The following is a 71,505-nucleotide window of genomic DNA, read 5'->3' as shown; positions in this document are numbered from 1 at the left end:
CTGCGCCGATGCCTATGCCCGAAGCATCGCACTCAACCGTAAACTCCTGGTTAAACTTTGGTAACTGTAGCACGGGGGTTGAGGAGAGTGCATCTCTTAAGTTTGTGAAGGCGACGTCTGCTGCTTCATCCCACTGGAATGCATTCTTCTTTAACATCTTGGTTAATGGGGCCGCCAGGAGTCCGTAATCCCTTACAAACTTGCGGTAGTACCCGGTGAGACCTAAGAACCCGCGGAGAGCCCTAGTGGACTGAGGTTTGGGCCATTCCCGAATGGCCTGAATCTTGGAGTCATCTACCGAGACTCCTTCCTTGCTGATTATGTGTCCTAGATAAAGGACCTATTGCTCTCCGAAAGAACATTTGGTTCGTTTTAGGAAGAGCTTATGTTGGCGCAGCAGCTCCAGAACTGTCCATAGGTGACGAGCGTGCTCCACCCACGACGTACTGTAAATCAGGATGTCGTAAAAAAATACTAGGACGAATCTGCGGAGGTGGGGTCAAAATACCTCGTTCATCAAGGCTTGAAATGTGGATGGAGCATTGGTGAGACCAAAAGACATAACCAGGAAATCAAAGTGGCTGTGATGCGTTCGGAAGGCTGTTTTCTTCACATCTTCGGGGGCCATTCGAACCTGGAAGTAGCCTGACCTGAGATCCAGTTTAGAGAAATATTGAGACCCGTGCAGCTCATCTAGCAGTTCGTCCACCACAGGAATCGGAAACTTGTCCTCGACGGTCCTGGTGTTGAGCTCCCGGTAGTCTACACAAAACCTCCAGGTGCTGTCCTGTTTTGGCACCAGCAAGACTGGCGAAGAGAATGGGGAGCGGCTTGGGCGGATAATACCCTGCTTCAGCATTTCTGCACACTGGTTCTCTATCTCGTCCTTCTGAAGGTGTGGGTAACGGTATGGCCGAACGACCACGGGTCCAGTCCCTGGCATTAAGGGGATCCGATGGTCACATGATCGGACAGGAGGAAGGCCCTTGGGTTCTGAGAACACGTCTGGAAATTCGGCAAGAAGTCTCTCCATCTCTGCAGCGTGCAAGGTGTCGCCATGGAGGGTATGTACCTGTGGTCTTTTTGCTCTCATCTTGGCCCCTTTCCATTTGACTTGTTTCCCATGTAGGTTAAACGTCATGGTCAAAGCACTGAAATCCCATAGGATAGGGCCGAGGGTGATGAGCCACTTAATTCCCAACACCATATTGAACTCGTCTAGGGGCAATACAAACAGATCAGCGAGGAATGGTTCAGAATCCACTTGTATTTGGATGTTTCAGCAGATCCCTGGGCTGTGAACTCTCTCCCCATTTGCTACGGCTACCTGAAGCCGCGGTCTGTCTTCCACCGGTAGTTTCAGTTGGAGCGCAGCTTGTTTGTTGATAAAATTATGTGTGTTCCTTGAGTCCACCAGAACCCGTACCTGTTTTCCTACCACTTGGGCCCGCAGCTGCATGGTTTGGGAGTTTTGTATCCCGGTGATGGCGTGGAGGGAGATCTCGGGTTCTAGTGTTGTCTGCTCCTCTTCTTCCTCCTCTAGTTCGTCTACCAGGAGGCAGAACAACCACTTGCAGCGGTGGCCGGCGGAGTACAACTCGTCGCAGTTGAAGCATTGGCCCTTGGCCCGGCGTTCCGCCATCTCGGCTCTGGATAGGCATCTGATGGGAGGTGCTGTCGCGCTGCTCCCTATGCTGGTTGCAGATCGGGGAGGGTTACTAGTGAAAGGCCGCGGTTCCCTGCTGGCTGCCAGCAAGGGCCCTCCTCCAGCAGGCTTCGGGTTTGTCCAAGCCATTACTGGGCGTCGCATGCTGGACGTCCCTCGGCTAATCTGTAGTTTGCGCTCGAAGGCTCGGGCTAAATTCATTGTCGTGACCAGATTAGGCGGGCTCTGCATCTGTACGTCAACTCGTAGAGGTTCGGCTAGGCCAACTGTGAACATATCCACCTGCTGGTCTGGGCGTACTGAAGAGGCTCTGGCGAGAAGGGACTGAAACTGCCGCTGATACTCTGCTACTGTCCCGGTCTGCTTGAGGTTAATGAGTTTCCCCAAGGGGTTGCTTGTTAATAGGGGTCCGAACCGAAGGAGGCAGTATAACTTGAACTGCTCCCAACTAAGACCTGGTTCTTCCTGCTCTACTCGGTAGAACCAAAGCTGCGCTTCTTCGGTCAGGTGGAATGCGGCCAGGCTGACCTTGTCCTCCTCCGTGCGCTGATTACGGAAGAATTGCTCACAGCGGTACAACCATCCCAGTGGGTCACCGCTGCCGCTGTATGAGGGAAACTCCAGACGGCTGTATTTGGGTATGACCGCTGCAGCTGGGGTGGCGTCCTGTTGTTCACCGGAGCCTTCGGCCCGATCTGGGCGGCGGCTGTGGTTGGTGGCCGCCTCTTCAGGACTCCTTTCTTTGGTGGCGAAGTATAACTCTAGTAGGCGCCGAAGCTCCCTGACATCCTCCTTGACCTCTCTTACTTCTGCGTGGTTTTCCACGAGTCGGTGTTCCAGTTCGTGGACCTTGGATGATAGCTGCTCCATGTCGCCCATGACGCTAGGCTCTAATACCAAAATGTTATGGGTCCGCGCGTAGGATCTCGTCACGGGGCGGTCCACGGGGAAAACTCCTAGCCTTCCCTTGCCCTTCCCTTTGCGTGCTGACCCTATTGTGGCGAACTAGGGGATGATTTGTCCAAGAGATCACCCTAACTCTCCTAAGCTCTTTTCTTGATCGAAAATTCAATGCCTTTTCTTCAATTCGTGGCTCCTTAAATAGGAGATTACAAAAGGAAATTCCTAATTAAACTCAAACTCCAACTTGAACTCAAACTCCTAATTACCTACTCTTAATGGTAACACAACTCTTATTTAAGATAAGATAAGATAAGATAAGGAGGATGAGGATAAGGATAAGAATTGGTGTAGCTGGCGGCGAGCAGAGCTGATGTGACAAGATAAGTGTGGGCCCACCCTGATGAGTTGTCGTGTGGGTCCCGCCCTACCGCTGCTGCCGGGCAGCGCGTGCGTCTCACAGTGCTGCTGCCGGGCAGTGCGTGCCGCTGTCGGGCAGTGCGTGCCGCTGTTGCGCGGTGCGTGCTGCGCGCTGCCAGACAGTGCGTGCTGTTGTGCGGCGCTGCCGGGCATTGCGTGCTGCTGTGCGGCCTGTTGTACGTGCCGCTGCCTGTGATTGCGCCGCAGTGTGCTGCTGGGCGGTGTGTCCATAACACACATCAACCTCACACAGTATCTCCTACACTTGTATTTAATATTCACGGGCCCAACACAGGGTGAGATGTGGCTGAGAATGGTGTGAGGTGCGCTCTTGAGTAACAGATTCCAATTCTATTCTGTTACCTTCTAACTAAATTAAATATGAACTTACCAAAAACACCTGAAACAAATTCTAGTGGCATCAATTGAAGGTTTGAAGCTAAACAACGGGCTATTCTCTTTGTATCCCCCCCCCCCCCCCCCCAAAAAAAAAAAAAAAATAATAATAATAATAAATAAATAAATTAGGTTAACAAAATCAAGGAGGTACATGCTAGAGGTGCAATTTCTGATAAGATGGCCTTCAACTCCCTTTTTAGTCAGATTTGATTTGTTGTTAAAATGTAGGAGGTAAGTTTTTAATCAAAGTTAAAATTTATTTATCCTTTTTTTAAATGGAAAACTAACCATGCATTTGAAAGAGAAACGTTGTTATATAAAGATAGAAGGCAATACTTGGCTACGTAAACATAACGTTCTGTTTGATAGATACATATACAGCACATACATGTAATAGAAGGCAATATGTGGTGGACATTGGCGGCCCATTGCCCTTTTGACTTGGTCATATATGTGGACATTGGTACCTCCTATGCTGTTGGGGAAATTAGAATATAATATAATGACTTACCAATAATTCTTTCTTCTTCTCCTTCCCTATTTGTTTCGTTCTAGGAATTCAAATTTGCTGAAGATACGGAACATCGGTCGTGTTGTGTTCATCGATATTAATTAGTCATATATATGCGGTTCAGGAAATTAAAACATAATATAATGACTTATTAATAATTCTTTCGTTCTAATAATTCAAATCTGCTGAATAATATTGTGGTTATCGATATTGATATTTGATATGACTGAATGATGTTGGCTGGTGACTAATAGATCCGACTCTCATTCTATATTCCAGAGCTGAAAATTCAACTGGTGGTTGTTGGAGTTATGGTGCATGTACCAGCTCAATAAGTTCTACTTGCCTTATAGAATTATATTATTAGCTCTTCCTGTTGTTATAAATTTCCAATTGTCACATGAAAAGTCCACAGCATATTTCTCTCTCTCTCTCTCTCTGGTACCGTCATGGGTGGTAGCGACTTTTCAGTAAGTTTGAAGAGCAAAGAGGTGGTGGCAGCGGTGTTGCCCATGCAGGAACACTGGCTGCCCCTCTCGAACCTGGACTTACTGCTGCCACCCGTTGATGTGGGAGTTTTCTTCTGTTATCAGAGATCATCAGCAACTAAAGGAAACAACCTCACCTTTAGATCGATGGTTAGCATTCTCAAGAGAGCACTGGCTGAAGCCCTCGTGTCGTACTATGCGTTTGCGGGTGAGGTTGTCACCAACTCCGTCGGCGAGCCGGAGCTCCTCTGCAACAATCGAGGGGTGGATTTCATGGAAGCTTATGCCGACATCCATCTTCAAGATGTCCAGTTCTATGATCCAGACACTAGTATTGCAAAGCTTGTTCCCCATAAGAAGCAAGGTGTGCTTTGCGTTCAGGTGCTTCTTCTTTTTCCTTTTTTTTTTCTTCTTCTTATTTTTGGGTACAGACTGATCTCTGTCTCAGCAGCCTCAACATCGTGCAGTATTGCAGTTTGGGTTCGTGCGCACAACTTTTTTACCATATTCTAACTAAGATATACTGTTTTTGTTTACATAAAACTCAAATATTCTTTTAAGTTCAAGACCCGTTCCCACCCCATTCCCAAAGCCCGTCCTTGTCCCAAAATTGTTTTTTAAGTAAGGTAAAAATTGACATCCCTAAATTCTTGGGGGTGATTCAAATTAAACCCTATAACGTTCCATGGCACCAAAAATATTAAAAAGACTTCCCAGCTAGACCGGTAGGGAAGTAGGGAATTTTTCCTTACGCATACAACCCCATCTATGGTGTGGGGTTGTGAAATTTATCAAGAACTTTCCTTGGACTTAGTTTCTCTCTTATTTGATCTATCAAATTAATTAATCCACATATGGCTGACCATGACTATATTGAGTTGGCCTCCTGTTCAACAGTTAGGATCTACTGACCATACTTGCTGAGGTGTGCATGTGGGGCGCACCCATTAACGGGGATGAAAATTTCCCCATCCTTGTGTCCCGATGTGGGAAAATTATCCCCATCCCCGGCCCAATCAGGGCGGAACTCGATGGAGATCGGGAAAACAGGGAAAATTGCATGCCATGCATCCTTAATTTGTAAGGGCTAATTTTCTTGAAATTAATCACAACAAAGAAAGCTGTTCATGTCACAAAATTGCTCCTAAATCAAATTGCTGAAGTCCTATAATCGTGTGAATCTTTTGTTTTATGTAATCCTCTCTTTGGTCTCTGCGTGAGACAAGGTTATTATTTTTTGAATCCAAACAAGGTTAATATTTTCTTTCGGTACGTCATCATTAATTGTAAAGAGGAGGGTGTTCTTTCTATCAAACTATAAATATGGAAATCTCAAGTCACATGCCTTTTTTCTTTTAAAGTTTCTACCAGAACAGCTTAATTAAAAGAGAACTTCTACGGGCCATTTTAGTTGGGAGTGACAACGGTATCCCACAATTTGGTTTCAAATTCCAGATTTGACATGATTGAATTGAATTTGGCTATGATCTGATTTGATTTGACAAATATCTCAATTCGACCGATTATATAATTTATATAATATAATATAAAATATTTAATTATTTTAGTTAAGATATATAATATTTAAATTATATAAATAGTTTATATATTTTATATAAATAAAACATTTATATTATATATTAATTATCTAAAATAATTAATCATCGAATTTGAATTCGATTATTTGTTTTATATCTTGCAGCATTAATTTGCAAATTAATATATACAAATTATCAATATTTGTTCCTTTGGTCAGAGCTTCAACTCCATTTGTTCCCAATTTGAAAGTACATATATCTGTCATCCCATTTGATAGTAACCACTGTGCTTCTATTCTTGCAATCCACATAAGCCTGGTTCATTCCAAACTTGTATTTGATGAGTTTTGCTGAATAGTTAGTAACCTTGTTTCCACCAATTCCACTTATCAAAGTATAAGTCATAAAACACTGAGTACCCTAGGAGTAGAAAAGGTTTGAAAGATAGAAACTTGCTTAGAATTGAATTTGGTTACGAAATTAATATTTGTATTAATTTGTGATGTGCTGAAAATTAAGCTCGTTAATTTGTATGAACAGGCAACGGAGCTCAAATGTGGAGGTCTTGTGGTGGCATGCACATTTGATCACCGAGTAGCAGATGCCTATTCCGCCAACATGTTTTTTGTGTCATGGGCGGAGATTGCTCAAGCAAAACCGATATCCATCACTCCATCTTTCCGTCGGTCCCTACTAAATCCTAGAAAACCTGCAGGATGTTATGATCCATCCCTTGATGAAATGTACATACCCATATCAATGTTGCCTCCTCCTCCTACAGTTGCTGAACTTGGAGTTCATGATGATCATCTCATAAGTCGCATCTACTATGTCACAGCTCAGGATATTGACCGGCTTCAGTCGCAGGCTAACTCTAATGGCTATAAAAAGAGAAGCAAAATAGAGTCGTTTAGTGCATTCTTGTGGAAGATGGTTGCCAAAAGCTCCAATGACGATGCCAAGAGATGCAAAATGGGTATTGTGGTTGATGGGCGGAGGAGATTAAGCATGGATGGTGAAGGCAAAACAACATGCTCAATGGATACCTACTTCGGGAATGTCCTTTCCATTCCTTTCGGGGATGAGAGTGTTAGTGAGCTTAAGACAAGGCCATTGAATTGGGTGGCAGGCGTGGTGCATAACTACTTGAAAGATGCAGTCACTAAGGAGCATTTCCTGGGTTTGATTGATTGGGTGGAAGATCATCGGCCAGAGCCAGCATTAGCCAAGATATATTGTAGCAGACGTAATATGGATGGACCGACGTTTGTGGTGTCCTCTGGGCAGCGGTTCCCTGTAGGGATGGTGGATTTCGGGTGGGGCAGCCCCATATTTGGGTCCTACCATTTTCCATGGCAAGGTGAGGCTGGGTACGTTATGCCCATGCCCAGTTCAAGAGGGAATGGTGACTGGATTGTCTATATGCACATGCCGAAAGGGCAGCTGGAGTTCTTGGAGGCTGAGGCTGCTGATGTCTTTAGGCCATTGACGCGTGGTTATCTCAAGTTGTCCATGAAGGATCTGGAGTAGTTGTTTTACATACTTATGTGTGTTTGTTGCAATGATCTAGTTATGAATCTTATGACTTTGTTGAAGATGGGAAGTTATATATGTATATAGATATAATACAATATCGATCATCACTGTTTTTCGGTCGAATAAAATTAAAGGAAAATGCTTGTTGTGTGTCCCCTACGTACCATAGTCAGTCGCTGATAATTTGAAGGTATATATGTATATATAGGTTTGTTTTCTTTATTGAAAAGTAACAAAAAAGAGAATATATTTTTATTATTCTTATAAGTTAAATTATATATATTTTTTTTTGTTGGGTTTGATTAGAGTTCAAATCATGGTTTTCAAAATCAGACTGGACCGGATGGTCGGACCGAATATCCAGGAACCGGTCAGGTGACCGGTTTCAATTTTCCTCAAAATTAGATTTTCTTCAAAAATTATTGATTTTGGTTAACAAACCGCTGATACGGACGGTTAACTGTTCGAGTGGTTTTGACAATTTTTTATTTTTTTATTAAAACGGGCTAACTGTTTGACCCGATAACCGGACCCCTGATGGGATCGGTGGGATCTGATTCCTCCATTACGACCAGCCAGTGACCATACAAGGAGATCAATTTGAATGAGAATGATTCAACACACCAAGTTTCGTAGTTGGGTTCAACATATTGGGTTGATAAAATAAACCCGAGTTCCCCTGATGAACTGAAGTGGCTCGATCGCCTTGTACATATCTCCCCACACCTACAGGACATGGATTCCTGGACAACACGACGTACATCTCCTCGGAAAAAAGGTATGATACACAACCCAAGACACCTGATGCTTATTTTTGCAAAACCTAATTAATGGACCAAGTAGACATCTTTTCTCAAACCATTGTTAAAAAAAAAAAACGCCTAAAATTTTATAAATCATACTTTAAAAAAGTCATTACCCAATCTAGTTTACATAAGCAAATGAGTTGTTTAGATGTGGTTTCCATCGTACCTAGTGCATTGCTGATGATCTTTGACTTATGCTATTGCTGTGGAGTCGGTCAATGGTGAGAAGAACAAGATGGTGATGATCAACAAGGAAAAGAAGAAGAATTTAATAATGGGCAAACGTAAAGACTTCTCTCAAATGGGTTGTCTATATATACACTTGACTCCTTTAAACCTTTGTTGGCTAGCCTATGGGCCAGGGAGTTTCCTTCTCTTTCAACAAAATAAAAGGATATATTATTAGAGTTTTCACACTCGGTCAGAATGAATATCCTTAAAAAAACAAGAAAGCATCCTGAGCAGCCGAAAGATCTCCTTGTGATAAAGCCTGGATTAAGGACCTATTATCATTTTCCACTACAAAAGGACCATGGGAGAACTGTTTTGCTAGCTGAATTCCACGAAGAGGACACAGAGAAGAACTGCTTCGGGAAATCCAAAATTATTTCTAATAACTAATTCATTCATCCACTTGATAAAACTATCATCCACATTGATTTTAAGAACATTCATTTGAGGTGGCTGCCACTAAAAAAATTTGTTGATCACCCTTACGAAGTTGCGAAGAATCTTGTCATTTTTTCAACAAAATCATCTACCTCTCCTTCCAAGCCCTGTTATACATAAGGACAGATTAGGATCAGGGATCACATTTTCTAAAACACATTCCTTTGTACTCTTCCATATCATCCATAATTGAATAGCTGTGTAATTCAATAACTCATCCTTTCTACTTTTAATCTGACCACATTTGTCAACTCAAGAAGCAAACCATACATCAAAAGAATTTGGAAGCATCCCTTGGATTTTAACCATAAAAAACAAGAAAACAAAAGACAAAGCTTTAAAAGAAATTTACCATTCTAATCGAATAGTCCCCTCATATATCATATACATATAAATTTCTAATGTAATTATTTTTTATGCAAGACTTGTTATGAAATTAAATTTGAAAAAGATGGAGTATGAGTAATCTATATTTATATGCTTTTAATTTTTTCCTTCTGAGTTGTGTTTTTTACATTGCTTTTGTACTTATATCTAGATTTTCTGTTTTAAGATAAAGATGACATTATTTTTTGTTGAAATAGTGTGATTAAGGTATTACAGTCTTTTCCTTATATTTGTATTTTGAAGATGTTAAATTATTTTTGTTACTTTTAGTCAAATCATTTAATGTATGAAAATATTTTTGATACAATTTATTGAATGACCCCACGGAAAAAAAAAAAAAAAAGAATTCTTCATTACGTCACTGAGTGCAATACCAACCAAATGTTGAGTACAGATGGCTTGGTATTAATGGAGGACTGGAAATAACTCTTTTCTGTTGTAAAATTTAATTTTAATGCAAAAGGAAAATTGATTTAGCTAACTCTTGTTATTTTTTTTTTTATTTCTTTTAAATAAAAAATCCACAAAACTTTAAAGGGATTTTTGGACTGCAATCCCCCTCAGAAAATGAATTTGCAGCCCCCTCCTATTCTACTAGTAATGCCCCCTGCCCCATAAATCACATCTTGCCTGTGAATTTGGCATCAATCCATGGCAGGAACCAGTCCACCCCTAGTCTAGTAGTAGCTTCACCTAAGGGTGGATTGAACACGGTAAAAACCCCAACTTTAAAAGAGTTGAAAAGCAAAAGAGAGAAAGTTACTATGCACAACTGCAGTTTTAAAATATAATATAGATATGTATGTATGTACACACGTATGTTATATTTGCTACATATGGGGCGGGGCTGATGGGTTCTGCATCCAATTTTTACTTTAGTTGGATCAAGTCAGGTTAGGGTTGGAGTTACTTCGAATTGAGTTCAGGAGTAAAACTTCACAAATTAGGGACCACTATCTAATATGCACGATTTTGTATTTCAAAACAAAAACAAGCGACTGTTCTCCACTATTGTGTTTGCCATTGTAGCGTGTTTTTGTTTTAAAAACTAAATTCACACATCTTGGAAAAACACATTCAGAATTTCTAATGAGTAATTATTTGATTTCTTTCATTTTTTTAAATCTCTGGTAGGTATGTTTCTCTTTCAATTAGACCATGCATGATTGGTCATAGTTATTTTAATCATGCATATCATACATACATATGTACATACACACACATACATGCATACATACATATATACATATATAGCTTTCCAGCTCATTAGCCTATTGCCCTTTGACATATCCACTTGGGGGATGATCAATATATATACACATACATATATGATACCTACTACCTATGTCGATAGTTTCTGAAAATCCAGATTCTATTCTAATTCAAATGGATATTAGCAAGTAAACCCATGCAATTCATGGTGTTGAATAAAGATTTGGTTTTGGGTTGATAATTTTGGGATTTGATTGATGTCATTTTGGGTCTAGGTCAGGGTCATGTCTAGGGTTAGTTTTGGGTTGGTTCTTAACTTGATCGAGTCTATCTAATTTATATTTTAAGTGGAAATAATAGATTTAATGGGGAGGGGAAATGTAACAAAAACATTAATTATTGGAGATGAGGAGAGAGTTTTAAGAATGATTTTTTTGGGCAAATTATTGAGGAGATGATGTCTATGAGCTTTGAGGTGAGCAGAGAAAGTGTCCTCTAACCATCTCTCCTAGAGGAAACCATCCATCCTACCCAGAAGGGTGTCTTCTGGGGAATCAGTCTAGACATTCCGGCATATACAGGAAAACAGTTTCGGGCACATTCTTCAAGCCACTGTATCTAGACATCCCAGCATCTCAAAAGTTTCAACAAGTCCCTACAACATAACCAAACTAAGAATGTTAATATGAATGTATACATGCACATATAAAATGTAAAACACATAATTGCACTATTATATTACCTTCTGCCTTTCAGAAATAAAGGTCCAACCATGATCATCTGGTCCTCCAATTGCGTCAAACAACAAAGTCAAAAACCAAGTCCACGACTCCCTACACTCATACTCAACTATAGTAAATGCAATTGGGAATATGCAGTTATTCCCATCTAAATCAACAGTCGAGAGGATATGGCCAAAGTTAGGTGGCTTCATGTGGCAGCCATCAAGCCCTATGAATGGACGACAACCCTCCAAAAAACCAACTTTCATTGCATTGAAACAAATGAACATCCTCTCAAATTGTCCAGGGACCCCCTTCTTGAAACCAATCTTCACAATGCTACCCGGATTTGAATTCAGCAAGACATGACAGTAATCGGCCAACTTCTTGAACTGTTCACTATGTATTCCCTCAATCTAGAAATTTGCCTTTCTCTTAGTTATGTAAACCAATCGCTTACTAATATCAACTCTAAAATCTCTTAGAGTCTCATTGCGTAAAGCAAGGGCTTTCCAACCAGGATCATCCATAAATTTGTTATTGTATTTATTGGTTAGCCATGTTGATGACATTTTGTCATTCCTCAATGTCCGTGTACACTCATACTTGTCACTGAAAGTTTTAACTTGAAAATACTCTAACCACACTTCTGCTTGCAAGATGTCGTGACCTTATTTTTATTATTCTTCACATAATAATACTATATGCCATGTATGATTGCAAAGTTAACCAGTGCTTCCTTAAATATAGTTTGATGGATTGGCAAATCTCATCCCCACCAATAAGTTGGGTGAATCCATCTGCCTCTCAGGTATAAATGACTCATATTGTGCACCTTTCTCGTCATCCGATGCATGTGGACTAAGCAACTCTTCTGGCTGATGATAATCATTCAACAATTCTAGCCCAAGAACATCATCCTCTAGTGGTGTGGAATGGTCATCGTGATCATTATTGTATTCTTCATCACCACCGATATCAGCTCCATCCAATGGGATGTTGATGTCATCATACTCATCTGCCCTAGGACTTGAGGAGCATGCCTAATTACCTTCCTGTTGGATGAAAACAGTATACGTCTGCAATACAATAAATGATACAATACACTATAAAATCCAATATAACCTATAAAACCATAGGTTTGGACCATTGTCTCAAGCGCACTTCAGCCCAATGTTTCTAAACCATATGGTTTAACCATGGTATGCACCATAAGTTTGAACCATGGTTTGGACCATGATTTGAACCACAGGTTAGGGCTTGGGTGTCGCACTTATCAAGGATGGGCAAGTAAGAACAAGTAAACAAAGTGGGGAACCACTTTACATATGCAGTAAGTACATTTAGGGCCCGTTTGGTAAGTCTTTTTGGGAAGATCTTCTCGTAGCTCTAACGGCCAATAGACACATTAAGCTTTTGACATAAGATCTGGGCAGCCCGAAGACCGTTTGGCAGACACATCTGTCATTTCGGGTCATTTTGTGCGAGATTAAAATGTGAAAGACGTGAGAAGCTTCATTTGGAGCTTCCTGAAATCAGCCCAAAATGGGCTTCACGCGTCTTTTCAGCGTTGTCTTTTGGCGGCTAGATCTTCCGCGTGTGAAACGGGAATAGACCGATTTTTGGTCTTCCCGACTTGTAAACAACCGAAAGACCACACAAAAAGACACGGCAAATAATGCCTTACTTTTTGTCTTTGAAGACAAATGAATGTCTGGCAGACAAGTTGGGGAACCACCACTAACAATGACTGATTAAAGAAAGGGAAACATTCCCCATGCACATCATTCTCGTATATATCAAAACCAGGTGTCCACAACTAATGCAAGGAGAAGTTGATGTTAAAATCAAAACATATCTAACCATGAAAAACACTAAAAAAATCAAAACCCTAAAAAATCTTGGATTAAAATCTCAATAACCCAGTTGTAGAGAAATCAAGGAGAAGTCGATGTTAAAAAACACATAAAAAATGATAAAAAAAAAACAATAGAAAATAAACATACCCTAGTTGTCTCTTCAGCTCCGGCAACAAGTCGTCTTCTTCGGTAATGGCTGAGTAAATAGTGGGTGCAAGAATGTTCCAGCGATGGGCAATAGGAGTTGTCCTCCGAAAACGGCACTGCTTCTCAGATTCTCGGCGGCGTAATACTTTTCCGATGTCGAAATCAACTTTTCCGGTGGCACAGTCGCCTGCACCACCGGGGTGAGGGAGCTGGTTCTCTGTAAATGAAAAAAATGGCATTGCTTCTCGGATTCTTGGTGGTGCAAAAGTTTTCCGACTTCAAAATCAACTTTCTCAGCGGCACAGTCGGCTACACCACCAGTGTTTGTTCTCTGTAAATGCAAGCATGAATAGTGGTTCGTACTTGCATTGGCCGATGAATTATTTTAATAATTTGGGATTAATAGGTCAAAATAACACTAGGGGTATTTTAAACATTTTATCCTCTAACCGACGGAAATCTAACAGGAGGTACCAAATTGTTCCAAATTGAAAATTCGGGTATTAAATTGTCACGACTTAAAGCATTGGTACTAAATTGACACTCAACCTAAAGTATTGTCCATGAAATATTCAGTATATAGTGTCATTGCTGTTCATGATGTTGGAAGGGCTCGCTTGACGCATTGAGCATGTTTATTGAGAGGGTAATGCTGCTGCAGACTCTTTAGCTAATTATGAACGTCATTCTCTCCAAAGCACTGATTTTGATGATATTTCTCATGTTCCATATGATATGGTTACAGCTCTTTGGGGTGATTGGCTTAACCTTCTATTTCTTCCTTATAAATGAATCACCGTTTTTTGATATATTGGATTTGGTTCTGTATGTTTGAACTTAACGTTTTACTTCTTTAGCTAATTATGAAGGATAAGGTTTTTATGTACCCATCCTAGTTTCTTTTTATTTTTTTGAAAATATTAATAAAACTTAACGTTGGCCACCCTACTACCGGGGATTCTTTTGGGTTAAAAAAATATCGTTCAATTGACTAAATGGCCCAAAGCGGAAAGGTAATTTTAGGGTGCCAAGAGGGCTCTTCATGTTCCTAATGAATTCAGATCTCCTACTCACTAGAATTCTACTCACTCACTTACATGAAGAACATCTTCCTATGAATGATAACTTATAAATATGAGAGATATTTACAATGTATGGTTATAATGTTCTGTGAGTAAGAGATCCAAACTTGTTTCTAATCGGTTTCTATTATTGGGGCAAGTACTTGCCACATGTACAGAAAAAGACCCTCTGCGTGTGCCAATTTTTTAGCAGAAAAAAATTACAACTTTGAATTGCTACCATTAATTGGGAAATCCCCAAACATGGCGTGGCTGATGGATGTAGATTGCAAAACATGAACACAGATCAACCCATTGGCTCCTCCTATGCAGTGGATTGTATGCATGAATGGGCCATGTCATCTCTCTACATGGCAGAAATATGGTAGGTCGTGTGGGAAAAATGATCCCAATAAGAAATTTTTTTAATTTTCACACTATATTATTTTAATTTCAATTTGAACTGCAAGAATCAGGCCCTGATGCGCTCACAACAAAAGACCGTCACAATACGTTCTAACATCATCTGTGTTCGCGTGTCACGTAAATGGTGGGCCCCAATCTCACGGTGAGATGTATGGCCACAGATAATGTTAGAACGGATCATGCATGTTGAAGCAAGAGTAGTTTGGTTGGTACGGGGAAACGTACGGCCCCAACAACACAGGGTGAGATGTGGCTGAGATTGGTGTATGAGGTGCGCTTTTGAGGAATAGACCCCAATCCTATTCTGTTACCTTCTAACAAAACTAAATATGACCAGAATTGGTTGACTGAAATTAAAATAAACTCCCAACCACTACTCTATTAAAAAGTTTAGATTTTTGGGAAACTACCCTGTGAGATCTATTCTGTATTCTGTTGCTTGAGAGAGTGCATCTCACATTGTTATGGGCCCACACGTAGGATCTCATTACGGGGCGGTCCATGGGGAAAACCCCTAACCTTCCCTTGCCCTTTCCTTTGCGTGCTGACCCTATTGTAGCGAACTAGGGAGTGATTTGTCCAAGAGATCACCCTAACTCTCCTAAGTTATTTTCTTGATCGAAAATTCAATGCCTTTTCTTCAATTCGTGGCTCCTTAAATAGGAGATTACAGAAGGAAATTCCTAATTAAACTCAAACTCCAACTTAAATCAAACTCCTAATTACCTACTCTTAATGGTAACACAACTCTTACTTAAGATAAGATAAGATAAGATAAGGAGGATAAGGATAAGGATAAGAATTGGTGTAGCTGGCGGCGAGTTGGCAAGCAAAGCTGACGTGGCAAGATAAGTGTGGGCCCACCCTGATGAGCTGTCGTGTGGGTCCCACCCTACCGCTGCTGCCGGGCGGCGCGCGCGTCTCACAGTGCTGCTGTCGTGCGGTGCGTGCTGCGCGCTGCCAGGCGGTGCGTGCTGCTGTGCGGCATTGACGGGCGGTGCGTGCTGCTGTGCGGCCTGCTGTGCGTGCCACTGCCTGTGACTACGCCGCAGTGTGCTGTCGAGCGGTGTGTCCATAACATCACACCCCTCCTAGACGACGAGCTTGTCCTCAAGCTCGAGGGCTGGGTAGGCGTTGTGAAGGTCGGTCCAGGGAATCCAGGTGGCCTCAGCTGAGGGTAATCCTTCCCACTCGACGAGAACCTCAAAGGTACCCTAATTGATGCGTGACCGGACAAGAGCTCGAGGGTGGAGGATGGGTCTGCCGTCCTTTAGAGGAGGTAGAGAAGGCATGTGCTCAGGGGGAGTCCCTGTAAAAGGCTTCAGTAGGGACACATGGAAGATATCATGGATTCTGCTGTGCTCCGGTAGCTCGAGTTGATAGGCAACCTTCCCTATCTACCATAGAACCTTGAAGGGCCTGTAGAATTTTGGGGCTAGTTTGGGGGGGCCTCGACGGTGGAGGGAGAGCTGATGGTAAGGCTGGAGCTTCAGCCAAACGAGCTGACCAGGCTCGAATGTGACTTCGCGGTGGTGCTGATCGTAGGCTTGCTTCATGCGCGCCTGTGCCTGCTGTAAGCATAGGGAGACTTCGGCCAGGAGGGCATCGCGGTCTTGGAGACTGCGCTCCACTTCTTCCAACCGTGTGGAGCCTGGTTAGTAAGATAAAAGACGGGGAGGGTCGCGGCCCTACACAACCCGGAAGGGAGTCATGCCAAGGGAGGAGTGGTAGGACGTGTTGTAGCAGTATTCGGCCCAAGGAAGGCAATCCACCCAGCGTTGTGGTTGGTCCCCTACGAAATAGCGGAGGTACATCTCTATGGTACGGTTGACCACCTCCGTTTGCCCGTCTGTTTGTGGATGGTAGGCGGAGGAGAATGCTAGGGTCGTGCCCTGTAATCGGAACAGCTCCTTCCAAAAGGTGCTGGTGAAGACTGCATCCCTGTCGCTGACGATGGACTTGGGCAGCCCATGCAGGCGGAAGATGTGTGTGAAGAAGGCGTGGGCCACAGAGACTGCGCTGTATGGGTGGGACAACGGAATGAAATGGGCATACTTGGAGAAGCGGTCCACCACTACGAATAAGACTGACTTCCCTCCGACTTTAGGCAAGCCTTCAATGAAGTCCATGGAGATATCGGCCCAGATCTGTGTTGGGAGTGAGAGGGGCTGCAGGAGGCCTGCCGGGTGTAAATTCTCTCATTTTTGCTGCTGGCATGTGGAGCAGTTTTGGATGAAATTCCTAACTGAGCCGCACATACCCTGCCAATGAAAATCGGCGCGGACGTGGTGTAACGTCTTCTGAACTCCTTCGTGGGTGGCGTTATGGATGCTGGCGAGGACGGCTGAAATCAATGGGCAATCTGTCGGGAGATATATCCTCCCTTTGTACAGCACAAGTCCCTCGTGGAAGGACCAGTTCGGGTTGGTTGTTCTGGATTGTAATTCTTGCACCCGATCCCTCCATGTTGGTGATTGGGGCAGTATGATCCTTAGGTTCTCCAATAGGGTAACGCAGGGCCGAGAGATCGCGCAAAGGTGTATCCTCTCTTCATCACTTCTAGATAGCGCATCTGCGGCCCGGTTTGAAGCCCCTGCCTTGTGGTCTACGTGGAAGTCAAACCCTAACAGTTTACTTGCCCAGTGCTGTTGGGGTGGAGTAGTAAGCCGCTGCTCTAGAAGGTACTTGAGGCTGTAATGGTCTGCCTTGACGACGAAGGGTCTGCCCCACAAATATGGCCTCCAGTGTTGGACGGCCTTGGCAAGCCCGATCAATTCACGCTCGTAGGCTGGTAGCTTTAGGTGCCGGTCTGCTAGCTTGCGGCTGAAGAAGGCTATGGGGTGCTCTTGCTGTTGCAGCACTGCGCCGATGCCTATGCCCGAAGCATCGCACTCAACCGTAAACTCCTGGTTAAACTTTGGTAACTGTAGCACGGGGGTTGAGGAGAGTGCATCTCTTAAGTTTGTGAAGGCGACGTCTGCTGCTTCATCCCACTGGAATGCATTCTTCTTTAACATCTTGGTTAATGGGGCCAGCCAGGAGTCCGTAATCCCTTACAAACTTGCGGTAGTACCCGGTGAGACCTAAGAACCCGCGGAGAGCCCTAGTGGACTGAGGTTTGGGCCATTCCCGAATGGCCTGAATCTTGGAGTCATCTACCGAGACTCCTTCCTTGCTGATTATGTGTCCTAGATAAAGGACCTATTGCTCTCCGAAAGAACATTTGGTTCGTTTTAGGAAGAGCTTATGTTGGCGCAGCAGCTCCAGAACTGTCCATAGGTGACGAGCGTGCTCCACCCACGACGTACTGTAAATCAGGATGTCGTAAAAAAATACTAGGACGAATCTGCGGAGGTGGGGGTCAAAATACCTCGTTCATCAAGGCTTGAAATGTGGATGGAGCATTGGTGAGACCAAAAGACATAACCAGGAAATCAAAGTGGCTGTGATGCGTTCGGAAGGCTGTTTTCTTCACATCTTCGGGGGCCATTCGAACCTGGAAGTAGCCTGACCTGAGATCCAGTTTAGAGAAATATTGAGACCCGTGCAGCTCATCTAGCAGTTCGTCCACCACAGGAATCAGGAAACTTGTCCTCGACGGTCCTGGTGTTGAGCTCCCGGTAGTCTACACAAAACCTCCAGGTGCTGTCCTGTTTTGGCACCAGCAAGACTGGCGAAGAGAATGGGGAGCGGCTTGGGCGGATAATAACCCCTGCTTCAGCATTTCTGCACACTGGTTCTCTATCTCGTCCTTCTGAAGGTGTGGGTAACGGTATGGCCGAACGACCACGGGTCCAGTCCCTGGCATTAAGGGGATCCGATGGTCACATGATCGGACAGGAGGAAGGCCCTTGGGTTCTGAGAACACGTCTGGAAATTCGGCAAGAAGTCTCTCCATCTCTGCAGCGTGCAAGGTGTCGCCATGGAGGGTATGTACCTGTGGTCTTTTTGCTCTCATCTTGGCCCCTTTCCATTTGACTTGTTTCCCATGTAGGTTAAACGTCATGGTCAAAGCACTGAAATCCCATAGGATAGGGCCGAGGGTGATGAGCCACTTAATTCCCAACACCATATTGAACTCGTCTAGGGGCAATACAAACAGATCAGCGAGGAATGGTTCAGAATCCACTTGTATTTGGATGTTTCAGCAGATCCCTGGGCTGTGAACTCTCTCCCCATTTGCTACGGCTACCTGAAGCCGCGGTCTGTCTTCCACCGGTAGTTTCAGTTGGAGCGCAGCTTGTTTGTTGATAAAATTATGTGTGTTCCTTGAGTCCACCAGAACCCGTACCTGTTTTCCTACCACTTGGGCCCGCAGCTGCATGGTTTGGGAGTTTTGTATCCCGGTGATGGCGTGGAGGGAGATCTCGGGTTCTAGTGTTGTCTGCTCCTCTTCTTCCTCCTCTAGTTCGTCTACCAGGAGGCAGAACAACCACTTGCAGCGGTGGCCGGGGCGGGAGTACAACTCGTCGCAGTTGAAGCATTGGCCCTTGGCCCGGCGTTCCGCCATCTCGGCTCTGGATAGGCATCTGATGGGAGGTGCTGTCGCGCTGCTCCCTATGCTGGTTGCAGATCGGGGAGGGTTACTAGTGAAAGGCCGCGGTTCCCTGCTGGCTGCCAGCAAGGGGCCCTCCTCCAGCAGGCTTCGGGTTTGTCCAAGCCATTACTGGGCGTCGCATGGCTGGACGTCCCTCGGCTAATCTGTAGTTTGCGCTCGAAGGCTCGGGCTAAATTCATTGTCGTGACCAGATTAGGCGGGCTCTGCATCTGTACGTCAACTCGTAGAGGTTCGGCTAGGCCAACTGTGAACATATCCACCTGCTGGTCTGGGCGTACTGAAGAGGCTCTGGCGAGAAGGGACTGAAACTGCCGCTGATACTCTGCTACTGTCCCGGTCTGCTTGAGGTTAATGAGTTTCCCCCAAGGGGGTTGCTTGTTAATAGGGGGTCCGAACCGAAGGAGGCAGTATAACTTGAACTGCTCCCAACTAAGACCTGGTTCTTCCTGCTCTACTCGGTAGAACCAAAGCTGCGCTTCTTCGGTCAGGTGGAATGCGGCCAAGGCTGACCTTGTCCTCCTCCGTGCGCTGATTACGGAAGAATTGCTCACAGCGGTACAACCATCCCAGTGGGTCACCGCTGCCCGCTGTATGAGGGAAACTCCAGACGGCTGTATTTGGGTATGACCGCTGCAGCTGGGGGTGGCGTCCTGTTGTTCACCGGAGCCTTCGGCCCGATCTGGGCGGCGGCTGTGGTTGGTGGCCGCCTCTTCAGGACTCCTTTCTTTGGTGGCGAAGTATAACTCTAGTAGGGCGCCGAAGCTCCCTGACATCCTCCTTGACCTCTCTTACTTCTGCGTGGTTTTCCACGAGTCGGTGTTCCAGTTCGTGGACCTTGGATGATAGCTGCTCCATGTCGCCCATGACGCTAGGCTCTAATACCAAAAATGTTATGGGTCCGCGCGTAGGATCTCGTCACGGGGCGGTCCACGGGGAAAACTCCTAGCCTTCCCTTGCCCTTCCCTTTGCGTGCTGACCCCTATTGTGGCGAACTAGGGGATGATTTGTCCAAGAGATCACCCTAACTCTCCTAAGCTCTTTTCTTGATCGAAAATTCAATGCCTTTTCTTCAATTCGTGGCTCCTTAAATAGGAGATTACAAAAGGAAATTCCTAATTAAACTCAAACTCCAACTTGAACTCAAACTCCTAATTACCTACTCTTAATGGTAACACAACTCTTATTTAAGATAAGATAAGATAAGATAAGGAGGATGAGGATAAGGATAAGAATTGGTGTAGCTGGCGGCGAGCAGAGCTGATGTGACAAGATAAGTGTGGGCCCCACCCTGATGAGTTGTCGTGTGGGTCCCGCCCTACCGCTGCTTGCCGGGCAGCGCGTGCGTCTCACAGTGCTGCTGCCGGGGCAGTGCGTGCCGCTGTCGGGCAGTGCGTGCCGCTGTTGCGCGGTGCGTGCTGCGCGCTGCCAGACAGTGCGTGCTGTTGTGCGGCGCTGCCGGGCATTGCGTGCTGCTGTGCGGCCTGTTGTACGTGCCGCTGCCTGTGATTGCGCCGCAGTGTGCTGCTGGGCGGTGTGTCCATAACACACATCAACCTCACACAGTATCTCCTACACTTGTATTTAATATTCACGGGCCCAACACAGGGTGAGATGTGGCTGAGAATGGTGTGAGGTGCGCTCTTGAGTAACAGATTCCAATTCTATTCTGTTACCTTCTAACTAAATTAAATATGAACTTACCAAAAACACCTGAAACAAATTCTAGTGGCATCAATTGAAGGTTTGAAGCTAAACAACGGGCTATTCTCTTTGTATCCCCCCCCCCCCCCCCCCAAAAAAAAAAAAAAAAATAATAATAATAATAAATAAATAAATTGAGGTTAACAAAATCAAGGAGGTACATGCTAGAGGTGCAATTTCTGATAAGATGGCCTTCAACTCCCTTTTTAGTCAGATTTGATTTGTTGTTAAAATGTAGGAGGTAAGTTTTTAATCAAAGTTAAAATTTATTTATCCTTTTTTTAAATGGAAAAACTAACCATGCATTTGAAAGAGAAACGTTGTTATATAAAGATAGAAGGCAATACTTGGCTACGTAAACATAACGTTCTGTTTGATAGATACATATACAGCACATACATGTAATAGAAGGCAATATGTGGTGGACATTGGCGGCCCATTGCCCTTTTGACTTGGTCATATATGTGGACATTGGTACCTCCTATGCTGTTGGGGAAATTAGAATATAATATAATGACTTACCAATAATTCTTTCTTCTTCTCCTTCCCTATTTGTTTCGTTCTAGGAATTCAAATTTGCTGAAGATACGGAACATCGGTCGTGTTGTGTTCATCGATATTAATTAGTCATATATATGCGGTTCAGGAAATTAAAACATAATATAATGACTTATTAATAATTCTTTCGTTCTAATAATTCAAATCTGCTGAATAATATTGTGGTTATCGATATTGATATTTGATATGACTGAATGATGTTGGCTGGTGACTAATAGATCCGACTCTCATTCTATATTCCAGAGCTGAAAATTCAACTGGTGGTTGTTGGAGTTATGGTGCATGTACCAGCTCAATAAGTTCTACTTGCCTTATAGAATTATATTATTAGCTCTTCCTGTTGTTATAAATTTCCAATTGTCACATGAAAAGTCCACAGCATATTTCTCTCTCTCTCTCTCTCTGGTACCGTCATGGGTGGTAGCGACTTTTCAGTAAGTTTGAAGAGCAAAGAGGTGGTGGCAGCGGTGTTGCCCATGCAGGAACACTGGCTGCCCCTCTCGAACCTGGACTTACTGCTGCCACCCGTTGATGTGGGAGTTTTCTTCTGTTATCAGAGATCATCAGCAACTAAAGGAAACAACCTCACCTTTAGATCGATGGTTAGCATTCTCAAGAGAGCACTGGCTGAAGCCCTCGTGTCGTACTATGCGTTTGCGGGTGAGGTTGTCACCAACTCCGTCGGCGAGCCGGAGCTCCTCTGCAACAATCGAGGGGTGGATTTCATGGAAGCTTATGCCGACATCCATCTTCAAGATGTCCAGTTCTATGATCCAGACACTAGTATTGCAAAGCTTGTTCCCCATAAGAAGCAAGGTGTGCTTTGCGTTCAGGTGCTTCTTCTTTTTCCTTTTTTTTTTCTTCTTCTTATTTTTGGGTACAGACTGATCTCTGTCTCAGCAGCCTCAACATCGTGCAGTATTGCAGTTTGGGTTCGTGCGCACAACTTTTTTACCATATTCTAACTAAGATATACTGTTTTTGTTTACATAAAACTCAAATATTCTTTTAAGTTCAAGACCCGTTCCCACCCCATTCCCAAAGCCCGTCCTTGTCCCAAAATTGTTTTTTAAGTAAGGTAAAAATTGACATCCCTAAATTCTTGGGGGTGATTCAAATTAAACCCTATAACGTTCCATGGCACCAAAAATATTAAAAAGACTTCCCAGCTAGACCGGTAGGGAAGTAGGGAATTTTTCCTTACGCATACAACCCCATCTATGGTGTGGGGTTGTGAAATTTATCAAGAACTTTCCTTGGACTTAGTTTCTCTCCTGCGTGAGACAAGGTTATTATTTTTTGAATCCAAACAAGGTTAATATTTTCTTTCGGTACGTCATCATTAATTGTAAAGAGGAGGGTGTTCTTTCTATCAAACTATAAATATGGAAATCTCAAGTCACATGCCTTTTTTCTTTTAAAGTTTCTACCAGAACAGCTTAATTAAAAGAGAACTTCTACGGGCCATTTTAGTTGGGAGTGACAACGGTATCCCACAATTTGGTTTCAAATTCCAGATTTGACATGATTGAATTGAATTTGGCTATGATCTGATTTGATTTGACAAATATCTCAATTCGACCGATTATATAATTTATATAATATAATATAAAATATTTAATTATTTTAGTTAAGATATATAATATTTAAATTATATAAATAGTTTATATATTTTATATAAATAAAACATTTATATTATATATTAATTATCTAAAATAATTAATCATCGAATTTGAATTCGATTATTTGTTTTATATCTTGCAGCATTAATTTGCAAATTAATATATACAAATTATCAATATTTGTTCCTTTGGTCAGAGCTTCAACTCCATTTGTTCCCAATTTGAAAGTACATATATCTGTCATCCCATTTGATAGTAACCACTGTGCTTCTATTCTTGCAATCCACATAAGCCTGGTTCATTCCAAACTTGTATTTGATGAGTTTTGCTGAATAGTTAGTAACCTTGTTTCCACCAATTCCACTTATCAAAGTATAAGTCATAAAACACTGAGTACCCTAGGAGTAGAAAAGGTTTGAAAGATAGAAACTTGCTTAGAATTGAATTTGGTTACGAAATTAATATTTGTATTAATTTGTGATGTGCTGAAAATTAAGCTCGTTAATTTGTATGAACAGGCAACGGAGCTCAAATGTGGAGGTCTTGTGGTGGCATGCACATTTGATCACCGAGTAGCAGATGCCTATTCCGCCAACATGTTTTTTGTGTCATGGGCGGAGATTGCTCAAGCAAAACCGATATCCATCACTCCATCTTTCCGTCGGTCCCTACTAAATCCTAGAAAACCTGCAGGATGTTATGATCCATCCCTTGATGAAATGTACATACCCATATCAATGTTGCCTCCTCCTCCTACAGTTGCTGAACTTGGAGTTCATGATGATCATCTCATAAGTCGCATCTACTATGTCACAGCTCAGGATATTGACCGGCTTCAGTCGCAGGCTAACTCTAATGGCTATAAAAAGAGAAGCAAAATAGAGTCGTTTAGTGCATTCTTGTGGAAGATGGTTGCCAAAAGCTCCAATGACGATGCCAAGAGATGCAAAATGGGTATTGTGGTTGATGGGCGGAGGAGATTAAGCATGGATGGTGAAGGCAAAACAACATGCTCAATGGATACCTACTTCGGGAATGTCCTTTCCATTCCTTTCGGGGATGAGAGTGTTAGTGAGCTTAAGACAAGGCCATTGAATTGGGTGGCAGGCGTGGTGCATAACTACTTGAAAGATGCAGTCACTAAGGAGCATTTCCTGGGTTTGATTGATTGGGTGGAAGATCATCGGCCAGAGCCAGCATTAGCCAAGATATATTGTAGCAGACGTAATATGGATGGACCGACGTTTGTGGTGTCCTCTGGGCAGCGGTTCCCTGTAGGGATGGTGGATTTCGGGTGGGGCAGCCCCATATTTGGGTCCTACCATTTTCCATGGCAAGGTGAGGCTGGGTACGTTATGCCCATGCCCAGTTCAAGAGGGAATGGTGACTGGATTGTCTATATGCACATGCCGAAAGGGCAGCTGGAGTTCTTGGAGGCTGAGGCTGCTGATGTCTTTAGGCCATTGACGCGTGGTTATCTCAAGTTGTCCATGAAGGATCTGGAGTAGTTGTTTTACATACTTATGTGTGTTTGTTGCAATGATCTAGTTATGAATCTTATGACTTTGTTGAAGATGGGAAGTTATATATGTATATAGATATAATACAATATCGATCATCACTGTTTTTCGGTCGAATAAAATTAAAGGAAAATGCTTGTTGTGTGTCCCCTACGTACCATAGTCAGTCGCTGATAATTTGAAGGTATATATGTATATATAGGTTTGTTTTCTTTATTGAAAAGTAACAAAAAAGAGAATATATTTTTATTATTCTTATAAGTTAAATTATATATATTTTTTTTTGTTGGGTTTGATTAGAGTTCAAATCATGGTTTTCAAAATCAGACTGGACCGGATGGTCGGACCGAATATCCAGGAACCGGTCAGGTGACCGGTTTCAATTTTCCTCAAAATTAGATTTTCTTCAAAAATTATTGATTTTGGTTAACAAACCGCTGATACGGACGGTTAACTGTTCGAGTGGTTTTGACAATTTTTTATTTTTTTATTAAAACGGGCTAACTGTTTGACCCGATAACCGGACCCCTGATGGGATCGGTGGGATCTGATTCCTCCATTACGACCAGCCAGTGACCATACAAGGAGATCAATTTGAATGAGAATGATTCAACACACCAAGTTTCGTAGTTGGGTTCAACATATTGGGTTGATAAAATAAACCCGAGTTCCCCTGATGAACTGAAGTGGCTCGATCGCCTTGTACATATCTCCCCACACCTACAGGACATGGATTCCTGGACAACACGACGTACATCTCCTCGGAAAAAAGGTATGATACACAACCCAAGACACCTGATGCTTATTTTTGCAAAACCTAATTAATGGACCAAGTAGACATCTTTTCTCAAACCATTGTTAAAAAAAAAAAACGCCTAAAATTTTATAAATCATACTTTAAAAAAGTCATTACCCAATCTAGTTTACATAAGCAAATGAGTTGTTTAGATGTGGTTTCCATCGTACCTAGTGCATTGCTGATGATCTTTGACTTATGCTATTGCTGTGGAGTCGGTCAATGGTGAGAAGAACAAGATGGTGATGATCAACAAGGAAAAGAAGAAGAATTTAATAATGGGCAAACGTAAAGACTTCTCTCAAATGGGTTGTCTATATATACACTTGACTCCTTTAAACCTTTGTTGGCTAGCCTATGGGCCAGGGAGTTTCCTTCTCTTTCAACAAAATAAAAGGATATATTATTAGAGTTTTCACACTCGGTCAGAATGAATATCCTTAAAAAAACAAGAAAGCATCCTGAGCAGCCGAAAGATCTCCTTGTGATAAAGCCTGGATTAAGGACCTATTATCATTTTCCACTACAAAAGGACCATGGGAGAACTGTTTTGCTAGCTGAATTCCACGAAGAGGACACAGAGAAGAACTGCTTCGGGAAATCCAAAATTATTTCTAATAACTAATTCATTCATCCACTTGATAAAACTATCATCCACATTGATTTTAAGAACATTCATTTGAGGTGGCTGCCACTAAAAAAATTTGTTGATCACCCTTACGAAGTTGCGAAGAATCTTGTCATTTTTTCAACAAAATCATCTACCTCTCCTTCCAAGCCCTGTTATACATAAGGACAGATTAGGATCAGGGATCACATTTTCTAAAACACATTCCTTTGTACTCTTCCATATCATCCATAATTGAATAGCTGTGTAATTCAATAACTCATCCTTTCTACTTTTAATCTGACCACATTTGTCAACTCAAGAAGCAAACCATACATCAAAAGAATTTGGAAGCATCCCTTGGATTTTAACCATAAAAAACAAGAAAACAAAAGACAAAGCTTTAAAAGAAATTTACCATTCTAATCGAATAGTCCCCTCATATATCATATACATATAAATTTCTAATGTAATTATTTTTTATGCAAGACTTGTTATGAAATTAAATTTGAAAAAGATGGAGTATGAGTAATCTATATTTATATGCTTTTAATTTTTTCCTTCTGAGTTGTGTTTTTTACATTGCTTTTGTACTTATATCTAGATTTTCTGTTTTAAGATAAAGATGACATTATTTTTTGTTGAAATAGTGTGATTAAGGTATTACAGTCTTTTCCTTATATTTGTATTTTGAAGATGTTAAATTATTTTTGTTACTTTTAGTCAAATCATTTAATGTATGAAAATATTTTTGATACAATTTATTGAATGACCCCACGGAAAAAAAAAAAAAAAAGAATTCTTCATTACGTCACTGAGTGCAATACCAACCAAATGTTGAGTACAGATGGCTTGGTATTAATGGAGGACTGGAAATAACTCTTTTCTGTTGTAAAATTTAATTTTAATGCAAAAGGAAAATTGATTTAGCTAACTCTTGTTATTTTTTTTTTTATTTCTTTTAAATAAAAAATCCACAAAACTTTAAAGGGATTTTTGGACTGCAATCCCCCTCAGAAAATGAATTTGCAGCCCCCTCCTATTCTACTAGTAATGCCCCCTGCCCCATAAATCACATCTTGCCTGTGAATTTGGCATCAATCCATGGCAGGAACCAGTCCACCCCTAGTCTAGTAGTAGCTTCACCTAAGGGTGGATTGAACACGGTAAAAACCCCAACTTTAAAAGAGTTGAAAAGCAAAAGAGAGAAAGTTACTATGCACAACTGCAGTTTTAAAATATAATATAGATATGTATGTATGTACACACGTATGTTATATTTGCTACATATGGGGCGGGGCTGATGGGTTCTGCATCCAATTTTTACTTTAGTTGGATCAAGTCAGGTTAGGGTTGGAGTTACTTCGAATTGAGTTCAGGAGTAAAACTTCACAAATTAGGGACCACTATCTAATATGCACGATTTTGTATTTCAAAACAAAAACAAGCGACTGTTCTCCACTATTGTGTTTGCCATTGTAGCGTGTTTTTGTTTTAAAAACTAAATTCACACATCTTGGAAAAACACATTCAGAATTTCTAATGAGTAATTATTTGATTTCTTTCATTTTTTTAAATCTCTGGTAGGTATGTTTCTCTTTCAATTAGACCATGCATGATTGGTCATAGTTATTTTAATCATGCATATCATACATACATATGTACATACACACACATACATGCATACATACATATATACATATATAGCTTTCCAGCTCATTAGCCTATTGCCCTTTGACATATCCACTTGGGGGATGATCAATATATATACACATACATATATGATACCTACTACCTATGTCGATAGTTTCTGAAAATCCAGATTCTATTCTAATTCAAATGGATATTAGCAAGTAAACCCATGCAATTCATGGTGTTGAATAAAGATTTGGTTTTGGGTTGATAATTTTGGGATTTGATTGATGTCATTTTGGGTCTAGGTCAGGGTCATGTCTAGGGTTAGTTTTGGGTTGGTTCTTAACTTGATCGAGTCTATCTAATTTATATTTTAAGTGGAAATAATAGATTTAATGGGGAGGGGAAATGTAACAAAAACATTAATTATTGGAGATGAGGAGAGAGTTTTAAGAATGATTTTTTTGGGCAAATTATTGAGGAGATGATGTCTATGAGCTTTGAGGTGAGCAGAGAAAGTGTCCTCTAACCATCTCTCCTAGAGGAAACCATCCATCCTACCCAGAAGGGTGTCTTCTGGGGAATCAGTCTAGACATTCCGGCATATACAGGAAAACAGTTTCGGGCACATTCTTCAAGCCACTGTATCTAGACATCCCAGCATCTCAAAAGTTTCAACAAGTCCCTACAACATAACCAAACTAAGAATGTTAATATGAATGTATACATGCACATATAAAATGTAAAACACATAATTGCACTATTATATTACCTTCTGCCTTTCAGAAATAAAGGTCCAACCATGATCATCTGGTCCTCCAATTGCGTCAAACAACAAAGTCAAAAACCAAGTCCACGACTCCCTACACTCATACTCAACTATAGTAAATGCAATTGGGAATATGCAGTTATTCCCATCTAAATCAACAGTCGAGAGGATATGGCCAAAGTTAGGTGGCTTCATGTGGCAGCCATCAAGCCCTATGAATGGACGACAACCCTCCAAAAAACCAACTTTCATTGCATTGAAACAAATGAACATCCTCTCAAATTGTCCAGGGACCCCCTTCTTGAAACCAATCTTCACAATGCTACCCGGATTTGAATTCAGCAAGACATGACAGTAATCGGCCAACTTCTTGAACTGTTCACTATGTATTCCCTCAATCTAGAAATTTGCCTTTCTCTTAGTTATGTAAACCAATCGCTTACTAATATCAACTCTAAAATCTCTTAGAGTCTCATTGCGTAAAGCAAGGGCTTTCCAACCAGGATCATCCATAAATTTGTTATTGTATTTATTGGTTAGCCATGTTGATGACATTTTGTCATTCCTCAATGTCCGTGTACACTCATACTTGTCACTGAAAGTTTTAACTTGAAAATACTCTAACCACACTTCTGCTTGCAAGATGTCGTGACCTTATTTTTATTATTCTTCACATAATAATACTATATGCCATGTATGATTGCAAAGTTAACCAGTGCTTCCTTAAATATAGTTTGATGGATTGGCAAATCTCATCCCCACCAATAAGTTGGGTGAATCCATCTGCCTCTCAGGTATAAATGACTCATATTGTGCACCTTTCTCGTCATCCGATGCATGTGGACTAAGCAACTCTTCTGGCTGATGATAATCATTCAACAATTCTAGCCCAAGAACATCATCCTCTAGTGGTGTGGAATGGTCATCGTGATCATTATTGTATTCTTCATCACCACCGATATCAGCTCCATCCAATGGGATGTTGATGTCATCATACTCATCTGCCCTAGGACTTGAGGAGCATGCCTAATTACCTTCCTGTTGGATGAAAACAGTATACGTCTGCAATACAATAAATGATACAATACACTATAAAATCCAATATAACCTATAAAACCATAGGTTTGGACCATTGTCTCAAGCGCACTTCAGCCCAATGTTTCTAAACCATATGGTTTAACCATGGTATGCACCATAAGTTTGAACCATGGTTTGGACCATGATTTGAACCACAGGTTAGGGCTTGGGTGTCGCACTTATCAAGGATGGGCAAGTAAGAACAAGTAAACAAAGTGGGGAACCACTTTACATATGCAGTAAGTACATTTAGGGCCCGTTTGGTAAGTCTTTTTGGGAAGATCTTCTCGTAGCTCTAACGGCCAATAGACACATTAAGCTTTTGACATAAGATCTGGGCAGCCCGAAGACCGTTTGGCAGACACATCTGTCATTTCGGGTCATTTTGTGCGAGATTAAAATGTGAAAGACGTGAGAAGCTTCATTTGGAGCTTCCTGAAATCAGCCCAAAATGGGCTTCACGCGTCTTTTCAGCGTTGTCTTTTGGCGGCTAGATCTTCCGCGTGTGAAACGGGAATAGACCGATTTTTGGTCTTCCCGACTTGTAAACAACCGAAAGACCACACAAAAAGACACGGCAAATAATGCCTTACTTTTTGTCTTTGAAGACAAATGAATGTCTGGCAGACAAGTTGGGGAACCACCACTAACAATGACTGATTAAAGAAAGGGAAACATTCCCCATGCACATCATTCTCGTATATATCAAAACCAGGTGTCCACAACTAATGCAAGGAGAAGTTGATGTTAAAATCAAAACATATCTAACCATGAAAAACACTAAAAAAATCAAAACCCTAAAAAATCTTGGATTAAAATCTCAATAACCCAGTTGTAGAGAAATCAAGGAGAAGTCGATGTTAAAAAACACATAAAAAATGATAAAAAAAAAACAATAGAAAATAAACATACCCTAGTTGTCTCTTCAGCTCCGGCAACAAGTCGTCTTCTTCGGTAATGGCTGAGTAAATAGTGGGTGCAAGAATGTTCCAGCGATGGGCAATAGGAGTTGTCCTCCGAAAACGGCACTGCTTCTCAGATTCTCGGCGGCGTAATACTTTTCCGATGTCGAAATCAACTTTTCCGGTGGCACAGTCGCCTGCACCACCGGGGTGAGGGAGCTGGTTCTCTGTAAATGAAAAAAATGGCATTGCTTCTCGGATTCTTGGTGGTGCAAAAGTTTTCCGACTTCAAAATCAACTTTCTCAGCGGCACAGTCGGCTACACCACCAGTGTTTGTTCTCTGTAAATGCAAGCATGAATAGTGGTTCGTACTTGCATTGGCCGATGAATTATTTTAATAATTTGGGATTAATAGGTCAAAATAACACTAGGGGTATTTTAAACATTTTATCCTCTAACCGACGGAAATCTAACAGGAGGTACCAAATTGTTCCAAATTGAAAATTCGGGTATTAAATTGTCACGACTTAAAGCATTGGTACTAAATTGACACTCAACCTAAAGTATTGTCCATGAAATATTCAGTATATAGTGTCATTGCTGTTCATGATGTTGGAAGGGCTCGCTTGACGCATTGAGCATGTTTATTGAGAGGGTAATGCTGCTGCAGACTCTTTAGCTAATTATGAACGTCATTCTCTCCAAAGCACTGATTTTGATGATATTTCTCATGTTCCATATGATATGGTTACAGCTCTTTGGGGTGATTGGCTTAACCTTCTATTTCTTCCTTATAAATGAATCACCGTTTTTTGATATATTGGATTTGGTTCTGTATGTTTGAACTTAACGTTTTACTTCTTTAGCTAATTATGAAGGATAAGGTTTTTATGTACCCATCCTAGTTTCTTTTTATTTTTTTGAAAATATTAATAAAACTTAACGTTGGCCACCCTACTACCGGGGATTCTTTTGGGTTAAAAAAATATCGTTCAATTGACTAAATGGCCCAAAGCGGAAAGGTAATTTTAGGGTGCCAAGAGGGCTCTTCATGTTCCTAATGAATTCAGATCTCCTACTCACTAGAATTCTACTCACTCACTTACATGAAGAACATCTTCCTATGAATGATAACTTATAAATATGAGAGATATTTACAATGTATGGTTATAATGTTCTGTGAGTAAGAGATCCAAACTTGTTTCTAATCGGTTTCTATTATTGGGGCAAGTACTTGCCACATGTACAGAAAAAGACCCTCTGCGTGTGCCAATTTTTTAGCAGAAAAAAATTACAACTTTGAATTGCTACCATTAATTGGGAAATCCCCAAACATGGCGTGGCTGATGGATGTAGATTGCAAAACATGAACACAGATCAACCCATTGGCTCCTCCTATGCAGTGGATTGTATGCATGAATGGGCCATGTCATCTCTCTACATGGCAGAAATATGGTAGGTCGTGTGGGAAAAATGATCCCAATAAGAAATTTTTTTAATTTTCACACTATATTATTTTAATTTCAATTTGAACTGCAAGAATCAGGCCCTGATGCGCTCACAACAAAAGACCGTCACAATACGTTCTAACATCATCTGTGTTCGCGTGTCACGTAAATGGTGGGCCCCAATCTCACGGTGAGATGTATGGCCACAGATAATGTTAGAACGGATCATGCATGTTGAAGCAAGAGTAGTTTGGTTGGTACGGGGAAACGTACGGCCCCAACAACACAGGGTGAGATGTGGCTGAGATTGGTGTATGAGGTGCGCTTTTGAGGAATAGACCCCAATCCTATTCTGTTACCTTCTAACAAAACTAAATATGACCAGAATTGGTTGACTGAAATTAAAATAAACTCCCAACCACTACTCTATTAAAAAGTTTAGATTTTTGGGAAACTACCCTGTGAGATCTATTCTGTATTCTGTTGCTTGAGAGAGTGCATCTCACATTGTTATGGGCCCACACGTAGGATCTCATTACGGGGCGGTCCATGGGGAAAACCCCTAACCTTCCCTTGCCCTTTCCTTTGCGTGCTGACCCTATTGTAGCGAACTAGGGAGTGATTTGTCCAAGAGATCACCCTAACTCTCCTAAGTTATTTTCTTGATCGAAAATTCAATGCCTTTTCTTCAATTCGTGGCTCCTTAAATAGGAGATTACAGAAGGAAATTCCTAATTAAACTCAAACTCCAACTTAAATCAAACTCCTAATTACCTACTCTTAATGGTAACACAACTCTTACTTAAGATAAGATAAGATAAGATAAGGAGGATAAGGATAAGGATAAGAATTGGTGTAGCTGGCGGCGAGTTGGCAAGCAAAGCTGACGTGGCAAGATAAGTGTGGGCCCACCCTGATGAGCTGTCGTGTGGGTCCCACCCTACCGCTGCTGCCGGGCGGCGCGCGCGTCTCACAGTGCTGCTGTCGTGCGGTGCGTGCTGCGCGCTGCCAGGCGGTGCGTGCTGCTGTGCGGCATTGACGGGCGGTGCGTGCTGCTGTGCGGCCTGCTGTGCGTGCCACTGCCTGTGACTACGCCGCAGTGTGCTGTCGAGCGGTGTGTCCATAACATCACACCCCTCCTAGACGACGAGCTTGTCCTCAAGCTCGAGGGCTGGGTAGGCGTTGTGAAGGTCGGTCCAGGGAATCCAGGTGGCCTCAGCTGAGGGTAATCCTTCCCACTCGACGAGAACCTCAAAGGTACCCTAATTGATGCGTGACCGGACAAGAGCTCGAGGGTGGAGGATGGGTCTGCCGTCCTTTAGAGGAGGTAGAGAAGGCATGTGCTCAGGGGGAGTCCCTGTAAAAGGCTTCAGTAGGGACACATGGAAGATATCATGGATTCTGCTGTGCTCCGGTAGCTCGAGTTGATAGGCAACCTTCCCTATCTACCATAGAACCTTGAAGGGCCTGTAGAATTTTGGGGCTAGTTTGGGGGGGCCTCGACGGTGGAGGGAGAGCTGATGGTAAGGCTGGAGCTTCAGCCAAACGAGCTGACCAGGCTCGAATGTGACTTCGCGGTGGTGCTGATCGTAGGCTTGCTTCATGCGCGCCTGTGCCTGCTGTAAGCATAGGGAGACTTCGGCCAGGAGGGCATCGCGGTCTTGGAGACTGCGCTCCACTTCTTCCAACCGTGTGGAGCCTGGTTAGTAAGATAAAAGACGGGGAGGGTCGCGGCCCTACACAACCCGGAAGGGAGTCATGCCAAGGGAGGAGTGGTAGGACGTGTTGTAGCAGTATTCGGCCCAAGGAAGGCAATCCACCCAGCGTTGTGGTTGGTCCCCTACGAAATAGCGGAGGTACATCTCTATGGTACGGTTGACCACCTCCGTTTGCCCGTCTGTTTGTGGATGGTAGGCGGAGGAGAATGCTAGGGTCGTGCCCTGTAATCGGAACAGCTCCTTCCAAAAGGTGCTGGTGAAGACTGCATCCCTGTCGCTGACGATGGACTTGGGCAGCCCATGCAGGCGGAAGATGTGTGTGAAGAAGGCGTGGGCCACAGAGACTGCGCTGTATGGGTGGGACAACGGAATGAAATGGGCATACTTGGAGAAGCGGTCCACCACTACGAATAAGACTGACTTCCCTCCGACTTTAGGCAAGCCTTCAATGAAGTCCATGGAGATATCGGCCCAGATCTGTGTTGGGAGTGAGAGGGGCTGCAGGAGGCCTGCCGGGTGTAAATTCTCTCATTTTTGCTGCTGGCATGTGGAGCAGTTTTGGATGAAATTCCTAACTGAGCCGCACATACCCTGCCAATGAAAATCGGCGCGGACGTGGTGTAACGTCTTCTGAACTCCTTCGTGGGTGGCGTTATGGATGCTGGCGAGGACGGCTGAAATCAATGGGCAATCTGTCGGGAGATATATCCTCCCTTTGTACAGCACAAGTCCCTCGTGGAAGGACCAGTTCGGGTTGGTTGTTCTGGATTGTAATTCTTGCACCCGATCCCTCCATGTTGGTGATTGGGGCAGTATGATCCTTAGGTTCTCCAATAGGGTAACGCAGGGCCGAGAGATCGCGCAAAGGTGTATCCTCTCTTCATCACTTCTAGATAGCGCATCTGCGGCCCGGTTTGAAGCCCCTGCCTTGTGGTCTACGTGGAAGTCAAACCCTAACAGTTTACTTGCCCAGTGCTGTTGGGGTGGAGTAGTAAGCCGCTGCTCTAGAAGGTACTTGAGGCTGTAATGGTCTGCCTTGACGACGAAGGGTCTGCCCCACAAATATGGCCTCCAGTGTTGGACGGCCTTGGCAAGCCCGATCAATTCACGCTCGTAGGCTGGTAGCTTTAGGTGCCGGTCTGCTAGCTTGCGGCTGAAGAAGGCTATGGGGTGCTCTTGCTGTTGCAGCACTGCGCCGATGCCTATGCCCGAAGCATCGCACTCAACCGTAAACTCCTGGTTAAACTTTGGTAACTGTAGCACGGGGGTTGAGGAGAGTGCATCTCTTAAGTTTGTGAAGGCGACGTCTGCTGCTTCATCCCACTGGAATGCATTCTTCTTTAACATCTTGGTTAATGGGGCCGCCAGGAGTCCGTAATCCCTTACAAACTTGCGGTAGTACCCGGTGAGACCTAAGAACCCGCGGAGAGCCCTAGTGGACTGAGGTTTGGGCCATTCCCGAATGGCCTGAATCTTGGAGTCATCTACCGAGACTCCTTCCTTGCTGATTATGTGTCCTAGATAAAGGACCTATTGCTCTCCGAAAGAACATTTGGTTCGTTTTAGGAAGAGCTTATGTTGGCGCAGCAGCTCCAGAACTGTCCATAGGTGACGAGCGTGCTCCACCCACGACGTACTGTAAATCAGGATGTCGTAAAAAAATACTAGGACGAATCTGCGGAGGTGGGGTCAAAATACCTCGTTCATCAAGGCTTGAAATGTGGATGGAGCATTGGTGAGACCAAAAGACATAACCAGGAAATCAAAGTGGCTGTGATGCGTTCGGAAGGCTGTTTTCTTCACATCTTCGGGGGCCATTCGAACCTGGAAGTAGCCTGACCTGAGATCCAGTTTAGAGAAATATTGAGACCCGTGCAGCTCATCTAGCAGTTCGTCCACCACAGGAATCGGAAACTTGTCCTCGACGGTCCTGGTGTTGAGCTCCCGGTAGTCTACACAAAACCTCCAGGTGCTGTCCTGTTTTGGCACCAGCAAGACTGGCGAAGAGAATGGGGAGCGGCTTGGGCGGATAATACCCTGCTTCAGCATTTCTGCACACTGGTTCTCTATCTCGTCCTTCTGAAGGTGTGGGTAACGGTATGGCCGAACGACCACGGGTCCAGTCCCTGGCATTAAGGGGATCCGATGGTCACATGATCGGACAGGAGGAAGGCCCTTGGGTTCTGAGAACACGTCTGGAAATTCGGCAAGAAGTCTCTCCATCTCTGCAGCGTGCAAGGTGTCGCCATGGAGGGTATGTACCTGTGGTCTTTTTGCTCTCATCTTGGCCCCTTTCCATTTGACTTGTTTCCCATGTAGGTTAAACGTCATGGTCAAAGCACTGAAATCCCATAGGATAGGGCCGAGGGTGATGAGCCACTTAATTCCCAACACCATATTGAACTCGTCTAGGGGCAATACAAACAGATCAGCGAGGAATGGTTCAGAATCCACTTGTATTTGGATGTTTCAGCAGATCCCTGGGCTGTGAACTCTCTCCCCATTTGCTACGGCTACCTGAAGCCGCGGTCTGTCTTCCACCGGTAGTTTCAGTTGGAGCGCAGCTTGTTTGTTGATAAAATTATGTGTGTTCCTTGAGTCCACCAGAACCCGTACCTGTTTTCCTACCACTTGGGCCCGCAGCTGCATGGTTTGGGAGTTTTGTATCCCGGTGATGGCGTGGAGGGAGATCTCGGGTTCTAGTGTTGTCTGCTCCTCTTCTTCCTCCTCTAGTTCGTCTACCAGGAGGCAGAACAACCACTTGCAGCGGTGGCCGGCGGAGTACAACTCGTCGCAGTTGAAGCATTGGCCCTTGGCCCGGCGTTCCGCCATCTCGGCTCTGGATAGGCATCTGATGGGAGGTGCTGTCGCGCTGCTCCCTATGCTGGTTGCAGATCGGGGAGGGTTACTAGTGAAAGGCCGCGGTTCCCTGCTGGCTGCCAGCAAGGGCCCTCCTCCAGCAGGCTTCGGGTTTGTCCAAGCCATTACTGGGCGTCGCATGCTGGACGTCCCTCGGCTAATCTGTAGTTTGCGCTCGAAGGCTCGGGCTAAATTCATTGTCGTGACCAGATTAGGCGGGCTCTGCATCTGTACGTCAACTCGTAGAGGTTCGGCTAGGCCAACTGTGAACATATCCACCTGCTGGTCTGGGCGTACTGAAGAGGCTCTGGCGAGAAGGGACTGAAACTGCCGCTGATACTCTGCTACTGTCCCGGTCTGCTTGAGGTTAATGAGTTTCCCCAAGGGGTTGCTTGTTAATAGGGGTCCGAACCGAAGGAGGCAGTATAACTTGAACTGCTCCCAACTAAGACCTGGTTCTTCCTGCTCTACTCGGTAGAACCAAAGCTGCGCTTCTTCGGTCAGGTGGAATGCGGCCAGGCTGACCTTGTCCTCCTCCGTGCGCTGATTACGGAAGAATTGCTCACAGCGGTACAACCATCCCAGTGGGTCACCGCTGCCGCTGTATGAGGGAAACTCCAGACGGCTGTATTTGGGTATGACCGCTGCAGCTGGGGTGGCGTCCTGTTGTTCACCGGAGCCTTCGGCCCGATCTGGGCGGCGGCTGTGGTTGGTGGCCGCCTCTTCAGGACTCCTTTCTTTGGTGGCGAAGTATAACTCTAGTAGGCGCCGAAGCTCCCTGACATCCTCCTTGACCTCTCTTACTTCTGCGTGGTTTTCCACGAGTCGGTGTTCCAGTTCGTGGACCTTGGATGATAGCTGCTCCATGTCGCCCATGACGCTAGGCTCTAATACCAAAATGTTATGGGTCCGCGCGTAGGATCTCGTCACGGGGCGGTCCACGGGGAAAACTCCTAGCCTTCCCTTGCCCTTCCCTTTGCGTGCTGACCCTATTGTGGCGAACTAGGGGATGATTTGTCCAAGAGATCACCCTAACTCTCCTAAGCTCTTTTCTTGATCGAAAATTCAATGCCTTTTCTTCAATTCGTGGCTCCTTAAATAGGAGATTACAAAAGGAAATTCCTAATTAAACTCAAACTCCAACTTGAACTCAAACTCCTAATTACCTACTCTTAATGGTAACACAACTCTTATTTAAGATAAGATAAGATAAGATAAGGAGGATGAGGATAAGGATAAGAATTGGTGTAGCTGGCGGCGAGCAGAGCTGATGTGACAAGATAAGTGTGGGCCCACCCTGATGAGTTGTCGTGTGGGTCCCGCCCTACCGCTGCTGCCGGGCAGCGCGTGCGTCTCACAGTGCTGCTGCCGGGCAGTGCGTGCCGCTGTCGGGCAGTGCGTGCCGCTGTTGCGCGGTGCGTGCTGCGCGCTGCCAGACAGTGCGTGCTGTTGTGCGGCGCTGCCGGGCATTGCGTGCTGCTGTGCGGCCTGTTGTACGTGCCGCTGCCTGTGATTGCGCCGCAGTGTGCTGCTGGGCGGTGTGTCCATAACACACATCAACCTCACACAGTATCTCCTACACTTGTATTTAATATTCACGGGCCCAACACAGGGTGAGATGTGGCTGAGAATGGTGTGAGGTGCGCTCTTGAGTAACAGATTCCAATTCTATTCTGTTACCTTCTAACTAAATTAAATATGAACTTACCAAAAACACCTGAAACAAATTCTAGTGGCATCAATTGAAGGTTTGAAGCTAAACAACGGGCTATTCTCTTTGTATCCCCCCCCCCCCCCCCCCCCCCAAAAAAAAAAAAAAATAATAATAATAATAAATAAATAAATTATAAATAATAAATTAGGTTAACAAAATCAAGGAGGTACATGCTAGAGGTGCAATTTCTGATAAGATGGCCTTCAACTCCCTTTTTAGTCAGATTTGATTTGTTGTTAAAATGTAGGAGGTAAGTTTTTAATCAAAGTTAAAATTTATTTATCCTTTTTTTAAATGGAAAACTAACCATGCATTTGAAAGAGAAACGTTGTTATATAAAGATAGAAGGCAATACTTGGCTACGTAAACATAACGTTCTGTTTGATAGATACATATACAGCACATACATGTAATAGAAGGCAATATGTGGTGGACATTGGCGGCCCATTGCCCTTTTGACTTGGTCATATATGTGGACATTGGTACCTCCTATGCTGTTGGGGAAATTAGAATATAATATAATGACTTACCAATAATTCTTTCTTCTTCTCCTTCCCTATTTGTTTCGTTCTAGGAATTCAAATTTGCTGAAGATACGGAACATCGGTCGTGTTGTGTTCATCGATATTAATTAGTCATATATATGCGGTTCAGGAAATTAAAACATAATATAATGACTTATTAATAATTCTTTCGTTCTAATAATTCAAATCTGCTGAATAATATTGTGGTTATCGATATTGATATTTGATATGACTGAATGATGTTGGCTGGTGACTAATAGATCCGACTCTCATTCTATATTCCAGAGCTGAAAATTCAACTGGTGGTTGTTGGAGTTATGGTGCATGTACCAGCTCAATAAGTTCTACTTGCCTTATAGAATTATATTATTAGCTCTTCCTGTTGTTATAAATTTCCAATTGTCACATGAAAAGTCCACAGCATATTTCTCTCTCTCTCTCTCTCTGGTACCGTCATGGGTGGTAGCGACTTTTCAGTAAGTTTGAAGAGCAAAGAGGTGGTGGCAGCGGTGTTGCCCATGCAGGAACACTGGCTGCCCCTCTCGAACCTGGACTTACTGCTGCCACCCGTTGATGTGGGAGTTTTCTTCTGTTATCAGAGATCATCAGCAACTAAAGGAAACAACCTCACCTTTAGATCGATGGTTAGCATTCTCAAGAGAGCACTGGCTGAAGCCCTCGTGTCGTACTATGCGTTTGCGGGTGAGGTTGTCACCAACTCCGTCGGCGAGCCGGAGCTCCTCTGCAACAATCGAGGGGTGGATTTCATGGAAGCTTATGCCGACATCCATCTTCAAGATGTCCAGTTCTATGATCCAGACACTAGTATTGCAAAGCTTGTTCCCCATAAGAAGCAAGGTGTGCTTTGCGTTCAGGTGCTTCTTCTTTTTCCTTTTTTTTTTCTTCTTCTTATTTTTGGGTACAGACTGATCTCTGTCTCAGCAGCCTCAACATCGTGCAGTATTGCAGTTTGGGTTCGTGCGCACAACTTTTTTACCATATTCTAACTAAGATATACTGTTTTTGTTTACATAAAACTCAAATATTCTTTTAAGTTCAAGACCCGTTCCCACCCCATTCCCAAAGCCCGTCCTTGTCCCAAAATTGTTTTTTAAGTAAGGTAAAAATTGACATCCCTAAATTCTTGGGGGTGATTCAAATTAAACCCTATAACGTTCCATGGCACCAAAAATATTAAAAAGACTTCCCAGCTAGACCGGTAGGGAAGTAGGGAATTTTTCCTTACGCATACAACCCCATCTATGGTGTGGGGTTGTGAAATTTATCAAGAACTTTCCTTGGACTTAGTTTCTCTCTTATTTGATCTATCAAATTAATTAATCCACATATGGCTGACCATGACTATATTGAGTTGGCCTCCTGTTCAACAGTTAGGATCTACTGACCATACTTGCTGAGGTGTGCATGTGGGGCGCACCCATTAACGGGGATGAAAATTTCCCCATCCTTGTGTCCCGATGTGGGAAAATTATCCCCATCCCCGGCCCAATCAGGGCGGAACTCGATGGAGATCGGGAAAACAGGGAAAATTGCATGCCATGCATCCTTAATTTGTAAGGGCTAATTTTCTTGAAATTAATCACAACAAAGAAAGCTGTTCATGTCACAAAATTGCTCCTAAATCAAATTGCTGAAGTCCTATAATCGTGTGAATCTTTTGTTTTATGTAATCCTCTCTTTGGTCTCTGCGTGAGACAAGGTTATTATTTTTTGAATCCAAACAAGGTTAATATTTTCTTTCGGTACGTCATCATTAATTGTAAAGAGGAGGGTGTTCTTTCTATCAAACTATAAATATGGAAATCTCAAGTCACATGCCTTTTTTCTTTTAAAGTTTCTACCAGAACAGCTTAATTAAAAGAGAACTTCTACGGGCCATTTTAGTTGGGAGTGACAACGGTATCCCACAATTTGGTTTCAAATTCCAGATTTGACATGATTGAATTGAATTTGGCTATGATCTGATTTGATTTGACAAATATCTCAATTCGACCGATTATATAATTTATATAATATAATATAAAATATTTAATTATTTTAGTTAAGATATATAATATTTAAATTATATAAATAGTTTATATATTTTATATAAATAAAACATTTATATTATATATTAATTATCTAAAATAATTAATCATCGAATTTGAATTCGATTATTTGTTTTATATCTTGCAGCATTAATTTGCAAATTAATATATACAAATTATCAATATTTGTTCCTTTGGTCAGAGCTTCAACTCCATTTGTTCCCAATTTGAAAGTACATATATCTGTCATCCCATTTGATAGTAACCACTGTGCTTCTATTCTTGCAATCCACATAAGCCTGGTTCATTCCAAACTTGTATTTGATGAGTTTTGCTGAATAGTTAGTAACCTTGTTTCCACCAATTCCACTTATCAAAGTATAAGTCATAAAACACTGAGTACCCTAGGAGTAGAAAAGGTTTGAAAGATAGAAACTTGCTTAGAATTGAATTTGGTTACGAAATTAATATTTGTATTAATTTGTGATGTGCTGAAAATTAAGCTCGTTAATTTGTATGAACAGGCAACGGAGCTCAAATGTGGAGGTCTTGTGGTGGCATGCACATTTGATCACCGAGTAGCAGATGCCTATTCCGCCAACATGTTTTTTGTGTCATGGGCGGAGATTGCTCAAGCAAAACCGATATCCATCACTCCATCTTTCCGTCGGTCCCTACTAAATCCTAGAAAACCTGCAGGATGTTATGATCCATCCCTTGATGAAATGTACATACCCATATCAATGTTGCCTCCTCCTCCTACAGTTGCTGAACTTGGAGTTCATGATGATCATCTCATAAGTCGCATCTACTATGTCACAGCTCAGGATATTGACCGGCTTCAGTCGCAGGCTAACTCTAATGGCTATAAAAAGAGAAGCAAAATAGAGTCGTTTAGTGCATTCTTGTGGAAGATGGTTGCCAAAAGCTCCAATGACGATGCCAAGAGATGCAAAATGGGTATTGTGGTTGATGGGCGGAGGAGATTAAGCATGGATGGTGAAGGCAAAACAACATGCTCAATGGATACCTACTTCGGGAATGTCCTTTCCATTCCTTTCGGGGATGAGAGTGTTAGTGAGCTTAAGACAAGGCCATTGAATTGGGTGGCAGGCGTGGTGCATAACTACTTGAAAGATGCAGTCACTAAGGAGCATTTCCTGGGTTTGATTGATTGGGTGGAAGATCATCGGCCAGAGCCAGCATTAGCCAAGATATATTGTAGCAGACGTAATATGGATGGACCGACGTTTGTGGTGTCCTCTGGGCAGCGGTTCCCTGTAGGGATGGTGGATTTCGGGTGGGGCAGCCCCATATTTGGGTCCTACCATTTTCCATGGCAAGGTGAGGCTGGGTACGTTATGCCCATGCCCAGTTCAAGAGGGAATGGTGACTGGATTGTCTATATGCACATGCCGAAAGGGCAGCTGGAGTTCTTGGAGGCTGAGGCTGCTGATGTCTTTAGGCCATTGACGCGTGGTTATCTCAAGTTGTCCATGAAGGATCTGGAGTAGTTGTTTTACATACTTATGTGTGTTTGTTGCAATGATCTAGTTATGAATCTTATGACTTTGTTGAAGATGGGAAGTTATATATGTATATAGATATAATACAATATCGATCATCACTGTTTTTCGGTCGAATAAAATTAAAGGAAAATGCTTGTTGTGTGTCCCCTACGTACCATAGTCAGTCGCTGATAATTTGAAGGTATATATGTATATATAGGTTTGTTTTCTTTATTGAAAAGTAACAAAAAAGAGAATATATTTTTATTATTCTTATAAGTTAAATTATATATATTTTTTTTTGTTGGGTTTGATTAGAGTTCAAATCATGGTTTTCAAAATCAGACTGGACCGGATGGTCGGACCGAATATCCAGGAACCGGTCAGGTGACCGGTTTCAATTTTCCTCAAAATTAGATTTTCTTCAAAAATTATTGATTTTGGTTAACAAACCGCTGATACGGACGGTTAACTGTTCGAGTGGTTTTGACAATTTTTTATTTTTTTATTAAAACGGGCTAACTGTTTGACCCGATAACCGGACCCCTGATGGGATCGGTGGGATCTGATTCCTCCATTACGACCAGCCAGTGACCATACAAGGAGATCAATTTGAATGAGAATGATTCAACACACCAAGTTTCGTAGTTGGGTTCAACATATTGGGTTGATAAAATAAACCCGAGTTCCCCTGATGAACTGAAGTGGCTCGATCGCCTTGTACATATCTCCCCACACCTACAGGACATGGATTCCTGGACAACACGACGTACATCTCCTCGGAAAAAAGGTATGATACACAACCCAAGACACCTGATGCTTATTTTTGCAAAACCTAATTAATGGACCAAGTAGACATCTTTTCTCAAACCATTGTTAAAAAAAAAAAACGCCTAAAATTTTATAAATCATACTTTAAAAAAGTCATTACCCAATCTAGTTTACATAAGCAAATGAGTTGTTTAGATGTGGTTTCCATCGTACCTAGTGCATTGCTGATGATCTTTGACTTATGCTATTGCTGTGGAGTCGGTCAATGGTGAGAAGAACAAGATGGTGATGATCAACAAGGAAAAGAAGAAGAATTTAATAATGGGCAAACGTAAAGACTTCTCTCAAATGGGTTGTCTATATATACACTTGACTCCTTTAAACCTTTGTTGGCTAGCCTATGGGCCAGGGAGTTTCCTTCTCTTTCAACAAAATAAAAGGATATATTATTAGAGTTTTCACACTCGGTCAGAATGAATATCCTTAAAAAAACAAGAAAGCATCCTGAGCAGCCGAAAGATCTCCTTGTGATAAAGCCTGGATTAAGGACCTATTATCATTTTCCACTACAAAAGGACCATGGGAGAACTGTTTTGCTAGCTGAATTCCACGAAGAGGACACAGAGAAGAACTGCTTCGGGAAATCCAAAATTATTTCTAATAACTAATTCATTCATCCACTTGATAAAACTATCATCCACATTGATTTTAAGAACATTCATTTGAGGTGGCTGCCACTAAAAAAATTTGTTGATCACCCTTACGAAGTTGCGAAGAATCTTGTCATTTTTTCAACAAAATCATCTACCTCTCCTTCCAAGCCCTGTTATACATAAGGACAGATTAGGATCAGGGATCACATTTTCTAAAACACATTCCTTTGTACTCTTCCATATCATCCATAATTGAATAGCTGTGTAATTCAATAACTCATCCTTTCTACTTTTAATCTGACCACATTTGTCAACTCAAGAAGCAAACCATACATCAAAAGAATTTGGAAGCATCCCTTGGATTTTAACCATAAAAAACAAGAAAACAAAAGACAAAGCTTTAAAAGAAATTTACCATTCTAATCGAATAGTCCCCTCATATATCATATACATATAAATTTCTAATGTAATTATTTTTTATGCAAGACTTGTTATGAAATTAAATTTGAAAAAGATGGAGTATGAGTAATCTATATTTATATGCTTTTAATTTTTTCCTTCTGAGTTGTGTTTTTTACATTGCTTTTGTACTTATATCTAGATTTTCTGTTTTAAGATAAAGATGACATTATTTTTTGTTGAAATAGTGTGATTAAGGTATTACAGTCTTTTCCTTATATTTGTATTTTGAAGATGTTAAATTATTTTTGTTACTTTTAGTCAAATCATTTAATGTATGAAAATATTTTTGATACAATTTATTGAATGACCCCACGGAAAAAAAAAAAAAAAAGAATTCTTCATTACGTCACTGAGTGCAATACCAACCAAATGTTGAGTACAGATGGCTTGGTATTAATGGAGGACTGGAAATAACTCTTTTCTGTTGTAAAATTTAATTTTAATGCAAAAGGAAAATTGATTTAGCTAACTCTTGTTATTTTTTTTTTTATTTCTTTTAAATAAAAAATCCACAAAACTTTAAAGGGATTTTTGGACTGCAATCCCCCTCAGAAAATGAATTTGCAGCCCCCTCCTATTCTACTAGTAATGCCCCCTGCCCCATAAATCACATCTTGCCTGTGAATTTGGCATCAATCCATGGCAGGAACCAGTCCACCCCTAGTCTAGTAGTAGCTTCACCTAAGGGTGGATTGAACACGGTAAAAACCCCAACTTTAAAAGAGTTGAAAAGCAAAAGAGAGAAAGTTACTATGCACAACTGCAGTTTTAAAATATAATATAGATATGTATGTATGTACACACGTATGTTATATTTGCTACATATGGGGCGGGGCTGATGGGTTCTGCATCCAATTTTTACTTTAGTTGGATCAAGTCAGGTTAGGGTTGGAGTTACTTCGAATTGAGTTCAGGAGTAAAACTTCACAAATTAGGGACCACTATCTAATATGCACGATTTTGTATTTCAAAACAAAAACAAGCGACTGTTCTCCACTATTGTGTTTGCCATTGTAGCGTGTTTTTGTTTTAAAAACTAAATTCACACATCTTGGAAAAACACATTCAGAATTTCTAATGAGTAATTATTTGATTTCTTTCATTTTTTTAAATCTCTGGTAGGTATGTTTCTCTTTCAATTAGACCATGCATGATTGGTCATAGTTATTTTAATCATGCATATCATACATACATATGTACATACACACACATACATGCATACATACATATATACATATATAGCTTTCCAGCTCATTAGCCTATTGCCCTTTGACATATCCACTTGGGGGATGATCAATATATATACACATACATATATGATACCTACTACCTATGTCGATAGTTTCTGAAAATCCAGATTCTATTCTAATTCAAATGGATATTAGCAAGTAAACCCATGCAATTCATGGTGTTGAATAAAGATTTGGTTTTGGGTTGATAATTTTGGGATTTGATTGATGTCATTTTGGGTCTAGGTCAGGGTCATGTCTAGGGTTAGTTTTGGGTTGGTTCTTAACTTGATCGAGTCTATCTAATTTATATTTTAAGTGGAAATAATAGATTTAATGGGGAGGGAAAATGTAACAAAAACATTAATTATTGGAGATGAGGAGAGAGTTTTAAGAATGATTTTTTTGGGCAAATTATTGAGGAGATGATGTCTATGAGCTTTGAGGTGAGCAGAGAAAGTGTCCTCTAACCATCTCTCCTAGAGGAAACCATCCATCCTACCCAGAAGGGTGTCTTCTGGGGAATCAGTCTAGACATTCCGGCATATACAGGAAAACAGTTTCGGGCACATTCTTCAAGCCACTGTATCTAGACATCCCAGCATCTCAAAAGTTTCAACAAGTCCCTACAACATAACCAAACTAAGAATGTTAATATGAATGTATACATGCACATATAAAATGTAAAACACATAATTGCACTATTATATTACCTTCTGCCTTTCAGAAATAAAGGTCCAACCATGATCATCTGGTCCTCCAATTGCGTCAAACAACAAAGTCAAAAACCAAGTCCACGACTCCCTACACTCATACTCAACTATAGTAAATGCAATTGGGAATATGCAGTTATTCCCATCTAAATCAACAGTCGAGAGGATATGGCCAAAGTTAGGTGGCTTCATGTGGCAGCCATCAAGCCCTATGAATGGACGACAACCCTCCAAAAAACCAACTTTCATTGCATTGAAACAAATGAACATCCTCTCAAATTGTCCAGGGACCCCCTTCTTGAAACCAATCTTCACAATGCTACCCGGATTTGAATTCAGCAAGACATGACAGTAATCGGCCAACTTCTTGAACTGTTCACTATGTATTCCCTCAATCTAGAAATTTGCCTTTCTCTTAGTTATGTAAACCAATCGCTTACTAATATCAACTCTAAAATCTCTTAGAGTCTCATTGCGTAAAGCAAGGGCTTTCCAACCAGGATCATCCATAAATTTGTTATTGTATTTATTGGTTAGCCATGTTGATGACATTTTGTCATTCCTCAATGTCCGTGTACACTCATACTTGTCACTGAAAGTTTTAACTTGAAAATACTCTAACCACACTTCTGCTTGCAAGATGTCGTGACCTTATTTTTATTATTCTTCACATAATAATACTATATGCCATGTATGATTGCAAAGTTAACCAGTGCTTCCTTAAATATAGTTTGATGGATTGGCAAATCTCATCCCCACCAATAAGTTGGGTGAATCCATCTGCCTCTCAGGTATAAATGACTCATATTGTGCACCTTTCTCGTCATCCGATGCATGTGGACTAAGCAACTCTTCTGGCTGATGATAATCATTCAACAATTCTAGCCCAAGAACATCATCCTCTAGTGGTGTGGAATGGTCATCGTGATCATTATTGTATTCTTCATCACCACCGATATCAGCTCCATCCAATGGGATGTTGATGTCATCATACTCATCTGCCCTAGGACTTGAGGAGCATGCCTAATTACCTTCCTGTTGGATGAAAACAGTATACGTCTGCAATACAATAAATGATACAATACACTATAAAATCCAATATAACCTATAAAACCATAGGTTTGGACCATTGTCTCAAGCGCACTTCAGCCCAATGTTTCTAAACCATATGGTTTAACCATGGTATGCACCATAAGTTTGAACCATGGTTTGGACCATGATTTGAACCACAGGTTAGGGCTTGGGTGTCGCACTTATCAAGGATGGGCAAGTAAGAACAAGTAAACAAAGTGGGGAACCACTTTACATATGCAGTAAGTACATTTAGGGCCCGTTTGGTAAGTCTTTTTGGGAAGATCTTCTCGTAGCTCTAACGGCCAATAGACACATTAAGCTTTTGACATAAGATCTGGGCAGCCCGAAGACCGTTTGGCAGACACATCTGTCATTTCGGGTCATTTTGTGCGAGATTAAAATGTGAAAGACGTGAGAAGCTTCATTTGGAGCTTCCTGAAATCAGCCCAAAATGGGCTTCACGCGTCTTTTCAGCGTTGTCTTTTGGCGGCTAGATCTTCCGCGTGTGAAACGGGAATAGACCGATTTTTGGTCTTCCCGACTTGTAAACAACCGAAAGACCACACAAAAAGACACGGCAAATAATGCCTTACTTTTTGTCTTTGAAGACAAATGAATGTCTGGCAGACAAGTTGGGGAACCACCACTAACAATGACTGATTAAAGAAAGGGAAACATTCCCCATGCACATCATTCTCGTATATATCAAAACCAGGTGTCCACAACTAATGCAAGGAGAAGTTGATGTTAAAATCAAAACATATCTAACCATGAAAAACACTAAAAAAATCAAAACCCTAAAAAATCTTGGATTAAAATCTCAATAACCCAGTTGTAGAGAAATCAAGGAGAAGTCGATGTTAAAAAACACATAAAAAATGATAAAAAAAAAACAATAGAAAATAAACATACCCTAGTTGTCTCTTCAGCTCCGGCAACAAGTCGTCTTCTTCGGTAATGGCTGAGTAAATAGTGGGTGCAAGAATGTTCCAGCGATGGGCAATAGGAGTTGTCCTCCGAAAACGGCACTGCTTCTCAGATTCTCGGCGGCGTAATACTTTTCCGATGTCGAAATCAACTTTTCCGGTGGCACAGTCGCCTGCACCACCGGGGTGAGGGAGCTGGTTCTCTGTAAATGAAAAAAATGGCATTGCTTCTCGGATTCTTGGTGGTGCAAAAGTTTTCCGACTTCAAAATCAACTTTCTCAGCGGCACAGTCGGCTACACCACCAGTGTTTGTTCTCTGTAAATGCAAGCATGAATAGTGGTTCGTACTTGCATTGGCCGATGAATTATTTTAATAATTTGGGATTAATAGGTCAAAATAACACTAGGGGTATTTTAAACATTTTATCCTCTAACCGACGGAAATCTAACAGGAGGTACCAAATTGTTCCAAATTGAAAATTCGGGTATTAAATTGTCACGACTTAAAGCATTGGTACTAAATTGACACTCAACCTAAAGTATTGTCCATGAAATATTCAGTATATAGTGTCATTGCTGTTCATGATGTTGGAAGGGCTCGCTTGACGCATTGAGCATGTTTATTGAGAGGGTAATGCTGCTGCAGACTCTTTAGCTAATTATGAACGTCATTCTCTCCAAAGCACTGATTTTGATGATATTTCTCATGTTCCATATGATATGGTTACAGCTCTTTGGGGTGATTGGCTTAACCTTCTATTTCTTCCTTATAAATGAATCACCGTTTTTTGATATATTGGATTTGGTTCTGTATGTTTGAACTTAACGTTTTACTTCTTTAGCTAATTATGAAGGATAAGGTTTTTATGTACCCATCCTAGTTTCTTTTTATTTTTTTGAAAATATTAATAAAACTTAACGTTGGCCACCCTACTACCGGGGATTCTTTTGGGTTAAAAAAATATCGTTCAATTGACTAAATGGCCCAAAGCGGAAAGGTAATTTTAGGGTGCCAAGAGGGCTCTTCATGTTCCTAATGAATTCAGATCTCCTACTCACTAGAATTCTACTCACTCACTTACATGAAGAACATCTTCCTATGAATGATAACTTATAAATATGAGAGATATTTACAATGTATGGTTATAATGTTCTGTGAGTAAGAGATCCAAACTTGTTTCTAATCGGTTTCTATTATTGGGGCAAGTACTTGCCACATGTACAGAAAAAGACCCTCTGCGTGTGCCAATTTTTTAGCAGAAAAAAATTACAACTTTGAATTGCTACCATTAATTGGGAAATCCCCAAACATGGCGTGGCTGATGGATGTAGATTGCAAAACATGAACACAGATCAACCCATTGGCTCCTCCTATGCAGTGGATTGTATGCATGAATGGGCCATGTCATCTCTCTACATGGCAGAAATATGGTAGGTCGTGTGGGAAAAATGATCCCAATAAGAAATTTTTTTAATTTTCACACTATATTATTTTAATTTCAATTTGAACTGCAAGAATCAGGCCCTGATGCGCTCACAACAAAAGACCGTCACAATACGTTCTAACATCATCTGTGTTCGCGTGTCACGTAAATGGTGGGCCCCAATCTCACGGTGAGATGTATGGCCACAGATAATGTTAGAACGGATCATGCATGTTGAAGCAAGAGTAGTTTGGTTGGTACGGGGAAACGTACGGCCCCAACAACACAGGGTGAGATGTGGCTGAGATTGGTGTATGAGGTGCGCTTTTGAGGAATAGACCCCAATCCTATTCTGTTACCTTCTAACAAAACTAAATATGACCAGAATTGGTTGACTGAAATTAAAATAAACTCCCAACCACTACTCTATTAAAAAGTTTAGATTTTTGGGAAACTACCCTGTGAGATCTATTCTGTATTCTGTTGCTTGAGAGAGTGCATCTCACATTGTTATGGGCCCACACGTAGGATCTCATTACGGGGCGGTCCATGGGGAAAACCCCTAACCTTCCCTTGCCCTTTCCTTTGCGTGCTGACCCTATTGTAGCGAACTAGGGAGTGATTTGTCCAAGAGATCACCCTAACTCTCCTAAGTTATTTTCTTGATCGAAAATTCAATGCCTTTTCTTCAATTCGTGGCTCCTTAAATAGGAGATTACAGAAGGAAATTCCTAATTAAACTCAAACTCCAACTTAAATCAAACTCCTAATTACCTACTCTTAATGGTAACACAACTCTTACTTAAGATAAGATAAGATAAGATAAGGAGGATAAGGATAAGGATAAGAATTGGTGTAGCTGGCGGCGAGTTGGCAAGCAAAGCTGACGTGGCAAGATAAGTGTGGGCCCACCCTGATGAGCTGTCGTGTGGGTCCCACCCTACCGCTGCTGCCGGGCGGCGCGCGCGTCTCACAGTGCTGCTGTCGTGCGGTGCGTGCTGCGCGCTGCCAGGCGGTGCGTGCTGCTGTGCGGCATTGACGGGCGGTGCGTGCTGCTGTGCGGCCTGCTGTGCGTGCCACTGCCTGTGACTACGCCGCAGTGTGCTGTCGAGCGGTGTGTCCATAACATCACACCCCTCCTAGACGACGAGCTTGTCCTCAAGCTCGAGGGCTGGGTAGGCGTTGTGAAGGTCGGTCCAGGGAATCCAGGTGGCCTCAGCTGAGGGTAATCCTTCCCACTCGACGAGAACCTCAAAGGTACCCTAATTGATGCGTGACCGGACAAGAGCTCGAGGGTGGAGGATGGGTCTGCCGTCCTTTAGAGGAGGTAGAGAAGGCATGTGCTCAGGGGGAGTCCCTGTAAAAGGCTTCAGTAGGGACACATGGAAGATATCATGGATTCTGCTGTGCTCCGGTAGCTCGAGTTGATAGGCAACCTTCCCTATCTACCATAGAACCTTGAAGGGCCTGTAGAATTTTGGGGCTAGTTTGGGGGGGCCTCGACGGTGGAGGGAGAGCTGATGGTAAGGCTGGAGCTTCAGCCAAACGAGCTGACCAGGCTCGAATGTGACTTCGCGGTGGTGCTGATCGTAGGCTTGCTTCATGCGCGCCTGTGCCTGCTGTAAGCATAGGGAGACTTCGGCCAGGAGGGCATCGCGGTCTTGGAGACTGCGCTCCACTTCTTCCAACCGTGTGGAGCCTGGTTAGTAAGATAAAAGACGGGGAGGGTCGCGGCCCTACACAACCCGGAAGGGAGTCATGCCAAGGGAGGAGTGGTAGGACGTGTTGTAGCAGTATTCGGCCCAAGGAAGGCAATCCACCCAGCGTTGTGGTTGGTCCCCTACGAAATAGCGGAGGTACATCTCTATGGTACGGTTGACCACCTCCGTTTGCCCGTCTGTTTGTGGATGGTAGGCGGAGGAGAATGCTAGGGTCGTGCCCTGTAATCGGAACAGCTCCTTCCAAAAGGTGCTGGTGAAGACTGCATCCCTGTCGCTGACGATGGACTTGGGCAGCCCATGCAGGCGGAAGATGTGTGTGAAGAAGGCGTGGGCCACAGAGACTGCGCTGTATGGGTGGGACAACGGAATGAAATGGGCATACTTGGAGAAGCGGTCCACCACTACGAATAAGACTGACTTCCCTCCGACTTTAGGCAAGCCTTCAATGAAGTCCATGGAGATATCGGCCCAGATCTGTGTTGGGAGTGAGAGGGGCTGCAGGAGGCCTGCCGGGTGTAAATTCTCTCATTTTTGCTGCTGGCATGTGGAGCAGTTTTGGATGAAATTCCTAACTGAGCCGCACATACCCTGCCAATGAAAATCGGCGCGGACGTGGTGTAACGTCTTCTGAACTCCTTCGTGGGTGGCGTTATGGATGCTGGCGAGGACGGCTGAAATCAATGGGCAATCTGTCGGGAGATATATCCTCCCTTTGTACAGCACAAGTCCCTCGTGGAAGGACCAGTTCGGGTTGGTTGTTCTGGATTGTAATTCTTGCACCCGATCCCTCCATGTTGGTGATTGGGGCAGTATGATCCTTAGGTTCTCCAATAGGGTAACGCAGGGCCGAGAGATCGCGCAAAGGTGTATCCTCTCTTCATCACTTCTAGATAGCGCATCTGCGGCCCGGTTTGAAGCCCCTGCCTTGTGGTCTACGTGGAAGTCAAACCCTAACAGTTTACTTGCCCAGTGCTGTTGGGGTGGAGTAGTAAGCCGCTGCTCTAGAAGGTACTTGAGGCTGTAATGGTCTGCCTTGACGACGAAGGGTCTGCCCCACAAATATGGCCTCCAGTGTTGGACGGCCTTGGCAAGCCCGATCAATTCACGCTCGTAGGCTGGTAGCTTTAGGTGCCGGTCTGCTAGCTTGCGGCTGAAGAAGGCTATGGGGTGCTCTTGCTGTTGCAGCACTGCGCCGATGCCTATGCCCGAAGCATCGCACTCAACCGTAAACTCCTGGTTAAACTTTGGTAACTGTAGCACGGGGGTTGAGGAGAGTGCATCTCTTAAGTTTGTGAAGGCGACGTCTGCTGCTTCATCCCACTGGAATGCATTCTTCTTTAACATCTTGGTTAATGGGGCCGCCAGGAGTCCGTAATCCCTTACAAACTTGCGGTAGTACCCGGTGAGACCTAAGAACCCGCGGAGAGCCCTAGTGGACTGAGGTTTGGGCCATTCCCGAATGGCCTGAATCTTGGAGTCATCTACCGAGACTCCTTCCTTGCTGATTATGTGTCCTAGATAAAGGACCTATTGCTCTCCGAAAGAACATTTGGTTCGTTTTAGGAAGAGCTTATGTTGGCGCAGCAGCTCCAGAACTGTCCATAGGTGACGAGCGTGCTCCACCCACGACGTACTGTAAATCAGGATGTCGTAAAAAAATACTAGGACGAATCTGCGGAGGTGGGGTCAAAATACCTCGTTCATCAAGGCTTGAAATGTGGATGGAGCATTGGTGAGACCAAAAGACATAACCAGGAAATCAAAGTGGCTGTGATGCGTTCGGAAGGCTGTTTTCTTCACATCTTCGGGGGCCATTCGAACCTGGAAGTAGCCTGACCTGAGATCCAGTTTAGAGAAATATTGAGACCCGTGCAGCTCATCTAGCAGTTCGTCCACCACAGGAATCGGAAACTTGTCCTCGACGGTCCTGGTGTTGAGCTCCCGGTAGTCTACACAAAACCTCCAGGTGCTGTCCTGTTTTGGCACCAGCAAGACTGGCGAAGAGAATGGGGAGCGGCTTGGGCGGATAATACCCTGCTTCAGCATTTCTGCACACTGGTTCTCTATCTCGTCCTTCTGAAGGTGTGGGTAACGGTATGGCCGAACGACCACGGGTCCAGTCCCTGGCATTAAGGGGATCCGATGGTCACATGATCGGACAGGAGGAAGGCCCTTGGGTTCTGAGAACACGTCTGGAAATTCGGCAAGAAGTCTCTCCATCTCTGCAGCGTGCAAGGTGTCGCCATGGAGGGTATGTACCTGTGGTCTTTTTGCTCTCATCTTGGCCCCTTTCCATTTGACTTGTTTCCCATGTAGGTTAAACGTCATGGTCAAAGCACTGAAATCCCATAGGATAGGGCCGAGGGTGATGAGCCACTTAATTCCCAACACCATATTGAACTCGTCTAGGGGCAATACAAACAGATCAGCGAGGAATGGTTCAGAATCCACTTGTATTTGGATGTTTCAGCAGATCCCTGGGCTGTGAACTCTCTCCCCATTTGCTACGGCTACCTGAAGCCGCGGTCTGTCTTCCACCGGTAGTTTCAGTTGGAGCGCAGCTTGTTTGTTGATAAAATTATGTGTGTTCCTTGAGTCCACCAGAACCCGTACCTGTTTTCCTACCACTTGGGCCCGCAGCTGCATGGTTTGGGAGTTTTGTATCCCGGTGATGGCGTGGAGGGAGATCTCGGGTTCTAGTGTTGTCTGCTCCTCTTCTTCCTCCTCTAGTTCGTCTACCAGGAGGCAGAACAACCACTTGCAGCGGTGGCCGGCGGAGTACAACTCGTCGCAGTTGAAGCATTGGCCCTTGGCCCGGCGTTCCGCCATCTCGGCTCTGGATAGGCATCTGATGGGAGGTGCTGTCGCGCTGCTCCCTATGCTGGTTGCAGATCGGGGAGGGTTACTAGTGAAAGGCCGCGGTTCCCTGCTGGCTGCCAGCAAGGGCCCTCCTCCAGCAGGCTTCGGGTTTGTCCAAGCCATTACTGGGCGTCGCATGCTGGACGTCCCTCGGCTAATCTGTAGTTTGCGCTCGAAGGCTCGGGCTAAATTCATTGTCGTGACCAGATTAGGCGGGCTCTGCATCTGTACGTCAACTCGTAGAGGTTCGGCTAGGCCAACTGTGAACATATCCACCTGCTGGTCTGGGCGTACTGAAGAGGCTCTGGCGAGAAGGGACTGAAACTGCCGCTGATACTCTGCTACTGTCCCGGTCTGCTTGAGGTTAATGAGTTTCCCCAAGGGGTTGCTTGTTAATAGGGGTCCGAACCGAAGGAGGCAGTATAACTTGAACTGCTCCCAACTAAGACCTGGTTCTTCCTGCTCTACTCGGTAGAACCAAAGCTGCGCTTCTTCGGTCAGGTGGAATGCGGCCAGGCTGACCTTGTCCTCCTCCGTGCGCTGATTACGGAAGAATTGCTCACAGCGGTACAACCATCCCAGTGGGTCACCGCTGCCGCTGTATGAGGGAAACTCCAGACGGCTGTATTTGGGTATGACCGCTGCAGCTGGGGTGGCGTCCTGTTGTTCACCGGAGCCTTCGGCCCGATCTGGGCGGCGGCTGTGGTTGGTGGCCGCCTCTTCAGGACTCCTTTCTTTGGTGGCGAAGTATAACTCTAGTAGGCGCCGAAGCTCCCTGACATCCTCCTTGACCTCTCTTACTTCTGCGTGGTTTTCCACGAGTCGGTGTTCCAGTTCGTGGACCTTGGATGATAGCTGCTCCATGTCGCCCATGACGCTAGGCTCTAATACCAAAATGTTATGGGTCCGCGCGTAGGATCTCGTCACGGGGCGGTCCACGGGGAAAACTCCTAGCCTTCCCTTGCCCTTCCCTTTGCGTGCTGACCCTATTGTGGCGAACTAGGGGATGATTTGTCCAAGAGATCACCCTAACTCTCCTAAGCTCTTTTCTTGATCGAAAATTCAATGCCTTTTCTTCAATTCGTGGCTCCTTAAATAGGAGATTACAAAAGGAAATTCCTAATTAAACTCAAACTCCAACTTGAACTCAAACTCCTAATTACCTACTCTTAATGGTAACACAACTCTTATTTAAGATAAGATAAGATAAGATAAGGAGGATGAGGATAAGGATAAGAATTGGTGTAGCTGGCGGCGAGCAGAGCTGATGTGACAAGATAAGTGTGGGCCCACCCTGATGAGTTGTCGTGTGGGTCCCGCCCTACCGCTGCTGCCGGGCAGCGCGTGCGTCTCACAGTGCTGCTGCCGGGCAGTGCGTGCCGCTGTCGGGCAGTGCGTGCTGTTGTGCGGCGCTGCCGGGCATTGCGTGCTGCTGTGCGGCCTGTTGTACGTGCCGCTGCCTGTGATTGCGCCGCAGTGTGCTGCTGGGCGGTGTGTCCATAACACACATCAACCTCACACAGTATCTCCTACACTTGTATTTAATATTCACGGGCCCAACACAGGGTGAGATGTGGCTGAGAATGGTGTGAGGTGCGCTCTTGAGTAACAGATTCCAATTCTATTCTGTTACCTTCTAACTAAATTAAATATGAACTTACCAAAAACACCTGAAACAAATTCTAGTGGCATCAATTGAAGGTTTGAAGCTAAACAACGGGCTATTCTCTTTGTATCCCCCCCCCCCCCCCCCCCCAAAAAAAAAAAAAAATAATAATAATAATAAATAAATAAATTAGGTTAACAAAATCAAGGAGGTACATGCTAGAGGTGCAATTTCTGATAAGATGGCCTTCAACTCCCTTTTTAGTCAGATTTGATTTGTTGTTAAAATGTAGGAGGTAAGTTTTTAATCAAAGTTAAAATTTATTTATCCTTTTTTTAAATGGAAAACTAACCATGCATTTGAAAGAGAAACGTTGTTATATAAAGATAGAAGGCAATACTTGGCTACGTAAACATAACGTTCTGTTTGATAGATACATATACAGCACATACATGTAATAGAAGGCAATATGTGGTGGACATTGGCGGCCCATTGCCCTTTTGACTTGGTCATATATGTGGACATTGGTACCTCCTATGCTGTTGGGGAAATTAGAATATAATATAATGACTTACCAATAATTCTTTCTTCTTCTCCTTCCCTATTTGTTTCGTTCTAGGAATTCAAATTTGCTGAAGATACGGAACATCGGTCGTGTTGTGTTCATCGATATTAATTAGTCATATATATGCGGTTCAGGAAATTAAAACATAATATAATGACTTATTAATAATTCTTTCGTTCTAATAATTCAAATCTGCTGAATAATATTGTGGTTATCGATATTGATATTTGATATGACTGAATGATGTTGGCTGGTGACTAATAGATCCGACTCTCATTCTATATTCCAGAGCTGAAAATTCAACTGGTGGTTGTTGGAGTTATGGTGCATGTACCAGCTCAATAAGTTCTACTTGCCTTATAGAATTATATTATTAGCTCTTCCTGTTGTTATAAATTTCCAATTGTCACATGAAAAGTCCACAGCATATTTCTCTCTCTCTCTCTCTCTGGTACCGTCATGGGTGGTAGCGACTTTTCAGTAAGTTTGAAGAGCAAAGAGGTGGTGGCAGCGGTGTTGCCCATGCAGGAACACTGGCTGCCCCTCTCGAACCTGGACTTACTGCTGCCACCCGTTGATGTGGGAGTTTTCTTCTGTTATCAGAGATCATCAGCAACTAAAGGAAACAACCTCACCTTTAGATCGATGGTTAGCATTCTCAAGAGAGCACTGGCTGAAGCCCTCGTGTCGTACTATGCGTTTGCGGGTGAGGTTGTCACCAACTCCGTCGGCGAGCCGGAGCTCCTCTGCAACAATCGAGGGGTGGATTTCATGGAAGCTTATGCCGACATCCATCTTCAAGATGTCCAGTTCTATGATCCAGACACTAGTATTGCAAAGCTTGTTCCCCATAAGAAGCAAGGTGTGCTTTGCGTTCAGGTGCTTCTTCTTTTTCCTTTTTTTTTTCTTCTTCTTATTTTTGGGTACAGACTGATCTCTGTCTCAGCAGCCTCAACATCGTGCAGTATTGCAGTTTGGGTTCGTGCGCACAACTTTTTTACCATATTCTAACTAAGATATACTGTTTTTGTTTACATAAAACTCAAATATTCTTTTAAGTTCAAGACCCGTTCCCACCCCATTCCCAAAGCCCGTCCTTGTCCCAAAATTGTTTTTTAAGTAAGGTAAAAATTGACATCCCTAAATTCTTGGGGGTGATTCAAATTAAACCCTATAACGTTCCATGGCACCAAAAATATTAAAAAGACTTCCCAGCTAGACCGGTAGGGAAGTAGGGAATTTTTCCTTACGCATACAACCCCATCTATGGTGTGGGGTTGTGAAATTTATCAAGAACTTTCCTTGGACTTAGTTTCTCTCTTATTTGATCTATCAAATTAATTAATCCACATATGGCTGACCATGACTATATTGAGTTGGCCTCCTGTTCAACAGTTAGGATCTACTGACCATACTTGCTGAGGTGTGCATGTGGGGCGCACCCATTAACGGGGATGAAAATTTCCCCATCCTTGTGTCCCGATGTGGGAAAATTATCCCCATCCCCGGCCCAATCAGGGCGGAACTCGATGGAGATCGGGAAAACAGGGAAAATTGCATGCCATGCATCCTTAATTTGTAAGGGCTAATTTTCTTGAAATTAATCACAACAAAGAAAGCTGTTCATGTCACAAAATTGCTCCTAAATCAAATTGCTGAAGTCCTATAATCGTGTGAATCTTTTGTTTTATGTAATCCTCTCTTTGGTCTCTGCGTGAGACAAGGTTATTATTTTTTGAATCCAAACAAGGTTAATATTTTCTTTCGGTACGTCATCATTAATTGTAAAGAGGAGGGTGTTCTTTCTATCAAACTATAAATATGGAAATCTCAAGTCACATGCCTTTTTTCTTTTAAAGTTTCTACCAGAACAGCTTAATTAAAAGAGAACTTCTACGGGCCATTTTAGTTGGGAGTGACAACGGTATCCCACAATTTGGTTTCAAATTCCAGATTTGACATGATTGAATTGAATTTGGCTATGATCTGATTTGATTTGACAAATATCTCAATTCGACCGATTATATAATTTATATAATATAATATAAAATATTTAATTATTTTAGTTAAGATATATAATATTTAAATTATATAAATAGTTTATATATTTTATATAAATAAAACATTTATATTATATATTAATTATCTAAAATAATTAATCATCGAATTTGAATTCGATTATTTGTTTTATATCTTGCAGCATTAATTTGCAAATTAATATATACAAATTATCAATATTTGTTCCTTTGGTCAGAGCTTCAACTCCATTTGTTCCCAATTTGAAAGTACATATATCTGTCATCCCATTTGATAGTAACCACTGTGCTTCTATTCTTGCAATCCACATAAGCCTGGTTCATTCCAAACTTGTATTTGATGAGTTTTGCTGAATAGTTAGTAACCTTGTTTCCACCAATTCCACTTATCAAAGTATAAGTCATAAAACACTGAGTACCCTAGGAGTAGAAAAGGTTTGAAAGATAGAAACTTGCTTAGAATTGAATTTGGTTACGAAATTAATATTTGTATTAATTTGTGATGTGCTGAAAATTAAGCTCGTTAATTTGTATGAACAGGCAACGGAGCTCAAATGTGGAGGTCTTGTGGTGGCATGCACATTTGATCACCGAGTAGCAGATGCCTATTCCGCCAACATGTTTTTTGTGTCATGGGCGGAGATTGCTCAAGCAAAACCGATATCCATCACTCCATCTTTCCGTCGGTCCCTACTAAATCCTAGAAAACCTGCAGGATGTTATGATCCATCCCTTGATGAAATGTACATACCCATATCAATGTTGCCTCCTCCTCCTACAGTTGCTGAACTTGGAGTTCATGATGATCATCTCATAAGTCGCATCTACTATGTCACAGCTCAGGATATTGACCGGCTTCAGTCGCAGGCTAACTCTAATGGCTATAAAAAGAGAAGCAAAATAGAGTCGTTTAGTGCATTCTTGTGGAAGATGGTTGCCAAAAGCTCCAATGACGATGCCAAGAGATGCAAAATGGGTATTGTGGTTGATGGGCGGAGGAGATTAAGCATGGATGGTGAAGGCAAAACAACATGCTCAATGGATACCTACTTCGGGAATGTCCTTTCCATTCCTTTCGGGGATGAGAGTGTTAGTGAGCTTAAGACAAGGCCATTGAATTGGGTGGCAGGCGTGGTGCATAACTACTTGAAAGATGCAGTCACTAAGGAGCATTTCCTGGGTTTGATTGATTGGGTGGAAGATCATCGGCCAGAGCCAGCATTAGCCAAGATATATTGTAGCAGACGTAATATGGATGGACCGACGTTTGTGGTGTCCTCTGGGCAGCGGTTCCCTGTAGGGATGGTGGATTTCGGGTGGGGCAGCCCCATATTTGGGTCCTACCATTTTCCATGGCAAGGTGAGGCTGGGTACGTTATGCCCATGCCCAGTTCAAGAGGGAATGGTGACTGGATTGTCTATATGCACATGCCGAAAGGGCAGCTGGAGTTCTTGGAGGCTGAGGCTGCTGATGTCTTTAGGCCATTGACGCGTGGTTATCTCAAGTTGTCCATGAAGGATCTGGAGTAGTTGTTTTACATACTTATGTGTGTTTGTTGCAATGATCTAGTTATGAATCTTATGACTTTGTTGAAGATGGGAAGTTATATATGTATATAGATATAATACAATATCGATCATCACTGTTTTTCGGTCGAATAAAATTAAAGGAAAATGCTTGTTGTGTGTCCCCTACGTACCATAGTCAGTCGCTGATAATTTGAAGGTATATATGTATATATAGGTTTGTTTTCTTTATTGAAAAGTAACAAAAAAGAGAATATATTTTTATTATTCTTATAAGTTAAATTATATATATTTTTTTTTGTTGGGTTTGATTAGAGTTCAAATCATGGTTTTCAAAATCAGACTGGACCGGATGGTCGGACCGAATATCCAGGAACCGGTCAGGTGACCGGTTTCAATTTTCCTCAAAATTAGATTTTCTTCAAAAATTATTGATTTTGGTTAACAAACCGCTGATACGGACGGTTAACTGTTCGAGTGGTTTTGACAATTTTTTATTTTTTTATTAAAACGGGCTAACTGTTTGACCCGATAACCGGACCCCTGATGGGATCGGTGGGATCTGATTCCTCCATTACGACCAGCCAGTGACCATACAAGGAGATCAATTTGAATGAGAATGATTCAACACACCAAGTTTCGTAGTTGGGTTCAACATATTGGGTTGATAAAATAAACCCGAGTTCCCCTGATGAACTGAAGTGGCTCGATCGCCTTGTACATATCTCCCCACACCTACAGGACATGGATTCCTGGACAACACGACGTACATCTCCTCGGAAAAAAGGTATGATACACAACCCAAGACACCTGATGCTTATTTTTGCAAAACCTAATTAATGGACCAAGTAGACATCTTTTCTCAAACCATTGTTAAAAAAAAAAAACGCCTAAAATTTTATAAATCATACTTTAAAAAAGTCATTACCCAATCTAGTTTACATAAGCAAATGAGTTGTTTAGATGTGGTTTCCATCGTACCTAGTGCATTGCTGATGATCTTTGACTTATGCTATTGCTGTGGAGTCGGTCAATGGTGAGAAGAACAAGATGGTGATGATCAACAAGGAAAAGAAGAAGAATTTAATAATGGGCAAACGTAAAGACTTCTCTCAAATGGGTTGTCTATATATACACTTGACTCCTTTAAACCTTTGTTGGCTAGCCTATGGGCCAGGGAGTTTCCTTCTCTTTCAACAAAATAAAAGGATATATTATTAGAGTTTTCACACTCGGTCAGAATGAATATCCTTAAAAAAACAAGAAAGCATCCTGAGCAGCCGAAAGATCTCCTTGTGATAAAGCCTGGATTAAGGACCTATTATCATTTTCCACTACAAAAGGACCATGGGAGAACTGTTTTGCTAGCTGAATTCCACGAAGAGGACACAGAGAAGAACTGCTTCGGGAAATCCAAAATTATTTCTAATAACTAATTCATTCATCCACTTGATAAAACTATCATCCACATTGATTTTAAGAACATTCATTTGAGGTGGCTGCCACTAAAAAAATTTGTTGATCACCCTTACGAAGTTGCGAAGAATCTTGTCATTTTTTCAACAAAATCATCTACCTCTCCTTCCAAGCCCTGTTATACATAAGGACAGATTAGGATCAGGGATCACATTTTCTAAAACACATTCCTTTGTACTCTTCCATATCATCCATAATTGAATAGCTGTGTAATTCAATAACTCATCCTTTCTACTTTTAATCTGACCACATTTGTCAACTCAAGAAGCAAACCATACATCAAAAGAATTTGGAAGCATCCCTTGGATTTTAACCATAAAAAACAAGAAAACAAAAGACAAAGCTTTAAAAGAAATTTACCATTCTAATCGAATAGTCCCCTCATATATCATATACATATAAATTTCTAATGTAATTATTTTTTATGCAAGACTTGTTATGAAATTAAATTTGAAAAAGATGGAGTATGAGTAATCTATATTTATATGCTTTTAATTTTTTCCTTCTGAGTTGTGTTTTTTACATTGCTTTTGTACTTATATCTAGATTTTCTGTTTTAAGATAAAGATGACATTATTTTTTGTTGAAATAGTGTGATTAAGGTATTACAGTCTTTTCCTTATATTTGTATTTTGAAGATGTTAAATTATTTTTGTTACTTTTAGTCAAATCATTTAATGTATGAAAATATTTTTGATACAATTTATTGAATGACCCCACGGAAAAAAAAAAAAAAAAGAATTCTTCATTACGTCACTGAGTGCAATACCAACCAAATGTTGAGTACAGATGGCTTGGTATTAATGGAGGACTGGAAATAACTCTTTTCTGTTGTAAAATTTAATTTTAATGCAAAAGGAAAATTGATTTAGCTAACTCTTGTTATTTTTTTTTTTATTTCTTTTAAATAAAAAATCCACAAAACTTTAAAGGGATTTTTGGACTGCAATCCCCCTCAGAAAATGAATTTGCAGCCCCCTCCTATTCTACTAGTAATGCCCCCTGCCCCATAAATCACATCTTGCCTGTGAATTTGGCATCAATCCATGGCAGGAACCAGTCCACCCCTAGTCTAGTAGTAGCTTCACCTAAGGGTGGATTGAACACGGTAAAAACCCCAACTTTAAAAGAGTTGAAAAGCAAAAGAGAGAAAGTTACTATGCACAACTGCAGTTTTAAAATATAATATAGATATGTATGTATGTACACACGTATGTTATATTTGCTACATATGGGGCGGGGCTGATGGGTTCTGCATCCAATTTTTACTTTAGTTGGATCAAGTCAGGTTAGGGTTGGAGTTACTTCGAATTGAGTTCAGGAGTAAAACTTCACAAATTAGGGACCACTATCTAATATGCACGATTTTGTATTTCAAAACAAAAACAAGCGACTGTTCTCCACTATTGTGTTTGCCATTGTAGCGTGTTTTTGTTTTAAAAACTAAATTCACACATCTTGGAAAAACACATTCAGAATTTCTAATGAGTAATTATTTGATTTCTTTCATTTTTTTAAATCTCTGGTAGGTATGTTTCTCTTTCAATTAGACCATGCATGATTGGTCATAGTTATTTTAATCATGCATATCATACATACATATGTACATACACACACATACATGCATACATACATATATACATATATAGCTTTCCAGCTCATTAGCCTATTGCCCTTTGACATATCCACTTGGGGGATGATCAATATATATACACATACATATATGATACCTACTACCTATGTCGATAGTTTCTGAAAATCCAGATTCTATTCTAATTCAAATGGATATTAGCAAGTAAACCCATGCAATTCATGGTGTTGAATAAAGATTTGGTTTTGGGTTGATAATTTTGGGATTTGATTGATGTCATTTTGGGTCTAGGTCAGGGTCATGTCTAGGGTTAGTTTTGGGTTGGTTCTTAACTTGATCGAGTCTATCTAATTTATATTTTAAGTGGAAATAATAGATTTAATGGGGAGGGAAAATGTAACAAAAACATTAATTATTGGAGATGAGGAGAGAGTTTTAAGAATGATTTTTTTGGGCAAATTATTGAGGAGATGATGTCTATGAGCTTTGAGGTGAGCAGAGAAAGTGTCCTCTAACCATCTCTCCTAGAGGAAACCATCCATCCTACCCAGAAGGGTGTCTTCTGGGGAATCAGTCTAGACATTCCGGCATATACAGGAAAACAGTTTCGGGCACATTCTTCAAGCCACTGTATCTAGACATCCCAGCATCTCAAAAGTTTCAACAAGTCCCTACAACATAACCAAACTAAGAATGTTAATATGAATGTATACATGCACATATAAAATGTAAAACACATAATTGCACTATTATATTACCTTCTGCCTTTCAGAAATAAAGGTCCAACCATGATCATCTGGTCCTCCAATTGCGTCAAACAACAAAGTCAAAAACCAAGTCCACGACTCCCTACACTCATACTCAACTATAGTAAATGCAATTGGGAATATGCAGTTATTCCCATCTAAATCAACAGTCGAGAGGATATGGCCAAAGTTAGGTGGCTTCATGTGGCAGCCATCAAGCCCTATGAATGGACGACAACCCTCCAAAAAACCAACTTTCATTGCATTGAAACAAATGAACATCCTCTCAAATTGTCCAGGGACCCCCTTCTTGAAACCAATCTTCACAATGCTACCCGGATTTGAATTCAGCAAGACATGACAGTAATCGGCCAACTTCTTGAACTGTTCACTATGTATTCCCTCAATCTAGAAATTTGCCTTTCTCTTAGTTATGTAAACCAATCGCTTACTAATATCAACTCTAAAATCTCTTAGAGTCTCATTGCGTAAAGCAAGGGCTTTCCAACCAGGATCATCCATAAATTTGTTATTGTATTTATTGGTTAGCCATGTTGATGACATTTTGTCATTCCTCAATGTCCGTGTACACTCATACTTGTCACTGAAAGTTTTAACTTGAAAATACTCTAACCACACTTCTGCTTGCAAGATGTCGTGACCTTATTTTTATTATTCTTCACATAATAATACTATATGCCATGTATGATTGCAAAGTTAACCAGTGCTTCCTTAAATATAGTTTGATGGATTGGCAAATCTCATCCCCACCAATAAGTTGGGTGAATCCATCTGCCTCTCAGGTATAAATGACTCATATTGTGCACCTTTCTCGTCATCCGATGCATGTGGACTAAGCAACTCTTCTGGCTGATGATAATCATTCAACAATTCTAGCCCAAGAACATCATCCTCTAGTGGTGTGGAATGGTCATCGTGATCATTATTGTATTCTTCATCACCACCGATATCAGCTCCATCCAATGGGATGTTGATGTCATCATACTCATCTGCCCTAGGACTTGAGGAGCATGCCTAATTACCTTCCTGTTGGATGAAAACAGTATACGTCTGCAATACAATAAATGATACAATACACTATAAAATCCAATATAACCTATAAAACCATAGGTTTGGACCATTGTCTCAAGCGCACTTCAGCCCAATGTTTCTAAACCATATGGTTTAACCATGGTATGCACCATAAGTTTGAACCATGGTTTGGACCATGATTTGAACCACAGGTTAGGGCTTGGGTGTCGCACTTATCAAGGATGGGCAAGTAAGAACAAGTAAACAAAGTGGGGAACCACTTTACATATGCAGTAAGTACATTTAGGGCCCGTTTGGTAAGTCTTTTTGGGAAGATCTTCTCGTAGCTCTAACGGCCAATAGACACATTAAGCTTTTGACATAAGATCTGGGCAGCCCGAAGACCGTTTGGCAGACACATCTGTCATTTCGGGTCATTTTGTGCGAGATTAAAATGTGAAAGACGTGAGAAGCTTCATTTGGAGCTTCCTGAAATCAGCCCAAAATGGGCTTCACGCGTCTTTTCAGCGTTGTCTTTTGGCGGCTAGATCTTCCGCGTGTGAAACGGGAATAGACCGATTTTTGGTCTTCCCGACTTGTAAACAACCGAAAGACCACACAAAAAGACACGGCAAATAATGCCTTACTTTTTGTCTTTGAAGACAAATGAATGTCTGGCAGACAAGTTGGGGAACCACCACTAACAATGACTGATTAAAGAAAGGGAAACATTCCCCATGCACATCATTCTCGTATATATCAAAACCAGGTGTCCACAACTAATGCAAGGAGAAGTTGATGTTAAAATCAAAACATATCTAACCATGAAAAACACTAAAAAAATCAAAACCCTAAAAAATCTTGGATTAAAATCTCAATAACCCAGTTGTAGAGAAATCAAGGAGAAGTCGATGTTAAAAAACACATAAAAAATGATAAAAAAAAAACAATAGAAAATAAACATACCCTAGTTGTCTCTTCAGCTCCGGCAACAAGTCGTCTTCTTCGGTAATGGCTGAGTAAATAGTGGGTGCAAGAATGTTCCAGCGATGGGCAATAGGAGTTGTCCTCCGAAAACGGCACTGCTTCTCAGATTCTCGGCGGCGTAATACTTTTCCGATGTCGAAATCAACTTTTCCGGTGGCACAGTCGCCTGCACCACCGGGGTGAGGGAGCTGGTTCTCTGTAAATGAAAAAAATGGCATTGCTTCTCGGATTCTTGGTGGTGCAAAAGTTTTCCGACTTCAAAATCAACTTTCTCAGCGGCACAGTCGGCTACACCACCAGTGTTTGTTCTCTGTAAATGCAAGCATGAATAGTGGTTCGTACTTGCATTGGCCGATGAATTATTTTAATAATTTGGGATTAATAGGTCAAAATAACACTAGGGGTATTTTAAACATTTTATCCTCTAACCGACGGAAATCTAACAGGAGGTACCAAATTGTTCCAAATTGAAAATTCGGGTATTAAATTGTCACGACTTAAAGCATTGGTACTAAATTGACACTCAACCTAAAGTATTGTCCATGAAATATTCAGTATATAGTGTCATTGCTGTTCATGATGTTGGAAGGGCTCGCTTGACGCATTGAGCATGTTTATTGAGAGGGTAATGCTGCTGCAGACTCTTTAGCTAATTATGAACGTCATTCTCTCCAAAGCACTGATTTTGATGATATTTCTCATGTTCCATATGATATGGTTACAGCTCTTTGGGGTGATTGGCTTAACCTTCTATTTCTTCCTTATAAATGAATCACCGTTTTTTGATATATTGGATTTGGTTCTGTATGTTTGAACTTAACGTTTTACTTCTTTAGCTAATTATGAAGGATAAGGTTTTTATGTACCCATCCTAGTTTCTTTTTATTTTTTTGAAAATATTAATAAAACTTAACGTTGGCCACCCTACTACCGGGGATTCTTTTGGGTTAAAAAAATATCGTTCAATTGACTAAATGGCCCAAAGCGGAAAGGTAATTTTAGGGTGCCAAGAGGGCTCTTCATGTTCCTAATGAATTCAGATCTCCTACTCACTAGAATTCTACTCACTCACTTACATGAAGAACATCTTCCTATGAATGATAACTTATAAATATGAGAGATATTTACAATGTATGGTTATAATGTTCTGTGAGTAAGAGATCCAAACTTGTTTCTAATCGGTTTCTATTATTGGGGCAAGTACTTGCCACATGTACAGAAAAAGACCCTCTGCGTGTGCCAATTTTTTAGCAGAAAAAAATTACAACTTTGAATTGCTACCATTAATTGGGAAATCCCCAAACATGGCGTGGCTGATGGATGTAGATTGCAAAACATGAACACAGATCAACCCATTGGCTCCTCCTATGCAGTGGATTGTATGCATGAATGGGCCATGTCATCTCTCTACATGGCAGAAATATGGTAGGTCGTGTGGGAAAAATGATCCCAATAAGAAATTTTTTTAATTTTCACACTATATTATTTTAATTTCAATTTGAACTGCAAGAATCAGGCCCTGATGCGCTCACAACAAAAGACCGTCACAATACGTTCTAACATCATCTGTGTTCGCGTGTCACGTAAATGGTGGGCCCCAATCTCACGGTGAGATGTATGGCCACAGATAATGTTAGAACGGATCATGCATGTTGAAGCAAGAGTAGTTTGGTTGGTACGGGGAAACGTACGGCCCCAACAACACAGGGTGAGATGTGGCTGAGATTGGTGTATGAGGTGCGCTTTTGAGGAATAGACCCCAATCCTATTCTGTTACCTTCTAACAAAACTAAATATGACCAGAATTGGTTGACTGAAATTAAAATAAACTCCCAACCACTACTCTATTAAAAAGTTTAGATTTTTGGGAAACTACCCTGTGAGATCTATTCTGTATTCTGTTGCTTGAGAGAGTGCATCTCACATTGTTATGGGCCCACACGTAGGATCTCATTACGGGGCGGTCCATGGGGAAAACCCCTAACCTTCCCTTGCCCTTTCCTTTGCGTGCTGACCCTATTGTAGCGAACTAGGGAGTGATTTGTCCAAGAGATCACCCTAACTCTCCTAAGTTATTTTCTTGATCGAAAATTCAATGCCTTTTCTTCAATTCGTGGCTCCTTAAATAGGAGATTACAGAAGGAAATTCCTAATTAAACTCAAACTCCAACTTAAATCAAACTCCTAATTACCTACTCTTAATGGTAACACAACTCTTACTTAAGATAAGATAAGATAAGATAAGGAGGATAAGGATAAGGATAAGAATTGGTGTAGCTGGCGGCGAGTTGGCAAGCAAAGCTGACGTGGCAAGATAAGTGTGGGCCCACCCTGATGAGCTGTCGTGTGGGTCCCACCCTACCGCTGCTGCCGGGCGGCGCGCGCGTCTCACAGTGCTGCTGTCGTGCGGTGCGTGCTGCGCGCTGCCAGGCGGTGCGTGCTGCTGTGCGGCATTGACGGGCGGTGCGTGCTGCTGTGCGGCCTGCTGTGCGTGCCACTGCCTGTGACTACGCCGCAGTGTGCTGTCGAGCGGTGTGTCCATAACATCACACCCCTCCTAGACGACGAGCTTGTCCTCAAGCTCGAGGGCTGGGTAGGCGTTGTGAAGGTCGGTCCAGGGAATCCAGGTGGCCTCAGCTGAGGGTAATCCTTCCCACTCGACGAGAACCTCAAAGGTACCCTAATTGATGCGTGACCGGACAAGAGCTCGAGGGTGGAGGATGGGTCTGCCGTCCTTTAGAGGAGGTAGAGAAGGCATGTGCTCAGGGGGAGTCCCTGTAAAAGGCTTCAGTAGGGACACATGGAAGATATCATGGATTCTGCTGTGCTCCGGTAGCTCGAGTTGATAGGCAACCTTCCCTATCTACCATAGAACCTTGAAGGGCCTGTAGAATTTTGGGGCTAGTTTGGGGGGGCCTCGACGGTGGAGGGAGAGCTGATGGTAAGGCTGGAGCTTCAGCCAAACGAGCTGACCAGGCTCGAATGTGACTTCGCGGTGGTGCTGATCGTAGGCTTGCTTCATGCGCGCCTGTGCCTGCTGTAAGCATAGGGAGACTTCGGCCAGGAGGGCATCGCGGTCTTGGAGACTGCGCTCCACTTCTTCCAACCGTGTGGAGCCTGGTTAGTAAGATAAAAGACGGGGAGGGTCGCGGCCCTACACAACCCGGAAGGGAGTCATGCCAAGGGAGGAGTGGTAGGACGTGTTGTAGCAGTATTCGGCCCAAGGAAGGCAATCCACCCAGCGTTGTGGTTGGTCCCCTACGAAATAGCGGAGGTACATCTCTATGGTACGGTTGACCACCTCCGTTTGCCCGTCTGTTTGTGGATGGTAGGCGGAGGAGAATGCTAGGGTCGTGCCCTGTAATCGGAACAGCTCCTTCCAAAAGGTGCTGGTGAAGACTGCATCCCTGTCGCTGACGATGGACTTGGGCAGCCCATGCAGGCGGAAGATGTGTGTGAAGAAGGCGTGGGCCACAGAGACTGCGCTGTATGGGTGGGACAACGGAATGAAATGGGCATACTTGGAGAAGCGGTCCACCACTACGAATAAGACTGACTTCCCTCCGACTTTAGGCAAGCCTTCAATGAAGTCCATGGAGATATCGGCCCAGATCTGTGTTGGGAGTGAGAGGGGCTGCAGGAGGCCTGCCGGGTGTAAATTCTCTCATTTTTGCTGCTGGCATGTGGAGCAGTTTTGGATGAAATTCCTAACTGAGCCGCACATACCCTGCCAATGAAAATCGGCGCGGACGTGGTGTAACGTCTTCTGAACTCCTTCGTGGGTGGCGTTATGGATGCTGGCGAGGACGGCTGAAATCAATGGGCAATCTGTCGGGAGATATATCCTCCCTTTGTACAGCACAAGTCCCTCGTGGAAGGACCAGTTCGGGTTGGTTGTTCTGGATTGTAATTCTTGCACCCGATCCCTCCATGTTGGTGATTGGGGCAGTATGATCCTTAGGTTCTCCAATAGGGTAACGCAGGGCCGAGAGATCGCGCAAAGGTGTATCCTCTCTTCATCACTTCTAGATAGCGCATCTGCGGCCCGGTTTGAAGCCCCTGCCTTGTGGTCTACGTGGAAGTCAAACCCTAACAGTTTACTTGCCCAGTGCTGTTGGGGTGGAGTAGTAAGCCGCTGCTCTAGAAGGTACTTGAGGCTGTAATGGTCTGCCTTGACGACGAAGGGTCTGCCCCACAAATATGGCCTCCAGTGTTGGACGGCCTTGGCAAGCCCGATCAATTCACGCTCGTAGGCTGGTAGCTTTAGGTGCCGGTCTGCTAGCTTGCGGCTGAAGAAGGCTATGGGGTGCTCTTGCTGTTGCAGCACTGCGCCGATGCCTATGCCCGAAGCATCGCACTCAACCGTAAACTCCTGGTTAAACTTTGGTAACTGTAGCACGGGGGTTGAGGAGAGTGCATCTCTTAAGTTTGTGAAGGCGACGTCTGCTGCTTCATCCCACTGGAATGCATTCTTCTTTAACATCTTGGTTAATGGGGCCGCCAGGAGTCCGTAATCCCTTACAAACTTGCGGTAGTACCCGGTGAGACCTAAGAACCCGCGGAGAGCCCTAGTGGACTGAGGTTTGGGCCATTCCCGAATGGCCTGAATCTTGGAGTCATCTACCGAGACTCCTTCCTTGCTGATTATGTGTCCTAGATAAAGGACCTATTGCTCTCCGAAAGAACATTTGGTTCGTTTTAGGAAGAGCTTATGTTGGCGCAGCAGCTCCAGAACTGTCCATAGGTGACGAGCGTGCTCCACCCACGACGTACTGTAAATCAGGATGTCGTAAAAAAATACTAGGACGAATCTGCGGAGGTGGGGTCAAAATACCTCGTTCATCAAGGCTTGAAATGTGGATGGAGCATTGGTGAGACCAAAAGACATAACCAGGAAATCAAAGTGGCTGTGATGCGTTCGGAAGGCTGTTTTCTTCACATCTTCGGGGGCCATTCGAACCTGGAAGTAGCCTGACCTGAGATCCAGTTTAGAGAAATATTGAGACCCGTGCAGCTCATCTAGCAGTTCGTCCACCACAGGAATCGGAAACTTGTCCTCGACGGTCCTGGTGTTGAGCTCCCGGTAGTCTACACAAAACCTCCAGGTGCTGTCCTGTTTTGGCACCAGCAAGACTGGCGAAGAGAATGGGGAGCGGCTTGGGCGGATAATACCCTGCTTCAGCATTTCTGCACACTGGTTCTCTATCTCGTCCTTCTGAAGGTGTGGGTAACGGTATGGCCGAACGACCACGGGTCCAGTCCCTGGCATTAAGGGGATCCGATGGTCACATGATCGGACAGGAGGAAGGCCCTTGGGTTCTGAGAACACGTCTGGAAATTCGGCAAGAAGTCTCTCCATCTCTGCAGCGTGCAAGGTGTCGCCATGGAGGGTATGTACCTGTGGTCTTTTTGCTCTCATCTTGGCCCCTTTCCATTTGACTTGTTTCCCATGTAGGTTAAACGTCATGGTCAAAGCACTGAAATCCCATAGGATAGGGCCGAGGGTGATGAGCCACTTAATTCCCAACACCATATTGAACTCGTCTAGGGGCAATACAAACAGATCAGCGAGGAATGGTTCAGAATCCACTTGTATTTGGATGTTTCAGCAGATCCCTGGGCTGTGAACTCTCTCCCCATTTGCTACGGCTACCTGAAGCCGCGGTCTGTCTTCCACCGGTAGTTTCAGTTGGAGCGCAGCTTGTTTGTTGATAAAATTATGTGTGTTCCTTGAGTCCACCAGAACCCGTACCTGTTTTCCTACCACTTGGGCCCGCAGCTGCATGGTTTGGGA

General features: G+C 42.8%; 4 protein-coding genes across 8 annotated transcripts; all 4 read left to right on the top strand.

Annotated features, from left to right (window-relative positions):
• The first annotated feature begins 4,283 nt into the window (after window positions 1-4,283).
• LOC148790181 (coniferyl alcohol acyltransferase-like) lies at window positions 4,284-7,615 on the top strand. Of its 2 annotated transcripts, none has more exons than XM_088891489.1 (2): window positions 4,284-4,765; window positions 6,463-7,615. In XM_088891489.1, exons 1-2 carry the CDS (start codon window positions 4,346-4,348, stop codon window positions 7,450-7,452), a joined length of 1,410 nt encoding a protein of 469 aa, XP_088747615.1. In that variant the 5' UTR covers window positions 4,284-4,345; the 3' UTR covers window positions 7,453-7,615. The 2 variants fall into 2 exon arrangements, with proteins under 2 accessions (XP_088747615.1, XP_088747616.1); XM_088891490.1 differs by having other exon boundaries at window positions 4,308-4,748.
• A 14,300-nt stretch (window positions 7,616-21,915) lies between these two features.
• LOC148790180 (coniferyl alcohol acyltransferase-like) lies at window positions 21,916-24,857 on the top strand. Of its 2 annotated transcripts, none has more exons than XM_088891550.1 (2): window positions 21,916-22,397; window positions 23,705-24,857. In XM_088891550.1, the coding sequence occupies exons 1-2, from the start codon at window positions 21,978-21,980 to the stop codon at window positions 24,692-24,694; spliced, it is 1,410 nt and encodes a 469-aa protein (XP_088747676.1). In that variant the 5' UTR covers window positions 21,916-21,977; the 3' UTR covers window positions 24,695-24,857. The 2 variants fall into 2 exon arrangements, with proteins under 2 accessions (XP_088747676.1, XP_088747677.1); XM_088891551.1 differs by having other exon boundaries at window positions 21,940-22,380.
• Window positions 24,858-39,149: 14,292 nt separating this feature from the next.
• LOC148790179 (coniferyl alcohol acyltransferase-like) lies at window positions 39,150-42,481 on the top strand. 2 transcript variants are annotated; one of them, XM_088891487.1, is made up of 2 exons: window positions 39,150-39,631; window positions 41,329-42,481. In XM_088891487.1, the coding sequence occupies exons 1-2, from the start codon at window positions 39,212-39,214 to the stop codon at window positions 42,316-42,318; spliced, it is 1,410 nt and encodes a 469-aa protein (XP_088747613.1). In that variant the 5' UTR covers window positions 39,150-39,211; the 3' UTR covers window positions 42,319-42,481. The 2 variants fall into 2 exon arrangements, with proteins under 2 accessions (XP_088747613.1, XP_088747614.1); XM_088891488.1 differs by having other exon boundaries at window positions 39,174-39,614.
• A 14,232-nt stretch (window positions 42,482-56,713) lies between these two features.
• On the top strand, window positions 56,714-60,045 carry LOC148790178 (coniferyl alcohol acyltransferase-like). Of its 2 annotated transcripts, none has more exons than XM_088891491.1 (2): window positions 56,714-57,195; window positions 58,893-60,045. In XM_088891491.1, exons 1-2 carry the CDS (start codon window positions 56,776-56,778, stop codon window positions 59,880-59,882), a joined length of 1,410 nt encoding a protein of 469 aa, XP_088747617.1. In that variant the 5' UTR covers window positions 56,714-56,775; the 3' UTR covers window positions 59,883-60,045. The 2 variants fall into 2 exon arrangements, with proteins under 2 accessions (XP_088747617.1, XP_088747618.1); XM_088891492.1 differs by having other exon boundaries at window positions 56,738-57,178.
• The last annotated feature ends 11,460 nt before the right edge of the window (window positions 60,046-71,505 follow it).

Source organism: Nelumbo nucifera, chromosome 7 (assembly GCF_055504915.1).
Source record: "Nelumbo nucifera cultivar China Antique chromosome 7, China Antique-T2T, whole genome shotgun sequence".
NCBI lineage: Eukaryota > Viridiplantae > Streptophyta > Magnoliopsida > Proteales > Nelumbonaceae > Nelumbo > Nelumbo nucifera.
The sequence above is the reverse complement of the archived record's forward strand: the minus strand, read 5'-3'. Positions and strand labels throughout refer to the sequence as shown.

Excerpts from the sequence above, each read along its gene's own strand:
- LOC148790181 (XM_088891489.1), top strand. The coding sequence starts at position 4,346 with ATGGGTGGTAGCGACTTTTCAGTAAGTTTGAAGAGCAAAGAGGTGGTG. Across the intron at positions 4,766-6,462 it reads AAGGTGTGCTTTGCGTTCAG|GCAACGGAGCTCAAATGTGG; the intron begins GTGCTTCTTCTT and ends TTGTATGAACAG.
- LOC148790178 (XM_088891491.1), top strand. The coding sequence starts at position 56,776 with ATGGGTGGTAGCGACTTTTCAGTAAGTTTGAAGAGCAAAGAGGTGGTG. Across the intron at positions 57,196-58,892 it reads AAGGTGTGCTTTGCGTTCAG|GCAACGGAGCTCAAATGTGG; the intron begins GTGCTTCTTCTT and ends TTGTATGAACAG.
- LOC148790179 (XM_088891487.1), top strand. The coding sequence starts at position 39,212 with ATGGGTGGTAGCGACTTTTCAGTAAGTTTGAAGAGCAAAGAGGTGGTG. Across the intron at positions 39,632-41,328 it reads AAGGTGTGCTTTGCGTTCAG|GCAACGGAGCTCAAATGTGG; the intron begins GTGCTTCTTCTT and ends TTGTATGAACAG.
- LOC148790180 (XM_088891550.1), top strand. The coding sequence starts at position 21,978 with ATGGGTGGTAGCGACTTTTCAGTAAGTTTGAAGAGCAAAGAGGTGGTG. Across the intron at positions 22,398-23,704 it reads AAGGTGTGCTTTGCGTTCAG|GCAACGGAGCTCAAATGTGG; the intron begins GTGCTTCTTCTT and ends TTGTATGAACAG.